Source organism: Bubalus kerabau, chromosome 4 (genome assembly GCF_029407905.1).
Source record: "Bubalus kerabau isolate K-KA32 ecotype Philippines breed swamp buffalo chromosome 4, PCC_UOA_SB_1v2, whole genome shotgun sequence".
NCBI classification, from domain to species: Eukaryota; Metazoa; Chordata; class Mammalia; order Artiodactyla; family Bovidae; genus Bubalus; species Bubalus kerabau.
The window spans coordinates 107,646,755-107,718,843 of NC_073627.1; the positions used below are offsets into that span (position 1 = coordinate 107,646,755).

At 42.2% G+C, this 72,089-nt stretch overlaps 3 long non-coding RNA genes across 3 annotated transcripts; 1 reads left to right on the plus strand and 2 right to left on the minus strand.

Moving 5' to 3' along the window:
• Window positions 1–2,783: 2,783 nt before the first annotated feature.
• Window positions 2,784–3,924, minus strand: LOC129651570 (uncharacterized). Its single transcript, XR_008714203.1, has 2 exons — window positions 3,699–3,924; window positions 2,784–3,341 (listed from the first exon to the last, which is right to left on the minus strand). It is a non-coding gene; the product is annotated as an uncharacterized LOC129651570 (long non-coding RNA).
• A 652-nt stretch (window positions 3,925–4,576) lies between these two features.
• LOC129650065 (uncharacterized) lies at window positions 4,577–56,870 on the plus strand. The gene is made up of 3 exons (XR_008713562.1): window positions 4,577–4,915; window positions 12,456–12,547; window positions 56,290–56,870. It is a non-coding gene; the product is annotated as an uncharacterized LOC129650065 (long non-coding RNA).
• On the minus strand, window positions 26,304–29,221 carry LOC129650066 (uncharacterized). Its single transcript, XR_008713563.1, has 3 exons — window positions 29,177–29,221; window positions 27,769–28,198; window positions 26,304–27,428 (listed from the first exon to the last, which is right to left on the minus strand). It is a non-coding gene; the product is annotated as an uncharacterized LOC129650066 (long non-coding RNA).
• Window positions 56,871–72,089: the final 15,219 nt, after the last annotated feature.

Below are 72,089 nucleotides of genomic sequence, written 5' to 3' on the forward strand. Positions count from 1 at the left end.
GACTGAGCGACTGAACTGAACTGAACTGATTGATATTTCCCACAGCAGTCTTGATTCCAGCATGAGCTTTATCCAGTCCAGCATTTTGCATGAGTCACTCTGCATATAATTTAAATAAGCAGGGTAAGAAAATACAGCCTTGATGTACTCCTTTTTTTTTTTTTGAAGCCAGCTCTAAACCTCCTCACCCGAGAATCGCATTGCCAGTTGGGACCTCAAAAAGTTATCTCAGTCACCCCCTACTAGGAAGTTAAAAATTAAGCAGACCTTGGGGAAAAAATCATCACAATACACTCAGAACATTTTTTTTTTCCTTTGGAAACCTAAATATTTTCCCTTCCTTCTTCATAGACCCACATTCTTATTTATTTCCTAAAATTGTCACAGAATGGGATTCTACCATTTGCTTGGTCTGCATCTATCCATCCATCCAATTACACTTATATAGAACCAGCCTCATGTATACATGTATCTCATTATTACGGGGCACTGGGTTTTCAAGGGTGAAGAGTTTTAAGAATGACTTCGAGGACATAATGTTGCCAAATTCTTGGCTCTCTGTGCACCAGTGCCAAACAGAAATACAGAGAGAGTTATGGAGAAGAAAGAAAGAGTGGCTTTATTATTTTGCCAGGCAAAGGGGGAACACAATAGGCTAACAACTCAAGAACTGCTTTTCCCCCTCCTCTGTGAGTAGGGAAAGGTTATATAGTCAGGCAGGAATATGTGGTAAGGATCAAGGCATTAACAGTCTTATAATCTTCTTTCTTCTGCATTTTCTAAAGGATGGGGTTGTTGACAAAATTAGGGTATATGCATGGTCCTAGGTCAAGGTCCAGTGGTCCTCTCCTAATCCTGATGAGCCTCTGCCTCAAGGATGAGCCTCTTGCTGCTTCTCCTTTGATTAGCTACAGTTTTGCCTTTTGGAACTCAGAGAAAGTCATGGAAGCTGGAGGCCTGCCTGCAAGGAATGGGGGACAAAAAGGCCTCTGTGCCCTGGAGTCCCACAGGGACCTGCTCGGCATCAATAATGCAAAAAATGAGTACAAGTGTTAAGTTTCTCCAGGCAAGTATTTGGGGATATGAGTGATGAAGGGTGGGAGAATGATGGGGAAGTGGGGGCAGTGACCAGAGCAAGAACACTCCAGACAAAAGGAAAACATGGGCCGCAATATGCTGCAGCAATTCAAAGTCCCCTGTATTCAGAGAGGAGAAAAGAAAGTATAGGAAACAACCTAAACTCAGTGATGAATAAGCGAATTAGAGTTCCCATAGGATGCTGGGTGAGATTTTACAAAGCACAAGAGCGTCATTCCGAAGGATTTTTAAGCTTGCTAATGAAATGCCAATATAAGGTATGGAGGCAGAAATGCAGTCAAGTGATTTGGAACAGGAAACCAAATTTCTGGATTAAGAGCGTGCTGGTGTTTCTCACTTCCAAGCCAGGGCAGCTGGACAAAGTCTGATGTGCTCAGAGGAATCTCAGCCTTCAACTTGATTTTTCAAACATTTAAGTTATGGAAATCATCCTTTGCAGAAACAAGGTTAAAAAAAAATTGGAATCTGAAAAACTGTTGCATTCTATTTGAGATGTAAATTAAACTTTTTAAGAGGCTTTAAGAGGTAGCTTTTCTGGGATAATTGCATTGCAAGGACTCTGGGCCAATCACTCTTTAACCCAAATGTCACCTAGCTGTGAATATAAAGAGGTGACATCTAAATCTCTGAATCCAACAATGCTCAAGCAAATCTCCAGTGTCCCTTGCCCCTTTATTGCTGGCGGGCTCTGAGCTGTGTCTCTGTGTGGTTGTGGGGACCAGGCATGAGTCCTCTCCCTGTTTGTCTGTTCAGCTCCATTCCACCTGCCTGTAAAGAAAACTCCCAGGAGGTGCCCTGCTTTTGCTGCTGCCCATCGTGTTTGCCAGTTGTCCATGCCCAAGGGCACTGTCTCCAGTGACCCCAAAGCTGTCAGTTCTTGGAAAGCCAAATAGCCATGGTGGTATGAGTGGATCCCCCAACCCTGGAACTACTCTTAGTGATCCACTCCCAGCAGCGACTCTTTGTATGGTCAGTGTCCCCAAAAGTCCCTTATAAAATCAGTTCTGTCACTTCTGGCTTTGGCTAGCAGCACCGCTGAGGCAGTTAGCTGACCTGGCAGGGAACCCAGACCAGACTGTTTCCTAAGGGTCCTCATCTCCCTTCTCTTCCACTGCCTCAGCTCCAAACACTCCTCCCTACTCCCCAAGCTCTGGAAAGAGCCTCTAGGAACTCATCAAACAGACCCAAGGTGGAGGAAAGCTGCCCTGCAGGCAGGGAACAAACATTAGCTTCATCAACCAAAAGCTCTGTGCTGCTGCTGCTGGGGCTTCTAAAGTCATTTGCTTGGCTTTAGTAGTCTATAAACGTAAAATAAGGTTTTCGTTAACCTGTGAGAAAAAAAAAAAAAAACACAACACACAACTCAAATAGCAACCTGATTTTGTTCCAAGTTGCATTATAGTTGTTCCTCCTAAAGGCTAGGTTAAGGTTAAGGTGACTGAGCTATAAAAACACAATAAATGATATAAAAGCGATAAAGGCATCAACATGCCAAATGGGAAAAGCAGATAGTTTACTGCATGTAAATTAACAGTGTAAATATTTATTATAAACTGATGCAAGACAATAAGCTATCATAATAACAGTTCCTTCAAAGAACCTGTTGGGATGGGCTGAGGTGCACTGGTTAACATTTCTTGGTTATCTACAGGTTCTTACAAATCCTCTTCATTTCTTTTTCTAACTTTTATTTTGGATTAGGGAATAGCCAATTAACTATATTGTGATAATTTCAGGAGAACAGCAAGGCAACCCTCTTCATGTCTGTCTAAAACCAACTTCTTCCAGTTTAGTAAATTCATCAGAGAGAATTTGTTAGGATGAATTCTTTTATTTCTTCACTGCCTAGGAGTGTGTTTCTACTGTGTGCCAGGCAGTACTTTTTGGGTATGATGCACGATTGACTTGATGGGTTTTCTTTTTGTAACTGAGGGACAGAAAGCAACAAACAAACAAAAAAGAAATATTTCTGGGATTTCCCTAGTGGTCCAGTGGTTGGAAGTCTGTCTGCCAATGCACGGTACATGGGTTCCATCTCCTTTCGGGGAAGATCCCACATGGCTGCAGAGCAACTAAGCCCCAGCGCCACAACTACTGAAGCTCAGCGCCTCGGAGCTGCGCTGGTCAACGAGAGAAGCCGCTGACTGCAGTGAGAAGCCGTAGGAGCACCGCAACAAACAGTAGGCCCCGCTCTCCGCAACTAGAGAAAGCCAGACGGCAGCAAAGACCTAGGGCAGCCGAAACTGAAAAGAAATAAAAATTTAAAAAGAAACATTTACTATAATGTCAAGCAGTGATGAGTTGTGAGGATAAACAAAGAAACCACAGGTGATAGGGACATTTCAGATAGGGTCAAGGAAGCTTCTCTACGATGGTGACATCTGAGTAGCTGTGGGACTGAAATGCAACAGCACCCATAGGGTTATCTACAGAGAAGCATGTCCAGCAGGGAGTAACAGCAGATGCAAAAGTCCTGAGGTAGGGTGAAGTTTGGGAGGTGATGCCAAGAAGTGGTATTTATGTCATGTGTGCTATAGGTAGGTCGTGATGAGGACTCGGATTTTACTCAGCGTCTTTGATAATTACAGATAATTTCTCACATTAGAATCTATTGACATCCTGATCATTTGCTTAGTGGATGCTATGCTGACCCGCTCAGATATCCTGATCCCTCTTCAAGACCTCCACACCCACCCCTCCTCAGCAGCGGGGAACGCAGGCTGCAGAAGTCGCAGGCCAAGACCTCTCCAGGAGCTGTGCGTTTAAGGGAGCGGCCTCACGCACGCTGACACGCCCTCCCACGCCCGCGGCAGCCAATGACATGTCAGCGTGGGAACGAGGCTCGGCCCCTTTCCTCAGTTGGAGCTAGCCTGGAGGTCAGCCTGGCTTCTGAGCCTTTTGGACAGTGAGCAGGGGTTGTACCACAGTCCAGCGTCTACTTTGTCCAGTCTTCTGGCCTCATGCCACACAGGTGTTGAATTGTTAGTCGCTCAGTCTAACAATTTAGACCGACTCTTTGTCCGACTCTTTGTGACCCAATGGATTGTAGCCCGCCAGGCTCCTCCATGGGAGAAGGCAATGGCACCCCACTCCAGCACTCTTGCCTGGAAAATCCCATGGACCGAGGAGCCTGATGGGCTACAGTCCATGGGGTCGCTAAGAGTCGGACACGACTGAGCGACTTCACTTTGACTTTTCATTTTCATGCATTGGAGAAGGAAATGGCAACCTACTCCAGTGTTCTTGCCTGGAGAATCCCAGGGACGGGGGAGCCTGGTGGGCTGCCGTCTATGGGGTCCCATAGAGTCAGACACGACTGAGCAACTTCACTTTGACTTTTCACTTACATGCATTGGAGAAGGAAATGGCAACCTACTCCAGTGTTCTTGCCTGGAGAATCCCAGGGACGGGGAAGCCTGGTGACCTGCCGTCTATGGGGTCGCAGAGAATCGGACACGACTGAAGCGACTTGGCAGCAGCAGCAGCAGCAGGCTCCTCTGTCCATGGGATTTTCCAGGCAAGAATACTGGAGTGGGGTGCCCTTTCCTTCTCCAGGGGATCTTCCCAACCCAGAGATGGAACCTGGGTCTCATATTGTGGGCAGACTCTTTACAGTCTGAACCACCAGGGAAACCCACAGGTGTTGCATATACCCAATAAATCTCTGCCACACAAATCTCAAAATCTGAGAAGCTCCTCTGCCCTGAGGAGCTTAGCTAAGGACACTTCTCAACCACGAAATGCATCCAACAGATTTCTATCTAGATGGAGGAGTAAAAGATGGCCATAGATGTATTCTGACAAGTGAACAGAACTGGTGAGTTAGTTTTTTTAATTATTATTTTCCTGATTTGGATGCCCAGTTTTTGTCATTTGACGCTTTTTCTAAAAGTAGAAGACTGAGAAGAAAGAGGGAGCGAGTGGGGAGTTTTCTGAGTTGGAATCCGGTTTTAATTTTATTCTCAATTAGTTCATTCCGGGATATGGAACACATATTAACTATATTTGGCTAATTGTGAAGAGATGTCACCAGAGTAAGTCTTAAGAAGTTTTTGTCAGCTTGGCTGCTCGCTTTTCTGACTTTTGAAAAATATAAAGGTTTCAAAATAGAGGTAATGCTGTTTATCTTGAAAATTTTTTGTTACTGATAAGTCTTTTCATGTGCCAGCCGGGCTGAATGTTGTGGAGTCATGGGCTATCCAGGTGTTTGATATTACTGCTGCTTGGTACAAAATTGCAACTTGAAGGTCGATCCTCATTTAGCCACTGACACAATTTGTTTCACCACTGTCATGCCACGCTCAGGACAGTCATCAAAATGTGCCCAGTCCCTGTGCTTTAGTGACGTTTAACTCTGCCGCCAGTTATGTCCCTGGTGTTTATTGCACCTTCTTTTTCTCAATGAATCTCCATAGTGTTGGCATGGCTATGTAGCCACCAAAAACGTTCATTTCCCAGGTTCCCTTGCTGTTTGGAGGATCGGAGGAAGGGAGTTGGGGAGATTAGGGGCGTGGGAAGAAGTAGCCAGAAGTCATTTGGTGGGATTTCTGGGAATCATCCTGATGAGGACCTGAGTCACCTGAGGGACACCCATCCGTCTTCTCTCTTGTCCCCCGCCTTGCTCTCTGAGTCACGGGTATCAAACTTGAGGTTGTATTAGAATCATCTGAAGGGCTTGTTAAAATGGCTGCTGCTTGTTAAAATCCTGCTCCCTTGTTTAACAACCCTGCTTGTTAAAACTGCTTCGCAGTTTCTGAGGCAGCTGGTGGTGTATGCCCGAGGATTTTCATTTGTCGAAGTTCCTAGGTGATGCTGATGCTACTGGTCTGGAGCCCACACTTTGAGAAGGGCTACCCAGTAGCTGCAGCCACAGTGACCATTTTGTGAACATAAGATTATCTTGAGGCTGGGAAGCCAAGTCCTAAGGATTGCGGAACGTAAAGACAGACGGAATCGGGATTTCTGACTTTAAATTTGTGATATCATGGTTTATAATAAATATATATTTAGCTTTTGTCCTGTTTCTAGCACAGATGCTTCAAATTTCCTAAGGGGTGAGAGGGCTCAAGGTGTCTATTATGCTAGTGAGGTGGCTCTAGGACCACCCCTAGGTCTCCAAAGGGTAGGAAAGGAGCTGGTTGCCAGGGGAACCAACACTGTGAGTGAGGGTTGGGATGTTACTTCCCACCTCTTGATCTTTGGGGAGGGGAGGAAAGAGGTTGAATCCATTACCAGTGGCCAGTGATTTAATCAACCATGCCTATGTAATGAAGTCACCACGAAACCCTTAAGAACAGGGTCTGGGGAGCTTCCAGGTTGGTGAACACGTGGAGACGCCAGGAGAGCGATGAGCCAGGAGACAGTGTGAAAGCCCCCTGTGGTTTTCTTCATTTGGCTGTTGAATTCTTCTTCTTTAATATTAATAACCTGGTTACCTAGTAAGTAAAATGTTTCAGTTCTGTGAGCTGCTCTAGCAAATTCATTGAACCTAAGGAGAAGTTGCTGGAACCTTAAATCTGTAACTGGTCAGTCAGATATACTTGGGCTTTTGACTGGTTTCTGAAGTGAGAGTTTGGAGGCAGGTCTTGTAGAACTGAACCCTCAAACTTGTGGAATCAGAAGCTGCCTCCGGGCAGATTGTGTCAGAACTGAGTTAATTTGTAGGATACCCAGCTGGTTCCTGAGAACCAGCACCCCCCCCCACCCCCCAACGTTGGTATTAGAGGCAGAACTCTTTTAGTCAGTCCTGCCTCCTTACATTTCCTTTTCATGAAAGAAAAATAAAACTCTTGTTAAACCACATCTTCTTGAATTTTTACTGTATGCAGTTGAACCTACTCATGTTTGTGAAAAAGGCCTCAGGCCACATCTCCTATTTCCCTCTTCTCACTTTTTAGAAATCCCAGAGTCTCATCTTTTTTTCTCCCAAGTGAATGGAAAATTGTAATGTGACTTTAGTATTTGAACTCTAGCAATGAAAGCCTTGTTTCTTTATATTAAATTTGGATGTGTGGCTTAAGACTCCATGAATAAGTACTTACCCTGATTACCTTATGAGAGATTGTACACCCTGAATCCTGGGTGCAGAGATGGAAATTTGCACATGAACCGTCCATGGGATGGACGTTACAGGGGTCCCTGAATCCTATGCTCCAGAATCCTGCATGTAAAGATTTTACTGTCTCAGTGGAAGCCATTGGAATCAACAGTGTCTTTTGTCTCTTATTTGTAAGTAAGGAGTGATGAGGCTGTCTGCTTTTTCTAGAGATCATCCTGCCTATCTGATTAAGGAAGGAAAACTATGCAGGATTTAAGGTTACTGTGATGAAAGTCTCCTTAAGAAATACTGAAGGTCCTTTGTTAAAACTCTCTTTGAGAATTTGGTGTGCTTGCTCTTTGAAATAAATTTTTATCAAAGATTAAGAAAAAGCATGACTATTGGTCGCAAATAATACAGCAGATGCTTGTGATTGGCTGTTGCCATGGGTCCATAATTAGGGCTCCGGTTGAAATAATTAGAGGGGTCAAAACATTTATTCTTCACCCACACATTCTCAGTTGCCTGGTGATACTGGCAGAAGAGGTCAGATGCTGCTTTTTCCATCTCTGTTACCACAGTGGGCACTTTAGCTCCAGGGCAAGCCAGTATTTGGACAGTTGAATTCTACCTGTAGGCTGATAGCTGCAGGCAGGGCAGGTAACATCAGGCATTGGAAATGCATCCTTGTCTCCAACTCCACACTGGGGAAGACTGCATCTGCGGTGAGATTGTACCCCAGGTGCTGTTTAAAGGCAGAGTGTGTAGGAAGAAATTTTAAAAACATTCTCATGAACCCTAGTCTTATAAACCTAAACCTAAAAATGGTCATCAAATATCACTGTTAAAAAGCACTTTGCCAATTTCCTGGTTTATTGCCTCTTTCCCTACTTTCAAACTAACCTACAGAAAATAAATCATTGATTCTATAAGATTCTAAGATGTCTCAGCAGATTAAGGATCTCAGCCACCTGAATCTCCCCCAAAAGCATACGTTTCCCTCTTGGGTTTCCAGACACCAGCCTGTGGGACTCCTCGGCCAACAGGACTGGAGCCTAAGGCAGAAGTTAGGTGACGTGTATATAAGATGGTGAGCTAGCTGAGCAGGGGCTTGAGCATGGCAGGTGTGTGGTTGCCATGTGCTTTAATTCAAGCAGAATCAAATCCCTCCTGAACAGAAGAGGCAGGTAGACCAAGTCACAAGTTGATAGTCTAGGATTTGTCTTGTCATCTTTTTCATTGTTTTAACATAGGTAGCAGGAAAATCCCGTGGATGGAGGAGCCTGGTAGGCTGCAGTCCATGGGGTTGCTAAGAGTCAGACACGACTGAGCGACTTCACTTTCACTTTTCCCTTTCATGCATTGGAGAAGGAAATGGCAACCCACTCCAGTGTTCTTGCCTGGAGAATCCCAGGGATGGGGGAGCCTGGTGGGCTGCCATCTATGGGGTCACACAGAGTCGGACACGACTGAAGTGACTTAGCAGCAGCAGCGGCATTAGCTACTGACGCTTTTCTGTGGGCGTCATGTGCATTAGGCAGGTAAAGATGAGACGGAACTTCACTCCACCCCTAACTGGCCCCGTATACACAGGCTTCTGGTATCTACGACCCTCCTCATTTTCTTGGTTTTATACCTATGCTGCAAAGTTGGGTATGGGGAGGATCCATGGGGGTAAACTAGAAGTGATCCAGCAGAAGTCCCCAGCACAGACAGGGCAGTCTTTCCTTGAACTCAGGTGTGGTACAGGATGTTAATGAAGTGTCCTTCCATCACCTAGTTCCTGGGCACAGGCAGTGGGGCAAACGTATAAATGTTGTTGCAGAAGTGAAGTAAGTGGAGCAGTGATTCAGCCTCCAGGTGAATGTGCCAACAGTCCCCCTGCAGGAGATCCATTGAAGGTCCACTCAGGCCCCATTTTTTAAGGAGATCTCCAGTTGCCTGAGTCACTTTCTCTTTTGAGTATCCCCCTCCTTACCTCTGCTTCAAAACCCCTTCGTTTTTTCATACTAGACATTGATGGCCCAACAGACATGGAACCCCCCCAAATGGGAACCAGTGCCCTTACCTTGGAGGCAGGAGAGCTTAATTTTTCCAAGGTAGCACAGAAAAGGAGGAAAAGGAGAAGGCTGGAGAGTTTAATTTTTCTGAGGTAGCACAGAAAAGGAGAAGCAATTTACTCTCCATTAGCATTTCCTAACCTTTCACATGTGTAACCATCACTTTGGATATACTGAGGACTCCAGGCAGGGCTCTGTAAATAAGCCCGACAGCACCAGTGCACACTGAGGACCGTAGATATTAAATAACAAGAAAACAATTAAGTTTCTGGGCTGTGCTCTGTGGGTGTTTGTTCCTGGCAGTCATTATTGGCATCTGAAGTCCTGGGTTGAGGAATTAGAATCAACAGCTCTTTTTCCACTTTAATTTTTGCAACACAGTAGGAATATATATATACACACACACATTTTTTTTCTTTTTGCTTTGAATTATAGACAATATCTCACAAGTATGTCTTGGAGATGCCAGCCAAGGTGCCTACATTTAAATTTCCTAGTAGGAGGTTTGGTAAGTTTCTGGAATTGATGAAGCTTTTCAGTCTGACACCATTTGACCCCTGGCATGTAGATCCATCCTGTGTTGTAAAAGCTGGAGTGGTGAGGGGGGCAAGATGGAGAGCCCAGGTCAGGATAAATCATTTCAGAAGGATGCACAATGCTGCCTGGACAATAACTACTGCCTCTTTAAGTCAATTAATGTTCTCCCAACGGTCCATGAGTGCAAATGACTCTAGAGAGTGATGGCTGAACAGAATAAATCATAAAAGCTTCCTACTCTCCCAGTTATTGTAAGGATATGATTTTTAAACTAACAAAGCATAGCATTTTCATTTTATTTCCTCATGGAAGAACTTGGACCAAACACCCCTAAAACAGAGCTCCAAATGCAAATTATTTTTAGTTTACTCACCTGCAGAGTTGATTCTTTTTTCCTGACAGATTCCATTCCTTGATTAAATCCTGGAACTTCATTTAATATGTTAGGTCAGAACCAGCCTCCCTAAAAACAAACCAAATTAATAATGCAATTCGTTATCTAGCAGGCTGTTTCTTTCACTGCTCTGTTTGCTAAAAAGAAGCATGAAAGATGAGAGACCAAATAAAAAACAATAAAAAAAAGAGATAGATGAAAGGAAAGGGGAGATGATAATTATGGTAAATAGGTTTGAAAACAGATGTGCCTTAAATGAAAGGCTTTTCTCAGTTAAAAAAAGAATCTCATTGACCTTAATTTCTTTATTAGGTTCTTATCTCATTTTTTTTTTTCTGCTTGTCTAATTGCCCAGAGAGCAATGTATGTACATCTCAACGGTAGTACTGTTAGGTTAGAAATTACACCGCAGGATGGAATGGGGAGGGAGGAGGGAGGAGAGTTCAGGATGGGGAACACATGTATACCTGTGGCGGATTCATTTTGATATTTGGCAAAACTAATACAATTATGTAAAGTTTAAAAATAAAATAAAAAAAAAAAAAGAAATTATACCGCAAAAAAAAAAAAAAAGGAAAGAAATTATATTGCTTCAGATCATTTGGTAGAAGATTTCTTGAATTTTTGACAAGTTTTGGTTGTTTTCAAAGCAATGATAAAACTCAAGAAGTTGTAATACACACTTTTGGCATCATGAGCATCTCCATTGCCTTAGTCATTGTCACCCTCATTGATGCTGTTGATATTAGCAAACCTGGAACATACTGATTTCAATCCCAAAGGCAAATAAAAGTTTGCATTAGGTTGAAATTATGGTCTCTTGTTTGGATCTGATGTTTTTTCTGGATGTTATAGGAAAGCTTTGGTGATTTTTAACAAATGAGTTCGTTGCTTTAAAGATGCTTGATTAGCAAACACAAGGCAACAAAAATGAGTAGGCAGCTTTCTACAGAGAGGCCAAGGGCTTAAAAAATATGGAATTCCTAACACTGGAGAAACCACTGAACAGATATAAAGCATTTTCCCCCTAATTTGATCTTGTTAGAAGCAGTATGAACTAAACATGTCTGTACTTTCAAACGGCTACCTCTATCCTGCAGATCTGGAGGAGGAAATGCAACCCACTCCAATATCCTTGAGCATGGTTGGAAGGGAGACCAGCAGCGTTGGGTTTTGATAAATATTTGCTGCATCCAAATCTGAACAAGTAGACTAGACAGTCCAGGGAACACTGTTTACACTATAATTCCTGCCCCATCACCACACTTCCAAAAAACCTGTCTCCTAGAATCCCACCCTTAGGGAAGCATTCCTTTGATTGAACAAGTTTGTATTTGAAAAATGAAAAGTGGTCATTCAGAAGATTAACACAATAAATAGGAGCCATTGGAAGAAGAGGGGTGGGGAAGAAGGTCTATGCTCCTTCTTTGAACCTGGGTAAAGAAGAGGGAATGGTATAAAAGAGTGGCTAAAGCCCAATCTAGAGAGTCAGGGAGACCTAGATTAGAATTCTAGCTCTGCCTATTGCTGGCTGTGTGACCTGGGACAAATTACTTCACTTCTCTGAATTTCCTCTGTCTCATCTTTAAAATAAGGAAAATAATCCTACTTTCTCAAATGAGTTGGGGAATCAAATGAGTTACAGTGGATGTTTTAATCCTACATATTCAGGCTAGGTGGGCTGTGTAGAATCATATTGTTCAGTAGCTCAGTTATGTCCAACTCTTTGTTACCCAATGGACTGCAGCATGGCAGGCTTCCCTGTCCCTCACTATCTCCTGGAATTTACTCAAACTCATGTCTGTTAAATGAATGATGCTATCCAACCATCTTATCCTCTGTTGCTCCCTTCTCTTCCAGCCTTCAATCTTTCCCAGCATCAAAGTCTTTTCCATTGAGTCAGCTTTTTGCATCAGTTGGCCAAAGGATTTGAGCTTCAGCATCAGTCCTTCCAATGACTATTCAGGATTTATTTCCTTTAGGATTGACTGGTTTGATCTCTGCTGTACAAAGGACTTGCAAGAGTCTTTGCCAGTATCACAGTTTGAAAGCATCCATTCTTCGGCGCTTCGCCTTTTTTTATGGTCCAACTCTCTCATCTGTAGATGAGTACTGGGAAAACCATAGCATTGACTAGATGGACCTTTGTTGGCAAAGTGATATCTCTGCTTTTTAATATGCTGTCTAGGTTTGTCATAGCTTTTCTTCCAAGGGGCAAGCATCTTTTAATTTCATGGTTGCAGTCCCTGTCGGCGGTGATTTTGGAGCCCAAGAAAATAAAGAATCCTAGTTATTGCCCAATTATCTGACATGCCTTGCCAGTTTTCAGGTGTGACAATGACCTGTGGTTCACGGTCGAAGGTGTGCACCAGCACAAGGGCCCTTCCAGAGAGATCTTAATCTGGCCTGTGTGGATTTGTGGTAAGGAGATCACCATCAGTGTCCTTCCCCTTTCACTTTAGCAGAGCTGCTCTGCAAGGGGCAGGGTGGATACTCTTAAATCTAGGTTTTTTGGTTTAAAAGAAATAAATAAAAGGGCTTCTCTTTGGGCTAAAGGCTAATAAAATAACTTTCTCTACCTATAATGCACACTTCCTTTTGGCTACCACTTTCTGCTTTTTAAAAGAAATTATCTTTTATTGAAGTATAGTTGAATTGCAATTTTGTGGCAATTACTGCTGTATAGCAAAATGACTCAGTTATACATATATATATACACACACACACACACATTCTTTTTTCATATTCTTTTCCGTTATGGTTTATCACAAGATAGTGAATATAGTTTTGTTACACAGTGGGTCCTTGTTGTTTATCCATTCTGTGTATACCAGTTTGCATCTGCTAATCCCAAATTCCCAATCCAACCCTCTCCCACCTCCTCCCCTCTGTGGCTGCCACTTTCTGAACTAATCAGTCATTCTAGTCACTGGCAGCTCCTATCAACAGCCCTGTTGCTGGCATCGCTCCCCATACACTCCTGTAGCATTAATATTTCATGAGGAACAATAGGGTAGAACCATACACCAGTTCCTGGAAAAGAATAAAGCACGGGAAAGAATGAAATAAAATGGCCTGAATACTTGGAGGGAAATGTGATAAGCCCAGAGCCAGTTTCCTCAGTGGTGTTTTACAGAAAAGGATTTATTGTACAACAATGAGCTTTTATTTATTCTTCTTTCAGTAAGCATTTTTGCATTATTATTCATTCGGCAATTCAGCTGGGTATTCAGAAGTGACAGCTTGCCAATTTTTTTTTCCACAAACATTTTAGACTTTAACATCTTAATCTGAAATCATTTCAGTAATTACATGGGAGTAATGGGTGGGAGGATGCGGGAAAGGTAGCGGCATTTTTAAGATGCTCAGACCAAGAGGAATTGTGCTAGACACGGAGCTCTGACAGCTGTAGGTGGGACGTTCACACTCTGCTTGCCCATGGAGAGCAGGAACAGGGTTATATCAGATGTCCTGTCCAAGAGTCGCAGAGTCGGACACGACTGAAGTGACTTAGCAGCAGCAGCAGCAGTGCCATCCAAGATAGCACTCTTCTCTCTTGTCATTTTTGAAAGCAGGAGAAGAATTACTGAAGCTATCAAAGGGCTGTACCTAATCAATCGACTGGAGAAGGAAATGACAATCCACTCCAATATCCATGCCTGAAAAATCTCATGGACAGGGGAGCCTGGTGGGTTATAGTCCATGAGGTCACACAGAGCTAGACACTGTGATCTCTAGAAAGAGCACAGAGCTGGACACAACTGAGCTCACGCACACAATCAGTCAATCACTCTGCCTAGTGAACTCTCTAATCTTTTATCCTGCTTTATTCTCTTCATAGCAGTTGCTGTTAATAGTGTTATACTTCAATTGATTTACTTGGCTCACCTTCCATGAGGACAGGCACCTTGTTGGGTCTTATTCACTGCTGCATCCCCATCACCCAGAACAGTGGCTGGCACACAGTAGGGGCCCAATGTAGGAGTGCTGAATGCTGAGGCAAGTTGAAGAGTAGTCAGACACTTTCCCTTATCTTGCTGTATTAAGCTAGCTAGCAGGAAAGCAAACTGTGTGGTTGCTGAGAGAGCCTGAAAAGCCAGGCAGGACCTCAGAAGCTCTTGGTTTTCCTTGGAAGGCCATTCTCTACAAGCGATGATATGGAGCTTCCTGTGCATCGCTTCCTGAAGAAGAATCTGTTGCCCCTCCCTTTAAATGCTGTTAAAAGTAAACTCTTTTAACACACTTGTGCCTGCTTTCCCAAGTCCTGCCCTGTACACGCTACCCTACTCTATTCCTGGCCCTGTTTTCTTTCGATCTCATGGCTGAGGTCCAGAGGTGCCCTACCTGCCAGCATTACCAGTTGGTTTTCCCCTTACCCTGTTGATTATGTTCGGATGGTGGCTTAATACACATGCATCTCTGAAAGAGATAGCTTCAGCCGTATTTCTCAACTTGTATTGCAAAATATAAAATCTTGTGGTTATTGTTGTTCAGTTGTTAATTCATGTCCGACTCTTTGTGACCCCATGGACTGCAGTGCACCAAGCTTTCCTGTCCTTCACTATCTCCCTGAGTTTGCTCAACCTCATGTCCATTGAGTCGTGATGCCATCCAACCATCTCATCCTCTGTCACCCCCTTCTCCTCCTCTCGTCCATCTTTCCCAGCATCCAGGTCTTTTACAGTGAGTTGGCTCTTTGCATCAGGTGGCCAAAGTATTGGAGCTTCAGCGTCAGTCCTTCCAGTGCCTACTCAGGGTTTATTTCTTTTAGGATTGACTGGTTTGATCTCCTTGCTGTCCAAAGGACTCTCAAGAGTCTTCTCCAGCACCACAGTTGGAAAGCATAAGTTCTTCAGCCTTCTCCTCTGTCCATGGAATTCTCCAGGCAAGAATATTGGAGTGGGTATCCATTCCCTTCTCTAAGAGATCTTCCTGACCTGGAGATCGAACCCAGGTCTCCTACATTGCAGGCAGATTCTTTACCATCTGAACCACCAGGGAGGCTGCTTGTGGTTATTTGTAGAAATTTTGTGGAAAAATGTTTCTATGGTCAAATGAGGGTGGAAAATATAGAGTTAATCGAAGCCATTCCCATAAGTTGTTTCTAAACCTTTGGTGTACTGGTGTGTATTTGAATATCTGAGACAGGGCCATGATACACAGTGATGTTTCCCTCAAAATTATTTGACCATGGAACCTTTCTCTCCTAAAATACACATTACCTCTTGCTTTCACTGAAACATAATCTAGGAAACATTGGTCTATAAACTGCAGGAGAATGGTATGTGGGGGTGGTAAGCCAGAGCTTATCTTACATTTGTGGGTTTTACCTTTGAAGACTGACTGTTCATCACCAGTTGGTTGGGGATTACCATGATGTGTAAGTTCATAGAACCAGGACCATGGCAATGCAGAAGATGGAGAACCAGGGTTTTGAAGAAGGTGTAGAGGATTTAGATGGAGAAGGAGAAAAGAAAATTTCAAGAATGGGCAAAACTGACAGGGAGGTACATAACAGTGTTTTTGTTTTTTTAATTTTCTTTTCCTCAGATTTCTGAAAATTCAGTGGGACTTTTATTAATGGTTCCAGTCCTGTTTTTTTGTTAATAAGTCAGTATTGATTTGCATCCTTTGAAGTAGATACTAAAACAGAACTCAGTGTACCCGGACTTTTTTTAAGGGAAATGCCTGTGTGACAGAAAATGGGGAGAAGCCTGGGAAAGCTATCAGACATTATACAAGTCTGACCCCAAGTGAAGGAGCAAGGGAAGGGAAGTTGGGTAGAAGTGTTGTGAGCTTCTGTGAAGTCTAACGAAGGGTTAGCAATGCTATCAGGGAGGCCTGTGTCAGTCAGTCATTGAAGAGTCCACTGTCTCCCAGGACTGGGTCTGTCCAGATATTCCCACTGTGCCGAGTTAGCAGCTGGGAGCAGCCTGTGGGAAACATGGCCTTGGTGCAAATATGGTGATGGCCCCTTGATCAGTTAAGCTCCCTGTGGTTGGCATTCTGCAAGACACATTCTCTTGACCACCACACTTAAGAAACAGAGCTTTAGGACTTCTTGGTGGTCTAGTGGTTAAGACTCCATGCTTCCAATGTAAGGGGCATGAGTTTGATCCCTGGTCAGGGAACTAAGATCCCACATGGCCTTGCTGCGCAGCCTAGAAAAATACATAAATACAGTTTTAAAATTTAAAAAAGAAGAAACAGAACTTTATAACAGGTAAACTAGCCTACATGTGAGGAGCAGACTGCCTCCAAACTTAAAGTTACACATCTGAAATGAGGGATCAGGGCAAGACAGTATTGGTTGCAACTGACTTTAGACTTAGCCTAGTAAAAACAGTGTCTTGTTACTTGTCATTTTATGAATCTCCAGATGAGAATATTTTATATTCTCCGGGGGGTAGATTCAGTTTTTGTGGGATCTCATCTTATAAAGTTGGATGTTGAGGATGGGGAAGACTATCATTAAGAAAAAAGAATATAAATTACAACCACAAAATTATCAGAGCTATGCCCAGGGCCTTGAAAAGCAGGCCTGCAAGTAAGAGGCCAGCTCCAGCCTCACTTTCTGCATGCATGATGAAGCCACCCATGCCCATCTGCAAATTATGGAAAAGAATCTTGGAGTATATGGCCTGAGCATATTCAAAAATAATTCACTGTTGATAGATTCATGAAAATGTAAAATGCCTCACAAGTGCTTAATTATCTGAACTGTGTGTGCTTTCAGTGGCAAAGAAACAGCTGATGAGCGATAGAGAGAGGGAGCCGCAGAGGTTAATGCACAGGGGGCCACCCTGGCATGCACTATCCAGCTGAGCTGGCTGAGTTGCTGACTCAGATGCAGGAGCATGGGTTCTCAAACCCCAGCTCCATCACAGTCTTTGGAGGGGAGCACTGCGTGACTTTGGTTCTCTGGCTTTTCCCCTGTCTCTTTAAGGTCACAAAATGAAGGAAATGAGGGAAACATGTTACACACACAAAACTGTTCTTTTAGCTAAGCCCACAGTGCAGTGCAAGAGGTAGTCAAATCCCGAGGGCTTCAACAAACACACTTGTGTTGGTTTGTACAGATCCAAGGATGACAAGATGTTTCCCAGAATTCGCCTTTTTTCCCTCCCAGAATTCATTTTTCTAGAAGACTCCAAACCATTCAAATGGAGAGACTTCTAATGAGAGAAGTAAAGCAAAACAGAAGTGAAAATAAGGGAGGAATAAGGAAGAAACTGGGAAGGGGAAGGAAGGACAAACAGCAAAGGGAAAGGGAAGGGCTGAAGGCATGAGGCCCAATTGAATCTTGTAGCATCATTTGAAAATAGACTGTTCAGCTCATCCAGATCTCATGAAGGGAAGCTCTGATGCTGGATGCACCTTTGCTGGACTCTGATCATCCAGAGGTCTCCATCCCGATGGCTTTCTAGCTTGGTTTCCAGTCCATCTCAATATTCTATTGCTGAGATAGTCTTCCTTACACCCAATGACAGTCTGACTCCCCCAACTCAACATGGAATGAAACTCTGCAACTTGCTGTGCAAATCCACCTCCTCCCCAAAATGGTCTTGTACCACTTATTTCTTCATCTCACCTCATTTCTTGGTATTGCTTGCTCTCTCTCATACTTACTCAGCCCTAGTTTTCATTCTTTATATTTCTCTATACCTAGACCCATTGTTCCAAACAAACAGATCCTTGTCTGATGAACTTAACATGATAATTGGTATTTCCTCCAGTTCTGGGTCTTCTCCATATCTGATAAGCCCCCAGAAATTTATTGTCCCACGTACAGCACCTATCCCAGTGGATGGCAGATAGCAGGATCATAAGTGTTTTTTCTGGAAGGAAGGAATGAATGCAAATGACATTTATATGCATATACACTTCCCTTGTTATTCCTATGACTTTTGCTTCTTTAAGATTCAACAAGTTTTTCATTTCCAGAAAAATGTACTGAAATAACTCATTTTACACACACGCACCTGATACTTTTTCTGTTGGAAAGGTCCTAGTTACTGCTTTACTCTTCATTTTTTTCCTACTGCAAAATATCAATAGTTTATAGCAGACTAATGATTCAGGAAAGCTCATATTAAAAAAAAATTCTGCTTCAAGGCATCAGAAAGCAACTAAGAAACTCAGGATCCGAGAGGCAGGAAGAAAGGGAGCACGTGGATGTGACCCTAACATTCTACACTGCATTTCTCCTCTGGGTAGATGCCAATTTCTTGACATGGTCTGAAAGGCCAAGGATCCAGGCAAAGGGTGACATTTGAGAGGTTGAGAAGCTAGCTGAGATTTTGGAAATCTTCTGGAACTAGGAAGAAAAGAAAATTAAGTTTGTGACTGCCAAGGCATCAGGGCTTGTATAATCCAGAGCTCTGAGAAAAGGGATAAACAGAGAAGGGAGCCCAACATTTGGAGGTTTTCCCCCTTCAAGGAATTTGAGGATTAGTTAGAAAGCTTAAAAGCCATGTTAATACCATCTAAAAATCAAAATGGTGTTCTTTGCAGTCTTTCAGTCCTGAGAAGACAGAAATTGGAATTCAGGATAGGCCATATTAAACACGTCAGTGTCTTATCTGAGTACCCTAAAGGAGCGGTCCCCAACCTTTCTGGCACAGGAACCAGTTTCATGGAAGACAGCTTTTCCACAGACTGGGGTGGAGGAGGAATGGTTTCAAGATCATTCAAGTGCATTACATTTATTCTGCACTCTATTTCTATTATTGGGCTTCCCAGGTGGCACTAATGGTAAAGAACTTGCGTGCCAATGCAGGAGACATAAGAAACATGGGTTCGATCCTTTGGTAGGGCAGATCCCCTAGGCTAGGAAATGGCAACCCACTCCAGTATCCTTGTCTGGAAAATCCATGGACAGAGGAGCCTGGCAGGCTATAATCCATAGGGTGGCAAAGAGTTGGACACGACTGAAGCAACCTAGCGTGTGTTTCAGTTATTATCACATTGCTCTACCTTAGATCACCAGGTATTAGATCCCTTGCCCTAAAGAACTATTCCCTAGGAGCAGGTGAAAATCAGAAGTAAACTGAGGCTTACTTAGTCCCTAATGGCATTGAGGGGAACTCACCATCGCGTAGGTGCCTGCAAAGGAGAGGGTAAATTCTCTCTGAAAGAAGATAATGTTATGCAAGCCTCTCGACCATTTCTTACACAGTGTATCTAGCAAACAGTCAGAATTTGTGAAAGGTATGAAAAAAAGGACAGAGATGAAAATAGAAAAGAGAAACAAATGGATAGGTGAGTCAGATACTGAAATAATCAAACATTGGCTGGACCATGTTCAAGAAAATAGGTAACAAGATGGAGAATTTTACCAAGAAATGGAATCTGTTTTTAAAAATGATCAAGTGAGAATTCTGTAACTGATATTAAGATATCAGTACTTTATTTTGGGGGGCTCCAAAATCACTGCAGATGGTGATTGCAGCCATGAAATTAAAAGATGCTTACTCCTTGGAAGGAAAGTTATGACCAACCTAGATAGCATATTAAAAAGCAGAGACTTGACTTTACCAACAAAGGTCTGTCTAGTCAAGGCTATGGTTTTTCCAGTGGTCATGTATGGATGTGAGGAAAAACATCTGTCTTTTATAGCAATAGTTTATAGCAGACTAATGATTCAAGAAAGCCAAGTGCCGAAGAATTGATGCTTTTAAACTGTGGTGTTGGAGAAGACTCTTGAGAGTCCCTTGGACTGCAAGGAGGTTCAACCAGTTCATCCTAAAGGAGATCAACCCTGGGTGTTCATTGGAAGGACTGATGCTAAAGCTGAAACTCCAGTACTTTGGCCACCTCATGCGAAGAGTTGACTCATTGGAAAAGACCCTGATGCTGGGAGGGATTGGGGGCTGGAGGAGAAGGGGATGACAGAGGATGAGATGGCTGGATGGCATCACTGACTTGATGGACATGAGTTTGAGTGAACTCCAGGAGTTGGTGATGGACAGGGAGGCCTGGTGTGCTGCGATTCATTGGGTCACAAAGAGTCAGACATGACTGAGTGACTGAACTGAACTGAAGTAGATTTAACAGATTATTGATCAGTGGGAATACCCTGGCAGTCCAGTGGAAAGTTAGTCAACTGAGAGTTACCAGGAAATATTAATAGCAAAGCATATCATTACAGACAGAAAAAGGAATGTAGAATACAGAAAAGAGCATGAGACAAAAACAGGGAGAAGGTTTAACATATTAATACTTGTTATGGGGCTTTCTGACGGAGAAGGCAATGGCACCCCACTCCAGTACTTTGCCTGGAAAATCCCATGGGCAGAGGAGCCTGGTAGGCTGCAGTCCATGGGGTCGCTAAGAGTGGGACACGACTGAGCGACTTCTTTCACTTTTCACTTTCATGCATTGGAGAAGGAAATGACAACCCACTCCAGTGTTCTTGCCTGGAGAATCCCAGGGACAGAGGAGCCTAGTGGGCTGCCCTCTATGGGGTCACACAGAGTCGGACATGACTGAAGCGACTTAGCAGCAGCATGGGACTTTCTGAAGGAGGTGAGAGAATAGGAAGGAAGCAGTACTTGGAGAGAAAATAATAATTTTCCAAAACTTTTGAGAGATACCAAGCCACAGATTCAAGAAGTTCTATAAAATAAATACAAGTGGGTTAAATACAAAGAAAACTACCCCTAAACGTATAGTCATAAGACCACAAAACACTGGGGACAAAGAGAAATCTTAAAAGCTGCCAGGTCAGAAGACACACTGTTTTCACAGGAGCAAAACTTAGGCAGATGGAAGACTCCCCCTGAAAATAACAATGAAATTAAAAAGAGTTTTTAAAAAATGACTTAAAAGTATGGAGAGAATCCTGCCACCCTAGAATCTATGAGAGAAAACAGCCTTCAAAAATAAAATAAAGATTTTTCCAGCCAGACAAAAACTGAGAATTTCATCTCTTCCAAAGCTGCACTTAGAAAAAGGAGGGAGGAAAGGGAAAAAGTAAGAGAGGTCCCTTCGGGAAGAAGAGAGATGAGTTCAAAAGAAGTCACACAAATGCAGGCTGGAATAGAAACCGATGAAAAGAGAAATATGTAAGGATAATTTTAGATTAATATAGACTACATAAGACAATAATAATGGTGGTGGGATTTATAACACATGAAGAGGGCTTCCTTGGTAGCTCAGCAGTTAAGAATCCACCTGCCAGTGGAGAAGACATAGGTTTGATCCCTAGTCTGAGAAGATCCGACATGCTGCGGAACAACAAAGCCCATGCACTGCGGCAGCTGAAGCCCATGTGTCTAGAGCGCATGCTCCACAAGAAGAGCCGTGATGGCAGTGAGAAGCCCGCATCCCACAACTAGAGGATAGCTCCTGCTCGCGGCAACTAGAGAAAAGCCCGTGCAGCCACGAACCCAGCACAGCCCCAAATAAATAAAACACATGTAGAATTAAAGTGCATGACAGTAATGAAAAAAGGAAACATTTAGTCCGTTAACAAATGCAGTAATTTCATCTTGTCCATTTCTGTATCATCAACACCAGGCACAGTGGAAAGTATACAGTGAGTGCTATATAGTTGATTGACAGTCCTCAAAAAAGAAAGAAAGAAAGCATTTTAAGTACCTAATGCATATAGTATGCCAATATTTCTTCCATGGACTGTAAAAAAAAAAATAGATGGAGAAAAGAGAAGACCAGAGACATAAATTTATTGTTGAAAGGGTACCCCAGCACCCAGGTCTTTTTCACTGACCACCACTCCTTTGGTGCTGACTTCAGAGTCTTGCTTTGCCCTCCACCCACTTCAAGACTGGTGACATTTTAGACTGCTTTATATTCCATAAGTGTTCCTGGGAACAAAACCTTGCACCCCATTTAAGAGCCTGACTCCAGGGCAACTCTGTGTGTGCTCACCCACCTGGGGCCCAACTCTAATCTGGGTCCTGGTGTGTAACCACCTTCTTAGTCTCTTTTGTAAATATCTTTCTCTATGTGACAAAGCATTGAGAAACCCAGACTAACCTCTGAAGCCTGGGTGTAGGTTGTGGTTCTTTATATTGGCTCAAGCCCCCTTTCCCTCCAACTGTTGAGGCTTTGTTCTGGAAGAATGCGAGGGAGATGGAGGAGAACAGTGCAGCAGCCTGTTGTCTGGGGAGCTGTCAGAGTTCATTTTCCAAGCAATTCTTCCAAAGGTCTTAGGATGACAAACTGCTTCTGCCTTGTCGATGATTCTGTTTTTAAAGGGAAAGTCCTAGAGGCTGCAGGGAGTTGCTAAAGGGGAGACAAGAAAATGAGAATTTGAGCTTTCTTACTATCCTCTTCCAGTCTCTTAACAAGACCAGTAAGAGCTGGTAGGGAACGTACAATACAGGACTGGTTTACAGACACAGTGACTTTGTGAAATATTTTAATACAGTCAGTTTTTAGTTAATGTACAAAACAATCCAGTAGGTTTCTGGGCAGAGGAGAAGGAGCTTGGGTTTTGCAGTTCCATAGCTTGATGTTGTGACTGAAGCAACTGCACACACATACACATGCGCGCAGCTTAATTTCAGTCTTTATTCTGCCCCGTACATCACAGACCAATCACCCAACCTCTCTGAGCTTCAGTTTCTCCATCTGTAAGTGGGGAACAAAGTATTTCTCTACCTAACCTGATTTGTTAGGTTAAGTATAAGTATGTCTCTACCTTACATGATTTTACAGGGAGAATAAATGAAATAACATATATAAATAGGTTCTTGGAATGGAAGAGTCCTAAGAACAATCTCGATTTTTGTTCCTTACCTCAAGAACACTGCAAATACTGCAAACTGTGACAACTAATGAGTAATTCACAGAAAATATGCCAGGAGTATTTAGAGCTGGATAGATACTTAGGGCCCTTCTAGCCAAACACATCTATTTTTCAGATGAAAAAGTGGAGTGAGAGCCAAAGAAAGTTACTTTCTCAAAGTAATGAAATCAGAAAAAGAGGGGGAAGGAAGAGCCTCTAAATCTGATCCAAATTCTGCCTGGAGTCTCCCTCTGTAAGGGAGTCAGAATGACCAGATCCTGGTGTATACTGTTTCCTGGTTGGGTTTTTTTGTTTTGTTTTGTTTTGGTTTTTTTTGATGTACGCAGAGAGTCTGATGTGAGCATTGAGATTAGTGGCTGATCAAAGAGAGATGCTAAAAGTCATAAGCATCTATTTGATGTTTTCTCCCTGGCATAATATCAGGAATTACAAAAGCACTGGGAGACTTCTGTAAAGAATGCAGGCAACCTATCTGAAGAATGTTTTGTCAACAAAATTGTCTCCAGTGAAGGCCATGCTATACCTCCTCAGAATGAGAGGGTGTCCTGGTCACTGCTTCGGGACCATTTCCGAGATTTCTGGGGTTTGCTTGCAGCTGCTCACACATCAAAGAGAAAAACACAGGTTTCTAGTGGATCCTTCATCATCTTGAGAGCAGCTGGAGGGAAGAAAGGAGGACACCAGACATGTGAGGGTGTGTTGACAGACCTCTGAACACACGTCACCCTCAGCCTCTGCAGCGGTGCCCACATAAGCTCCTCCATGGAGTGTTGGGACAGTTTCTGGTATCGGGCTAGAGTGTCTTCAACAGCACAGTTTTAGGGACAACTGCACCGTCTACTTGGTACAAGACTTATAAAACATTTCCTGAGCCCTTGATCAAATGACAATGAAAATAATACTCCCCACCCCTGGCCCCTTTGGCGCTGGGGGTCTCAGGGGCCTTTGAAGATGAAGTGGCGGTTTGATCCTGAACTCACTACCACCACCACAGCGTGAAGCAAGGCTTTCCAGCAAGTCTTTTCTCCCCTCCTTGTTCAAAGGTTAGAAATCAAAGAGCCCAGCTCTCCATGGTCCCAGAATGCTGCTGGGTTTACCCAGCCGCACATTGGCACTGGGTCAGCATCATTGTTTGGACTTGGGTGTTCCCAAGATCACATTCATCCTTAATCAGTGTTGTGCTCTGAAGTGGCAAGCCCCGGGGCCTGCCCCGAATCTACAGATTTCATTGATTTCATGTCCTCAGGGACTGAATAGAACACCTCTGGTTCAACAAAAATAACTGTCACTGACTCAGAAACAAGAATTGGCCTATCCCCAAGGGGCCAAGTCACCAGGCAGGAGGGCCCTCCCTGAGGCCTGGCATGGTCCCTTTGTTCTCTACCAGTCAGCTAACCGCCTTAAACTGTGTTGTCGTCTCTGATTCAGCTGTTTTTTTCCATGCAGGGGTAGCGGTAAAGTGCTATGGAAATCCTGGCTACATCTTATTGATAAAATATAGCCAGTTGCTGCCAAGCTGAAGTGGGCAAATGGATAATTCAAGGATGCACTAGAGTACTTGACATTGGCTGCCGCTGCAGACAGTGAGGAGGGACCATAGTGGATGGACTTCACTGGCCTTCAGACATTTTGTGCAAAATCATCAGAAGCTCTAGGGGACAGAAAGGCAGAGCCACAGCACTGATATGACCCATAAATGCCAGCCAGGGACACCAAACAGGCAGGCCACAGTCAACTATTTTCATCATCTGTGTGCTAAATACCACTCAGTGTGGGACAAGCACTATGGTGAGACAGTAGGTTATTCTTACTGGAGCAGGATGCTGTCCACACACAGCAGGCCAGACCCTGATTAGGCAAGACCTAATCTCAAGTAAGACCCTGAGATAAGATAGTAAGCAACTCCACACTCATTTTGGGCAGTAACTAAAGAATGTATATGTATTTGTGTTTTTTAAATTTTATTTTAATATATTTATGTTCTGTGTGTGTTATATATTCTATGTTGTATTTATGTCTGTATATACAGTCCTGGGTGTTCTTTAGAAGGAATGATGCTAAAGCTGAAACTCCAGTACTTTGGCCACCTCTTGCGAAGAGTTGACTCATTGGAAAAGACTCTGATGCTGGGAGGGATTGGGGGCAGGAAGAGAAGGGGACGACAGAGGATGAGATGGCTGGATGGCATCACCGACTCAGTGTACATGAGTTTGAGTGAACTCCGGGAGTTGGTGATGGACAGGGAGGCCTGGCGTGCTGCAATTCATGGGGTCGCGAAGAGTCAGACATGACTGAGCGACTGAACTGAACTGATACATGTGTGTGCACTCAGTTGGTTCAGTCATGTCTGACTCTGCGACCCCATGAACTATATGTAGCCTGCCAGGCACCTCTGTCCATGGGATTTTCTGGGGAAGAATACTGGAGTGGGTTGCCAAGCCTTCCTCCAGGGGATCTTCCAGACATAGGGATCAAACCCTGTCTCCTGTATTACAGACAGATTCTATGCCACTGAGCCACTGGCTAAGCCCCCACATACATATGTAAATACACATGCATAAATATATGAAAGTGTTAGTTGCTCAGTCACTTCCAACTCTTCACGACCCCATGGACTGACCCAGCCTGCCGGGCTTCTCTGTCCCTGGGATTCTTCAGACAAAAATACTGGAGTGGGTAGCCATTCCCTTCTCCAGGGCATCTTCCCAACCCAGGGATCGAACCCAGGTTTCCTGCATTGCAGGCAGAGTCTTTACCATCTGAGCCCCCATACACACACACACACACAAACACACACACAGTTATACATACACATATATAAATACACGTACATCTATTTTTTAAAAAACCACCTATTGCCCTCCTCATCTGCTTGCTGACTGAATCTATTCACTTGCAAAAAACCTTGTGATCATTGGGTTTAAAACCAAAAATCACTGTGTAAAAATACCTTTTTTAAAAGGTGCAAATATAATTTACTTCAAGTAGACAAAGACTTATAAGGACAGAGAAAATGCAGTTTACTTCAATTAGACAAAGACTCATAAGGACAGAGAGTTGAAATGATTTTTTAAATGTTTGGGTTGGGTTGGAGGATAAGCTTGTCCTGGCTGACTCCACTGGCATCTGAACTCCCTATTTCTGAATTCAAGGCCAGGGTTATTTGCCATTGCTGAGCTCAGGAGAGAAGTCCTGCACCATCAAGAGGGCTGGGCCTCAGCAGGTGCTTGCAGAGGCCGGGGGCCCCATCCTGTTCCCCCTACTTGCCAGCCTGGTTCCTGGGCTCCTCCTTAGATGAATGTAAATGCTGAATAAATCAATATTTTACATTAGATTAAATGTTTTACAAAGATAATTCCAGTGATCCCATAAAGTATGACTTAGAAGTGGGACAAGATTGGAGGTAGAAAGAACAGTTAAGAGGATATTACAGTGGGTACCTAGTAAATGCACAGTGGGGGTGGAACCTCTGGAAAAGTGTACCGGTGAGCCTCACTTGAGTATCAGTGGCTCTTAGGTATCAGGACAAGGCTTACTTGCCAAAGAGAAGAGAGTCTTCCACTTGCATGCCCAGCCTCCAGCTATAATTGAGAGTTTAATTTCTAGCTAGAGTAACAGTCCCCAAATCTCAGTGGCTTAACATAGTAAATGCTTCTTTATCCGAAGACCAGAAGTTTCCATGGATATGAGTGGATACAAATAGTTATGAGGGGGAACGGTAACTAGTTCCAGTTGCCAGAAGAAGTACGTCAGGCCTGCCAAGATAACAGATATAGAAATGCAGGTGTTTCATAGAAAAGACCAACTCATTTCAGTTGCTAAGAACTTCACAGTGAGGAGAATGATGTACAAGGCAAAGCAGTCTAAAATATGCTTGACATTTATTTATTTTTGAAATTTATTTATTTTTGACCATGCTGGGTCTTTGTTGCTGGGCTTGGGGTTTCTCTAGTTGCAGCGAGCAGGGGCTTCTCTTGTGCTGGCTTCTGTTGTTGCAGAACTTGGGCTCTAGGGTGGGCGGGCTTCAGTAGTTGTGGCTCCTGGGCTCTAGAGCACAGGCTCAGTAGTTGTGGGGCATGGGCTTAGTTGCTCTGCGGCATGTGGGATCTTCCTGACTCGGGGATTGCACCCGTGTTCCCTACATTGGCAGGCAGACTCTTTACCACTGAGCCACCAAGGAAGCCCTGACATTTATTTTTTGAAGTGTGTTTTGGGGACTTTGGAGGCTGCAGAGCCCAGTTTTTATTCTGGCTGCATGTTATACCTGGTTTTCTTCTGTCATCTGGTTAAGCTGCCATCATTGGCCAAGTCACCACTCTAGTGTGAAGACAGAATAGCAATGTAATAACATAATAAAAGTAAGTCAACACATGTGTATAGAGGTTCAGTTGAAAGAGGCAGAGCAGATGGTAGAACAGCTGGAGTTCACCCCATTAAAACGGAAAGTCATCTCTAGTTTGTTCTCCTCTTGTAGATCATCAGTGGCACGTATGGAATAGTCAGGCTTATTGCTGCTGCTCCTCTTTTCTGAAAGGAGAATATAGAAGGTTTAAAACTGGGAGATAGTTGACGGTTTACCTGGTCCAGCTGTCCCATTTCATGGGTAGGGAATCTGAGACACAAATGGCTTAAATAAATGCCCCAAATGACAGGCCAGTAAAATACACAGTTCTCGTCACCCGTCCCCATCCACTGTACAAATCCTCTGTCCGCCTCCTCCCCTTCCTCCTCCCCTTCCTCTCCCTCCCGTCCTTCCCCCTCCTCCCTCATTAAAATCATCTTAAGAAAACAACTTTGAATAAAATACATGATCTAGAAAGTAGTTACTCCTGTCAGCTCACAGCTCTGATAAGATTAGGGGTCTTACCTGTGGATCTTAGTATTCATCAGCAGACAGGTACTCCTGGGGGATCATCAGCAAGTCTAGAAATGAAGAGGTTCGCTGATGGCAGAACATTTTTCAGTCCAGTGCGTCCTCAGAGCAAACAGCCGTGGCATCACATGTTTCTGTGTCATTATTCATACTTGTGCTCTCAAAGCATTACAGGAAAACTGTGTGGCGTTTATGAGGCACTTTATCAACAGGCACACTGAAGAACCAAGATGTAAGAGAGTCCACAGGGAACTGATGGAGCAGGACGCTGCTCCTCACATCTGGCTGTTGTATGTGGGTCCTTAAAATCTGACCTAGAGCAGCGAACTGCCCTTCTTATTGAGTGATGGCGCACTTGATGCACACCATTACAGAATGTGGTATGACATTTCTTTCCTCCAGAAGTGACGGGGGGTGTGATGATCTGCGGGTAAAAGCAGTTTGTAGACGTAATTATGATGAGGAGCTAGTCACTTAACCTCTCTGACTTTTGTTTTGGTTCCCTCCCACCTCCCTTTGTAAAATTGAGGAATTGAAGTAGATGACCTCTAAGACCCTTTCTAGGTCAGACATTTTAAATCTGCAAACATAAAGTCAGCTGCCTCATATAAGGATTAAGTTTATAATTTTCCCTCATTAGCAATCTGTCCTACTCAGCCCAGAAAGGAGAGAACAGAGCTTTTGTTAGAGCTGTAGGCATCAGGAAAACCCAGATTCTTGATCCGAATCCCCTTTCTAAGAAGAGATTTTTTTCTGCTTTTCTATGTGGCCACAAATCCCTGTGCTTCTAACTTGCTGGCCAACTATTAATAATACTAATTTTAAATCAAATTAAAAATAAATGAGCCAGTTTTGGATTAGATACCCATACTAGAACTGACTTCACAGCTGTTTAGAAACATTCTTGGTTGTTAGTGAGAAAGAATCACATTACATTCATCTACACACCCCAGTTACTAAGACTCCTAGAAGAGATGTGGCAGGACAGGAAGTCTTGTCTTAAACATGAAATATCAAATCTCCTTAGGAAGATGAAGGGTATAAATCAGAATTTTTAATTGGAGCCTTTCTTTTGTGTATATAATAAGCATTTGTGGTAATGTTCATGGTTAATCAAGTCTGGCTGTTTTTATACAGGAAAGATTTTAGTTAGATTATTCTTAAAAAAATTTTTTTTAAATAAAGGGCATAATAGCCTTATAAAGAGGCAACATCTCTGTGTGAAAGAAGATGCTATCTCAGAACTAATTGCAAGTGTCAGCTGTGCAGAGCAAGAGTTATCTCAGATGGTTCCCTCATTCATTTCTTCCACCACAAATTTTTTGAGTGCAGAAATACTCTTGCATTCGGTGCAGATGTTGTAAATATAAAAAGAGATGGTGTGTGCGCTCAAGGAACTCACAGTCCCATAGGGAGACTCGCATGCACTGGGCACGCTCCATCCACCACGCAGACCCCAGGGATGGAGAAGATGCTGGGAGACCAAGAGTAACCACCCACCACCCAGGTGTTGGGGAGAGCTGCAGGGTCACTAAGAAGTAACATGTGGGCTTTGTCTTCCAGATGAATGGTTGACATTGGCAACAGAGATGTCAGGAATGGGTGCTTGTGCTGGCTATCTTTAGTTTGCCCCTGCAGGTCCCATCCTTCCCATCCTTTACCTTCTGTTGGGATGATGGGGCCAGCTGACCTGGGTGAACCCTCTTGACAGGTGTGGTGCCCTTTGGTTTTCAGTTGTGACCCATCAATGGGCAGCCCCAGCAGGAGCTTGGAGAACAGGAAGGTGAGGTCAGGGTATTGTATGCCCCTGGTCTCCTTCCTGAGAAGGCTGGTTGATTCTCAGTCTGAAATTAGACCAAAGGTCTCTGCTCCTCTCAAGTGGCTTCTACAGGGCCCTCTCCTTTTGGGTCGCAGTAAACACTCTCCTGTATGATGGGCACTATGTTATGCATTTTCCTTGGGCTTCTCTGCCCTTGTACTCCCCTTCCTGTGCAACCTTCTCTTTGTACATTGATTTAAATGTGCAACCTCTTCCCAGCTGGGACCCTGGCTGACACAGCATCAAAGACTGAGTGGCTAGACTGAGTGAAGATAAAAGGAGTGAAAATTTAGCCTCCGATTAAAATTAATTAATTAATTTAAAAACAATTGTATGAAGTCACCCTATAGGTCAGAGACGCTAGAAAATAAGGGACAGTTGGGGTGGGTGGAGGGCAGACAGGAGAAACACCAAAGGTTTATAATCTAGGACATCAGGATGAGCGAGGATTCTGAGGTTGCAAAGATCAGCCTGGCCGTGGCATGGAGGATAAATTAGAGAGTATTTTGCCATTCCCTAGTTGGCTCTCAACTTCTCCATCACCTGAGCAACCAATTTCCTGTAGGAAATTTCCTCTTTTGTAAATATTTGAAGTGTTTTCTTGTTAGACCCAGATGAATATAAGCATCTTAAAAAGCCCAGGCAATGAGATGACAAGCTGTGACATGTTCTCAGGGGGCTAACTTCTTACTGGCAAAGGGCCACAGGCTTCCCTCACATCAGAAGGCCGTTATTCTTTTTCATAAGGGTCAGTTCAATGCAGTGTTCTCACGTGGATTCCAGAGCAGGCTGCCTGGGCTTGAAAGCCTGCCTCAGTGGTTCCACTCAAGTTTTTCTATCTTTGTGAGCCTTGATTCCTCACAGGTAAAGTGAAGATGATAGTACCTAACTTATGGAGTTGTTTGTTACAAGCATTAAATGAGCTAATACTGTGTATATAAAATGATTTTAAAAGTGTCTGGTAGACGTTAAGTGCCGTGTAAATACTTGCTATTATTATTTGGGGATTTTGGGTTGGAGCAGGAAAGGCCGAGGTCTCTCTTCCTTTCAAATACCAGGTCATCCCTATATTAGAACAGTAGGTTTTGGCTGTCATTTCCTAAGGATGGCAGCTTTGGAAGTTGGAGCAAGCATGCACTGATGGACAGGGATGCTTGCTGTAAGACGAAATCATTTCCCAGGGGCAAGCAGTGGTTTTCATGTTCTCCAGCTGGCAGAAACTCCAAGGTCTGTTACTTGAAAAGATTTCACTGGTGCTGTGAGCAGGGCCATTATTTTCCAGTCTTAATTATCTCCTCTGCGGCAGGACACATTGCTCCAAAACTGAGCCCTACTGGTAGGCAGGGCAGCAGGAGAGAAAAATTGGAATGGGTACAAATCAGAAAGCACAGCCATTCAGCTGACCACCAACTCTGAAGGCAAATACAGCTGATTCCCCAGGGGAGCTAGAAAAGGGAAATGTCGCTTGAAGAAATAAAATTGTAATGACCACAGGGGGCATAAAGCATTCTATTAAAAGACTCAGGTCTGCATTGATAAAGATCATTGAGGACAACTATTTGAAATTTTCATTGCTCTCTGAGTGATTCATTCCACTTCCTGGGAGATTCAAGTCCCAGGGCACCAGGGAAATCTCAGTGCACAGAGTGTTGGTGAAAGCCCACAGTTCAGCTCACTACCCAACTTAACTCATTGCCTGCCTCCAGGCCCCATGTGTGTGATGTGTGTGCGTGTGTGTGTGTTTCATCCTTAAATCAATGCTCCATCCTCTTGGAATTAAACTCCTTTGACAGCCCAGCTGCAGTATCGATTAAACAGCTTCCTTTATAGAGTGGCTCAAGTTGTTTTGGGGAAAGTGAAAGTGTTAGTCACTCAGTCGTGTCCAACTCTTTGTGACCCCATGGACTGTAGCCCCCCGATTTTCTCTGTTCATGGGATTGTGCAGGCAAGAATACTGAAGTAGGTAGCCATTTCCTTCTCCAGAGGATCTTCCCAACCCAGGGATCGAACCCAGGTCTCCTGCACTGTAGGCAGATTCTTTACCATCTGAGCCACTAGGGAAGCCCAAGCCTCTCCCCAAAGCCAGGGATTACTTCTGAAGGCTGTTCTCCAGGGGTGGGGTCTCCCCTACGGGCTTGGTCATTCCAGAGCAGCCCCATTAGCTGGGCATGGTATATGCAGGTTTATGCTCATCGTGGGCAGGCTGGGAGTCATTGGATAGAATATGCAAGTTTCATCTAAAAGATGCAGGTTTCTCCACTGTGAAAAGACTCTGCGTAAGTGAACAAAATACCAAAACAAAATCAAAAAGAACAAAACAACCAAAACCCCTCTACTACTTACTGACGGCTCAGAATGTACCACTGCATATTGACCAGTCATTCAGATGCCCTTGAAAATGCTTTTAGAAAGCAACTCAGGGATTGTCTGGTGATCTGGTGGTTAAGACTCCACGCTTCCCATGCAGGTTCAACCCCTGGTCAGGGAGTAGGATTCCACATGCTATTTGGTGTGCCCAAAAGAAAAAATTAGTATCACTATTTAGAATTGGAAGAATATCTAAATTATTCTTTTGTAAATAGTCACATCATAAATCTCATAAGTGGTTCAGCAACAAAAAAGCAACCCAGAATTTAAACCAGTGTTACTTCATACTTACAAGGCATAAATAAAACTCTTCTTTCTCTAGGAAAGCTGAGGCCTAGCCATCTATTTACAAAGCTGTCTTAGAGATGTAGGGCTTCCCAGGTGGCTCAGTGGTTAAAGAATCCATCTGCAATGCAGGAGACGAGGGTTTGATCCCTGGGTCGGGAAAATCCCCTAGAGGAGGGCATGGCAACCCACTCCAGTATTCTTGCCTGGCGAATCCCATGGACAAGAGGAGCCTGGAGGGCTACAGCTAAGAGTCAGACATGACTGAAGTGACTGAGCATACATGCACATTAGGGAAAAAAAATCAGGAATTGTGGTTAGGATTGTGATGTTTTAAATGGCCATAAATTCTTTGCAAGTGCTCTTAACAAGAAGCAGATTCTTTCCCCTCCTCTGATTCTGGGCTAGTCTAGAGGGTTGCTTTGGCCAGCAGAATGCAGCATAAGGGAAGTTGTGAGACTTCTTGGTCTTGGCCTTGAGGAGCTTGTAGCTTCTGCTCTGACCTTCATGAATGGTACCTCCATGTGAAGATGTCTGAGCTGGCCTGCTATAGAGGCCACAGGGAAGAGAACCAAGACCCCCTAATGCACGATTACCAGGTAGGCGAGTGAGGCCAGCCTAGACCGATCAGTTCTGTCCACTACCAGCTGGCTGGAGCTGCACCAGTGACCCCAGGCTGAAGCTTCAGCAGAACGGCCAACCTCTTGTTGCTGATGTTTAGTCACTCAGTTGTGTCCTACTCTTTGCAATCTCATGGGCTGTAGCCCACCAGGCTCCTCTGTCCATGGGATTTCCCAGGTAAGAATACTGGAGTGAGTTGACATTTCCTTTTCTAGGGGATCATCCTGACCCAGGAATCGAACCCAGGTCTCCTGTGTCTCCTGTATTGGCAGGCAGATTCTTTACCACTGAGCCACCAGAGAAACCCATGCCTAGCCTGGATTCAGCCCACATGCTGACTTGCAGAGTCAGGAGCAAATAAGACAGCTGGTGTGTTAAGTCATTGAGTACTGAAGTGGTTACTCAGGAACAGATAACAGTCAGAGGATGTGTTTCTTATTTAGTGCTTGATTTTTCTGAGAAATAAATTTTAAAAAACCACCTTCAATTATAGAAAATAATCAGTGGAGTATTTACATTCATTAAATCTTATGGGCAATGTTAACAGAATTGAAGAAATTATTTAGGCAATATAAACAATCTGGATTGCCCATGCCAAAGGGTCTAACTCCCCAGACATCTCACTCTGATGTGTGCTCAGTTGCTCAGTCGTTTCTGACTCTTGCAGCCCCATGGACTGTAGTCCACCAGGCTCCTCTGTCCATGGGATTTTCCAGGTAAGAATGCTAGAGTGGGTACCATTTCCTCCTCCAGGGGATCTTCCTGACCCAGGGATCAAACCTGCATCCCCTACATTGGCAGACAGATTCTTTACCCCTAGTATCACCTGTGAAGCCCTCACCTTGACTGTCCACCTCCGTTTCTCAGAAGTAAATGTTTTTTATGAGAATTATCCATGAAACTGACAATTTCTGACTTTTCCTGGAACAGAGCAGCCATAGCCTTATTGGTCATCCATTATTGGGTTCACGAATATTCAGATCATAGGTTTATGTCCCCTTCTGTGCAGTAAGAATTTTGTTGTTGTTCAGTTGCTCACTTGGGTCTGACACTTTGTGACCCCATAGACTGCAGCACACCAGGCTTCCCTGTCCTTCACTATCTCTCAGAGTTTGCTTAAAATCATGTCCATTGAGTCAGTGATGCCACCCAACCATCTCACCCTGTTGCCTCCTCCTCTTTCCCACATAAGGGTCTTTACCAGTTGGCTCTTTGCATGAGGTGACAGAATATTGGAGCTGCAGCATCAGTCCTTCCAATAAGTATTCAGGGTTTATTGCCTTTGGGATTGACTGGTTTGATCTCCTTGCTGTCCAAGCATATGTCTTAGCATAGTCAGTGAAGCAGAAGTAGATGTATTTCTGGAATTCCCTTGCTTTTTCTGTGATCCAATGGATGTTGGCAGTTTGATCTCTGGTTCCTCTGCCTTTTCTATATCCAGCTTGTATGTCTGGAATTTCTCAGTTCATGTAGTGCTGAAGCCTAGTTTGAAGGATTTTGAGCATTACCTTGCAAGAATATAAAATGAGTACAGTTTTGCGGTAGTTTGAACATTCTTTGTGATTGCCCTTCGTTAAGATTGGAATGAAAACTGACCTTTTCCAGTCCTGTGGCCACTGCTGAGTTTTCCAAATTTGCTGACATATTGAGTGCAGCACTTTAACTGGATCATCTTTTAGGATTTAAAATAGCTTAGCTTTGTTCATAGTAACGCTTCCTAAGGCTCACTTGACTTCACACTCCAAGATGTCTGGCTCTAGGTGAATAATCACACCATCATGGTTATCTGGGCCATTAACACCTGTTTTGTACAGTTCTGTGTATTCTTGCCACCTCTTCTGCTTCTGTAAGTCCTTACCATTCTGTCCTTTGTTGTGCCCATCTTTGCATGAAATGTTCCCTTGTTACCTCTAATTTTCTTGAAGAGATCTCTAGTCTTTCCCATTCTGTTTCCCTCTATTTCTTGACATTTTTCACTTAGGAAGTCTTTCTTATCTCTCCTTGCTAATCTTTGGAACGCTACACTCAGATGGGTATATCTTTCTTATTCTCCTTTGCCTTTCGAGTGTCGTCTCAGCTATTTATAAGAACTCCTTGGACAGCCATTTTGCCTTTTTGCATTTCTTTTCCTTGAACATAGTTTAGATCACTGCCTCCTATACAGTGTTACAAACCTCTGTCCATAGTTCTTCAGGCATTCTGTCTATCTGATCTAATCCCTTGAATCTATTTGTCACTTCCACTGTATAAGGAATTTGATTTAGGTCATATCTGAATGGCCTAGAGGTTTTCCCTACTTTTTCTACTTTAAGTCTGACTTTTGCAATAAGGAGCTCGTGATCTGAGCTACAGTTAGCTCTCAGTCTTGTTTATGCTGACTCTCTAGAGCTTCTCCATCCTCAGCAGCAAAGAATATAATCAGTCTTATTTTGGTATTGACCATCCAGTGATGTCCATGTGTAGAGTCATCTCTTATGTTGTTGGAAGAGGGTATTTACTATGACTAGTACTGTTAGCCTTTGCCCTGCTTCATTTTGTACTCCAAGGCCAAACTTCCCTGTTACTCCAGATATCTCTTGACTTCCTACTTTTGTATTCTAGTCCTCTATGATGAAAAGGACATCTTTTTTTGGTGTTAGTTCCAGAAGGTCTTGTAGGTCTTCATAAAAACATTAAACTTAGCTTCTTCCCTGTTAGTGTTTGAGGCATAGACTTGGATTACTGTGATATTGAATAATGGATTGCCTTGGAAACGAACGGAGATCATTCTGTTGTTTTTGAGACTGTACCCAAGTACTGAATTTCAGACTCTTTTATTGACTTTGAGGGCTACTCATTTTCTTCTAAGGAATTCTTTCCCACAGTAGTAGATCTAACGGTCATCTGAATTAAATTCGCCTGTTCTGGTCCATTTTAGTTCACTGATTCCTAAAATGTTCAGGCTTGCCATCTCCTGTTTGACTACTTCCAGTTTTCCTTGATTCATAGACCTAACTTTCCAGGTTCCTAATTCTACCTAAGGCCTCCTTTACTTCATATTCCAGGATATCTGACTCTAGGTGAGTGGCCACACTATCATGGTTATCTGGGTCATTGATACCTTTTTGTACAGTTCTTTTGTGTATTCTTGCCACCTCTTCTTAATATCTTCTGCTTCTGTTAGGTCCATACCATTTATTTCCTTTACTGAGCCCATCTTTGCATGAAATGTTCCCTTGGTATCTCTAGTTTTCTTAATGAGATCTCTAGTCTTTCCCACTGTTTTCCTCTATTTCTTTGCATTGCTCACTTAAGGCTTTCTTATCTCTCCTTGCTATTCTTTGGAACTCTACGTTCAGATGGGTGTACTTTCCCTTTCTCCTTTGCCATTCACTTTGCTTCTTTCCTCAGCTGTTGGTTCTGACAAAATGTGGTCCACTGGAGAAAGGAATGGCAACCCACTTCATTATTCTTGCCTTGAAAACCCTGTGAATAGTAAAGAATTTAACCTTGCCTAAAAGAAGTCTGACCTTTTTCCTCAGTTAATGGGAGATGTGCTTCTGGAGATCAGTGGAGAAATAACTCCAGAAAGAATGATCTCCAGTGGCATACCTCCCATTAACTGAGGAAAAAGGCCAGACTTCTTTTAGGCAAGGTTAAATTCTTTACTATTTATAGGGTTTTCAAGGCAAGAATAATGAAGTGGGTTGCCACAGGCCTGGAAAAGGTCAGTTTTCATTCCAATCCCAAAGAAAGGCAATGCCAAAGATTGCTCAAACTACCGCACAATTGCACTCATCTCACATGCTAGTGAAGTAATGCTTGAAATTCTCCAAGCCGGGCTTCAGCAATACATGAACCGTGAACTTCCTGATGTTCAAGCTGGTTTAAGAAAAGGCAGAGGAACCAGAGATCAAATTGCCAACATATGCTGGATCATGGGAAAAGCAAGAGAGTTCCAAAAAAACATCTATTTCTGCTTTATTGACTATGCCAAAGCCTTTGACTGTGTGGATAAACTGTGGAAAATTCTGAAAGAGATGGGCATACCAGACTACCTGACCTGCCTCTTGAGAAACCTATATGCAAGTCAGGAAACAACAGTTAGAACTGGACATGGAACAACAGACTGGTTCCAAATAGGAAAAGGAGTACGTCAAGGCTATATATTTTCACCCTGCTTATTTAACTTATATTCAGAGTACATCTTGAGAAACGCTGGGCTGGCAGAAGCACAAACTGGTATCAGGATTGCTGGGAGAAATATCAACTACCTCAGATATGCAGATGACACCACCCTTATGGCAGAAAGTGAAGAGGAACAAAAGACCCTCTTGATGAAAGTGAAAGAGGAGAATGCAAAAGTTGGCTTAAAGCACAACATTCAGAAAGCTAAGATCATGGCATCCAGTCCCATCACTTCATGGGAAATAGATAGGGAAACAGTGGCTGACTTTATTTTTGGGGTTGCTCCAAAATCACTGCGGATGGTGACTGCAGCCATGAAATTAAAAGACGCTTACTCCTTGGAAGGAAAGTTATGACCAACCTAGACAGCATATTAAAAAGCAGAGACATTACTTTGCCAACAAAGGTCTGTCTAGTCAAGGCTATGGTTTTTCCTGTGGTCATGTATGGATATGAGTGTTATGTATGGACTATAAAGAAAGCTGAGCACCGAAGAATTGATGCTTTTGAACTATGCTGTTGGAGAAGACTCTTGAGAGTGCCTTGGACTGCAAGGAGATCCAACCAGTCCATCCTAAAGGAGATCAGTCCTGGATGTTCATGGGCAGGACTGATGTTGAAGCTGAAACTTCAATACGTTGGCCACCTGATGCAAAGAGCTGATGCATTTGAAAAGACCCTGATGCTGGGAAGATCGAGGGCAGGAAGAGAAGGGGACGATAGAGGATGAGATGGTTGGATGGCATCACTGACTTGATGGACATGGTTTTGGGTGGACTCTGGGAGTTGGTGATAGACAGGGAGGCCAGGTGTGCTGCAATTCATGGGGTCACAAAGAGTCGGACACAACTGAGCAACTGAATTGAACTGAATGGGAGGTGATCTCTAAGCCTTTAGCATGTCATGCCTGATAGGAGTGTCTTTGCCTCAGGATCTTGGGTCAGATAGTTACAGTGTGATTTAGGGTTGGGGCACTGAGCCACACCACCAGTGTGACTCAGATTGGGGACTTTGGGTCATATAGTATCAGCTTGACTTTCTGAGAAGCTGGAAACTGAGATCAGCCTAATGGACAGTCAGCCATACCAATGTGTTAGAGACCCCAGTAAAGACTCTGGATCACCAAGGCTCTGGTGAAGTTCCCTGATGGTAATACTCTGCATGCTGTCACACACTGATGCCAGGGAAATAACATTTCCTTCCCCCTTGAGGATAACTAGAGACTCTGCAGTTGATCCTTTTCCTGGACTCTGCCTCCTCTGCTTCTTTTCTTGGCCAATTTTAATCTATATCCTTTCCCTGTAATAGCATAACTATGTGTATATAGTACTTTCAGTGAGCTCTGTGGGTCTTTCTAGTGACTTATCAAAACTGAGGATAGTTTTGAGAAGCACTCACCTTGAGGTTGCAGTTGGTGTCAGAAGTGAGGGTAACCCCACGTGGACTGTTTCCCTAATTTTGTTGTTAGCTAACTTTCACACCTTCCTTCAAGGTGCAAATCAAATGTGCCTCCAGGAAGCCTTCCCTGACCACCCACTCTGATTCTAAAGAAAAATTCCTTCCTCTGAATTCTTACAGTTTGTTGGACTCACTTATAGCTCCCTATGATACTTAGAAAATGCTTCTGGGCTTTGCTGTTGGTCGTGGATACCTATCATATGTCCTGTCCTAGATTTTAGTGCCTTGAGGAGTCACCTGGTTTCTCACACCCTCCTACTTGCGGTAGCCCCCACATTGTTTTAAACTAAACATTGTGCTAGTCAACACAAATTTTGCTGCCTCTACTATAAACTAGCAATTTCTGAAACTTAGGTTACCTTAGTATTAAGGAGGCTAAAATAATTTTTCACTCATTCAACAAATACTTATTGAGCATCTACTATGTGCTAAGTTCCAGGTCTTAGCAACAAGCAATGAAATAAGTCCCTACCTTTCAAGACCTTCCATTCTGGAGGATAAAGAGAACAAATCAACACACATATGTCACATTAGGTAGTAACGAGTGAAAGAATTGAGTAAAAGAATTTTACTCAATTTACTCAATTTACACAGTAAAAGAATTGAGTATAATGGGGATAACTAGCTTAGATAGAATAGTCAGAGAAAGGCTGTCAGAGGAGACGACGTTTCAGCAGGGACCTGAAAGAAGCAAGTGGGGGTGGGGAGCCGTGTAAACAGTCTTGAAAGTTGGTCTAGTAGCCTAATGATTTCAATGACTGAACTGGTTTGTTAACGTGGTTGTCTGGCTTCTTGAATGGCAGAGGATTCTTTCTCTAAAAACATTTGTTTTAATGATTTAGGAATTTTAATCCACTCAGGACATGCAGATACATCCTCATAGTCCCTTTAAGAATAGATTAAAAATTACAGGTAAAACAACTTGGATGTGCAGAAGGAATAAAGCAAGTTCATAGCTGACTAAAGACAAAGTCCAACCTCTTAATAGCCTTCATGTGTCAAATTTCTTGAGAGGACGCTGAGGAGGATGACTTTTGCCTAAATAACAATCATCCCACAGGGGAAGAATCCTTCAAACAAATTTCTTCAGGCTGTTAGACTTTGTTAGATTGAGGAGGGTTCAGTGGAAGCTTGACAAGGTGTCACCCAATTCTAAAGAGAAGACCTGAGTGATTCAAATAGAAAGATCCGAGCAAAGGTAAATGAGAATAAAAACTTTGTAAGTTGTTAAGACCCAGGGAAAACATACTTTTTCAATTTAGTTTCAGTGAACAAACTAAGGTTCATATACTTAGGTTTGTTTTTTTTTTTTTTTAAACAAACAAGACAAAATCTCTTTGTAAGTATAATTGGATGCTCTGAGAGAAGAAAGGTGTGACTTTTAAAGACGGTGATTATAGAACTGTTCCATTTCTACTTTCTGCTTTCACATGGTCCCTGTAATTGCTCTGCTGCTTTACAGGGAGTGAGGGGTGCTTTCTGGATGTTGCGTTTAAATATAGTCATTGTTCTGTGATCTAGAATTTCACTCTCCATAATGTGCTATTCTCTGGCATTCTTGTATATATACATAGGAGAATAAATGTCATAAAAACCTAAAAATGCCTTCTGAATCATCCAAAGAGGATTAAATTATATCATTGCAGCTGTGGTGCTGAATATATTAATGTATTAGTATATTAATACTAATACATTAAATACATTAATACATTAAATACATATATTAATGTATTAATGCTTCTTTAAAAAATGGTGAGCCAGGGATGATGTGTTGCACACATGTATACCTGTGGCGGATTCATTTTGATATTTGGCAAAACTAATACAATTATGTAAAGTTTAAAAATAAAATTTAAAAAAAAAAAAAAAGAATCTTTAACCAGGATGCACCATTCCCCTACTATGCTGTGAAATGAACTGTTCAGATAGGCTTTTTTTGCACTGTTCATGATTTCGAGTTGGAGACAAGATGCTGTGGTTTGGAAAAGGTGGGAAAGGGAGCCTGTCCAGACACGGTGTTTTAGAGCTAAAGTCTAGATTCTAGAACACCACCTAGAGTCTCCAGAAAACCACCTTTATTTCATAATTTCTCTCTCCTCCACCCAGTGAAGTGGCAAAAATATTGATGAGAAAGTATCAGGAGGAAAAGTTGAAAAAAGAGGAAAATTTGGTTCAGAAAAGTTGCTGTGCAACAGGAGAAAAGAAATACCTTGCTCATTTCTCTCTTTTTTCCCCATCAGACATACCAGAAGACTGGTATGGAATATATTTGCAGCATCTGTGTAGAGAAAAAGGAGTCTTTCCTTGGTACCAGGGGAATGGACATGCTGGTACCAAGCATGTACCAGCCATAATGATGTATGTCACGTAGGAACTATGCTAAGAAACCCCAAACTATAAATAACTGTAGGGCAAATTCCTAGGAACTTAAAACCAATTTATTTAGCATTAAATAAGCACCTTCTATGCCCAACTATTATCTATCAGTAAATAATGCATTAGTCAGTTAATTCTTTTTTATTGTTGAATAATATTCCATTGTATGAATATGACAGTTTGCATTCCCATTCATCAGCTGATGGACATTTGAGTTGCTTCTATTTTTTGCCTATGGTAAATGATGCTTTGGTGAACACTGTGTACAAGTATTTGTACATTTGTGTACTTCTATGCTATGAAGGATATAAAAGGAGTATAAGATACAGTCGCTGTTTTAGTATTTGGCTAACTCACCTACCAGGCTTAACCAAGCATGTGAGTTACCTAAATGCTAAATGCATGGACTGTGCTTTCCAGAAGGTCATGGGTTTATGTGAAACACAAGGTGTACGCTTAAAATATTTAAAATGTGATCCTTGCAGGAAATTGCAGGTGCCCAAATGGTTTACACAGAGTCTAAATAGTCCTTCATTGAAAGGGGAGAAAATGACCTGCAGTGGGATCACTTGGTGAGGAAAGATTTAGCTTGTATTTTTGGGATCTTTGTTCATAAACCATTTTAATTCAGGAGGAAGTATGCCCATCATAAAGCCATAAAGAGAAATTCAAGCAAATAAATATACACAGGATAGCAGTGCTATAGGATGGGCTAAGGCAAAACACACATCAAAATGGAGGAAGAATCTCAAAATGTTGAACATAGAGTGACCATATAACCCAGAAATCCCACTTCTAGGTATATACCCAAAAGGGTTGAAAATATAGATCCACAAAAAAATACTTGTACACAAACATTCATCAAAGCATCATTTATCATAGGCCAAAAGTAGAAACAACCCAAATGTCCATCAGCTGATGAATGGGAATGCAAATTGTGTCATATTCATACAATGGAATATTATTCAATTAAAAAAAAGTACTGATGCATGATTGACATGAAAGAACCCTGAAAATATTACACTAAATGAAAGAAGACACACACAAAAGGTGACATATTGTATGATTCTGCTGATACAAGACATGGAATAAGCAAATCCGTAGAAACAGAAAGCAGACGAGCAGTTACAGGTGCTGGTGGTAGGGCTGGAGGAAGCAGAGGATGGGGAGTGACTGCTTCATAGGTACTTGTTGTTGTCGTTCAGTTGCAGTCATGTCCAACTCTTTGTGACCCCATAGACTACAGCACACCAGGCTTCCCTGTCCTTCACCGTCTCCTGGAGTTTGCTCAGACTCCTGTCCATTGAGTTGGTGATGCCATCCAACCGTCTCATCCTCTGTTGCCCCCTTTTCCTCCTGCCCTCAATCTTTCCCAGCATCAGGGTTTTTTCCAGTGAGTTGGCTCTTTGCATCAGGTGGCCAAAGTATTTGAGTTTCAGCTTCATCAGTCCTCCCGGTGAATACTGGGAGGAAAAATCAGGGTTGATATCCTTTAGGATTGACTGGTTTGATCTCCTTGCTGTCCAAGGACTCTCAAGAGTCTTCTCCAGCACCACAGTTTAAAAGCATCAATTATTTGGTGCTCAACCTTCTTTATGGTACAATTCACATCTATCTGTGACTACTGGAAAAACCATAGCTTTGACTCTATGGACCTTTGTTGGCAAAGTGATGTCTCTGCTTTTTAATACACTGTCTAGATTTGTCATAGCTTTTCTTCCAAGGAGCATCTTTTAATTTCACGGCTACAGTCACCATCCACAGTGATTTTGGAGCCCAAGAAAATAAAATCTGTCACTGTTCCACTTTTTCCCCATTGATTTGCCATGAATTGATGGGACTGGATGCCATGATCTTAGTTTTTTGAATGTTGAGTTTTAAGCCAGCTTTCCCATTCTCTTCTTTCACCCTCATCAAGAGACTCTTTATTTCCTCTTGACTTTCTGCCATTAAAGTGGTATCATCTGCATATCTGAGGTTGTTGATATTTCTCCCGACAGTCTTGATTTCCAGTGTGACTTATCCAATCCGGCATTTCACATGATGTACTCTTCATAGAAACTAAATAAGCAGGGTGACAATATACAGCCTTGATGTACTCCTTTCCCAATTTTGATGCAGTCTATTGTTCCATGTCCAGTTTTAATTGTTGCTTCTTAACCCACATACAGGTTTCTTAGGAGACGTGTAGGGTGCTCTGGTATTCTCACCTTTTTAAGAATTTTCCATAGTTTGTTGTGATCTACACAGTCAAGCTGTTGTGATCTACACAGCTTCCCTTGTGGCTTAGCTGGTAAAGAATCTGCCAGCAATGCGGGAGACCTAGCTTTGATCCCTGGGTTGGGAAGATCTCCTGGAGAAGGGAACAGCTACCCACTCCAGTATTCTGGCCTGGAGAATTACATGGACTATATAGTCCATGGGGTCGCAAAGAGTCAGATACGACTGAGTGACTTTCATGTATATAACCACCACCCCTGGTGGCTCAGACAGTAAAGAATCTGCCTGCAATGTAGGAGACCAGGGTTCAATCCCTGGGTTGGGAATATCCCCTGCAGAAGGAAGTGGCAACCCATTCCAGCATTCTTGCCTGGAAAACCCCATGGGCAGAGGAGCCTGGCGGGCTACATACAGTTCATGGGGTCAAAAAGAGTCGGACACGACTGAGTGACTTTCACTTTCACAGAGTCGAAAGCTTTAGTGTAGTCAATGAAGCAGATAGTCAATGAAGTAGATTTTTAATTTGTTTTTTAATTCCTTTGCTTTTTCTGTGATCCAATGGATGTTGGCAATTTGATCTCTGGTTCCTACCTTTTCTAAATCCAGCTTATACATCTGGAACTTCTCAGTTCACGTACTTTTGAAGCCTAGTTTGAAAGCTTAATAGGTATAGATGAGTTTTATCTGGGGAGTGATGAAAGGTTTTAAAGTAGACAGTAGTGATGGTTGTACAACTTAGTGAATATACTAAATATCATTGAATTGTTCACTTGAGAAGGATGAATATTATGGCATCTGAATTGTACCTCAATAAAGCTGATGTTAGAAAGAAAAAGAAAAATCTGGAAAGAATAGCTCTCCCAAAGTTGTAAAGAATAATATCACTCTGGCTCCTAAGAGTGAAATTATAAAATAGCTCAGAAATGAAGAAAAGTCATGGACAAAATATAGAGGAATCATAAAAACAAGGTTCTATCTAGTGCTTTCCCTTTCTCACAATATTATGGGGAATTAAAGGAAAACCCTATAAGGTGTACCTGAAGTAAGTTAAAAAGTGGGGTGTTATATACCATTTTACATGATAAAAAAGTCATGGTATCATTATTTGTGCATATGTTTTGCTATAGATGTTTTAGAGTGATCTGATACTTGAAAATTATCTAGAAATAATTTTAAGCATACAGAAAAGGTACAGCGATAGTACAGCGAGCACCATATATATCTTTCCACCCTTTAATCAGATATGCTAATGTTAGCATTTTGCCCCACCTGCTGTATCATTTAAGCTTGCACTCTTCTTCCTTTATAATGTCGGTCTCTCTCCTCCCTCCCTCTCACCCACTTTTTTCTCCTTCTGTGTCATATATATATATATATTTGCAAATATCATGGCCGCTTATCTAACGTATTAGTGTGCAGCGTAGAGGGAGAGAATATATGTATACTAATGGCTGATTCACGTTGTTGTACAGCAGAAACCAATACAACTGTGTAAAGCAATTATTCTCTGATTAAAAAAAAGAATAAAGGTATTATCCTACGTACCCAAAGTAAACTTATAAACCTCAATAAAGTTACTATTAGTATATTGCATTTTTTCACCTGTGTTCTTGAAGTTACACCTGTTGAACCTTTGTAGTGGATATATTGTGCAATGGTGTACCTCTCTTCCCAACTTTCTGATCCGTGACACTGTTTAGACAGCTTGAAATTGTGATGGAAGCATTTATACCACGGAAAATGACAAATACTACATATTAGGGCTTGGTTTATGTTTTCATTGATTTTCTAGGCTTAAGTGATGGAGAAAATGTTAATATAGTTAAAAGTGTGCCATGTCTGTAGCTGTCTATTGTAGATAGCCCAAAAAAATGAGGGAAAAGGCATATTCTTCCAGTTTTTTGATAACTATCATCAAATTAAGCAAAAACTCACTTGTTATCAATGAACAAGTGTAATTCTAAAATTTGTCATTGTTATTTCACTTCAGTCTTAAATGTAAAAGAAAAGAATGAAGATTCAAGTCAGAAGTACCTGTGTTCATCAGTAACTGTTTTGCAAAATCAGATAGTAATCAAGCATTTTTCATAGCCTAATTTTTTCCCACAACTTTTTGTTATGAAAATATTCAGATATACAGAAAAGTTAAATAATAAAATGCACTATATATTCATATACATTTAAAAATTAACATTTTGCCATATTTTTTACTGAACAATTGGAGAGTAACTTAGATATTTCACCCCTAAACACTAAGCATGCATCTCATAAAAACAACCACAGTAAAATTACATACCCCCCAAAAATGAATAGTAATTCCCTATTATCCCGTGCTCAGTCCGTGTTTCCATCTTCACTGCTGACCCAGTAACAGCGCAAGCTGTATATGTGCTTGTCTGTTCCATTTGCCCAGAATAGCTTCCCACCTTGAATATTTTTTCCCAGGACTTTTTTTTTCTTTAAATAGAGCAGGTTAGTTATTGAATGTTTGACTTTAAGGATTTAATGGATTGTTTACATGTGGTTTGTTTATCTTGTTCCTGTAGATTCTGTAAATTAGCAGTTAGGGCCAAAGCCTTGGTGTATTCAGGTTATACATTTTTTACATTAACACCTCAGATATATTTCATGTTGCATCACATCAAAAGTCTCAATATCTGGTTGACTAAGACTCTGCTCCCAGTGCAGGGGGCATGGGTTTGATCCTGGTCCGGGAATCCTGCATGCTGCCCGGAGCAGCCAAAAAATAATACCTAGATGACTCACTGTGATGGGCTGTTTGATCACATCTCCCCAGTGTAAAAGTATGTCCTTGCTGTTGCAGGTAAGAGATAACCTGTGTGCTGATCCGGCAGTACGTGGGTAGCCTGTTTACCAGGTGATTACCAAAATCACCTGTTTACCAAAATCACTTTTTACCTGGTGATTTTGGGAATTCAGTGATGATGATCCTTGCCAGAATCAATTATTTTAGCAAGATTGCTGAAATTTTCTTATTCTGATTTTCTAATTCTGTTCTTCTTCCTACAATTATTGACTGCCACTCTGTAAGGAAGAGCTTTCCTTCATCAGCTGAGAATGCACTAGAGGCAGGGTCATGCTCAAGTCTTTCCTGAAATTACCAGTTTTCAGAGTCAGGCATCACCAACGGTGATGACAGATGAGTCAGTGCCTCACAGTTATGACCATTGTTTCAGATGCTCTGATTATCCCAGACTTGACCATTAGAACCCTTTAGATAGTAGCCCTTTTGTCCTCTGACATCCTTCTCCAGCCTTTGGGCACTTAAAGGCCTTTTGATGAATCTATCTCCAGTTCACCTTGCACTCTCAATACCCCAGGTATGGACTAAGCCCTTTCTCCAGGAATCCCTGGCTCCTTTATATGCGCAACAATTTAGAAACTTGATCTGGGCAGTGGGCATGCTCTGTGCTACTGGGTGTGCTTAGCAGGTGGGCTGAGCCCCTCCAACCATCCAAATGAGGCTGCTTCAAGGCAACTCTGCCCTCCTTTCACCACTTGCTGCTGCTAAATCGCATCAGTTGTGTCCTATTCTGTGCGACCCCATAGATGGCAGCCCACCAGGCTCCTCCTTCCATGGGATTCTCCAGGCAAGAGTACTGGAGTGGGTTGCCATTTCCTTCTCCAATGCATGAAAGTGAAAAGTGAAAGTGAAGTCGCTCAGTCGGGTCTGACTCTTCGCGACCCTAGGGACTGTATGTAGCCCACCAGGCTCCTCCGTCCATGGGATTTTCCAGGCAAGAGTACTGGAGTGGGTTGCCATTGCTTTCACCAGTTACATAATATCTAATTCTGTAAGGGAGGGAGGGGACACAATTACATATCCAGACCAATAATTTGGGGAACAAACAAGTTTGTTGAGCAAACTAAACTGAAGAGAACAGAAGTGTTCCCTGTACTAGGAAAACCGTAAACTTAACCACGAGAGGTCTTGTGCCAAGGCAATCAGCAGTGCTTTTCCAGAGGGAGGGAGCTTGTTAGTTAACTTGGCAAGTGTGTTAAGTAGAAGTGTGTTATTTTCTCAATTGAAAGCAACTGAGAGAATAATGCGAGCTATGTGGTATTCTAACTATGATGTGCCTTGATGATTTGATGTACTGTGTTGATAAGCTCATCACACTCCCTTCCCATCACCTTCCTTAAGGCAGGTTTCTGATCTGAATTAGAATTCTGAGGATCTATTTCATGCAAAGTACTTGTTTATCTTGCTCAACTTTTATTTGGTCTCTAAAACTCAATGCCATTAGGGTTTTATTCTTTGACTCTATCTTCTAGTATGGATTCACTTGGATGTGCCTGTAAATGTACTTTCAGCCCTTTATTTCTGTTACTTTCTGTTACTCTGTGACTCTATATGTCATTATAATTATTACCCCTTAGAACACAGTAGTGATTAAATATGGCATGTGCACTTTGGTGATATGTATGTGTGTGTAGGCTTGTCAGCAGGACAGAGTCCTCTGTGTGGAAGGAGAAAGTGAAGCTGAGGTCACATACTCAGAGTGATAGATCCAGCACTTGGTTGAGTAGTCCTCCAGCAGGTTGGGGTTTGGACCAGAGCTGCCCTCCCTGGACCACGACTGCTGACTGCTGGCGCCCTCAGCATGCACGGCCAGGCGACCGAGACAGTCCTGGGTGGACACCCGGCTTCCGGCTTGAAGGGGATTCTGGGATACTCCCTAATTTTGAATTATAACCGTAGGTTTGATGTACAGATAAAAAAAGTTTGGCAAAACTCAATGAAAACATTCTATGAGAATCAGTTGAGTATATGGAATTTATAATAAAAAGCTTTACATAAAAATCAATTGAAAATGAGGGAAAAAACCAAATTTCAGCCACCTTACATTGATTCACTTCTAGAAGCAAGATAAAATTTTATACTGTCCACTCTTTTTGATACTTCTTTTTTATCAGTGTTTTCCAGATATAGATATCTGTATATGTGTATGCATGTATATTTACATAATATGTATATATACCACATATACTTTATCCATTCATCCATCGGTGAACAATTATGCAAAAATCTGAAATAAACATGGGGATATGTATATCTTTTGAGTTAGTAATTTTGTTTCCTTCAGATAAATATCCAGATGTGGAATTGCTGGGACATATGGTAGTTTTATTTTTAATATATTTGAGGAATCTCCATCCTGGCTTCCATAGTGACTACACCAATCTACTTTCCCACAGACAGGGCACAGGGATTCCCTTTTTTCTACATCCTTGCTGAGACTTATTATTTCTTCTCTTTTGGTTAATAGTCATTCTAATGAGTATGAGGTGATGTCTCATTGTAGCCTTGATATGTAAATTCCCTGATTATTAGTGATGTTGAGCATCATTTCAAGTACTCTTGGCCATTTGTATGTCAGTTTTGGAAAAATGTCTCTTCGGGTCCTCTGCTCATTTTTAATTAGATTGTTTGCTAATGAGTTGTATGAGTTCTTTATATGTATTTTGGATATTAACTTCTTATCAGATATATGATTTTGTCCTACATTCCATAGGTTACCCTTTCATTTGATTGATGGTTTCCTCTGCTGTTTTTTGGGTTTTATTAACTTTAAACTTTTTGTTTTGTACTGGGGTAGAGCCAATTACAATGTTGTGGTAGTTTCAGGTAAACAGTGAAGGGACTCAGCCATCCGTATACATGCGTTCATTCTCCCCTCAACCCCCCTCCCATCCAGGCTGGCACATAACACTGAGCAGAGTTCCATTGCTGTACAATAGGTGCTTGTTGGTTATCCATTTTAAATACAGCAGTGTGTACATGACATTCCCAAAGTCCCTAACTGTCCCGTCCCCCCAGCAACCATAAGTTCTTTTTCTAAGTCTGTGAGTCTTTGTTTTATAAGCAAGTTCATAAGTATCATTTCTAAAAGCTCCCACCTATAATGGATGTCATATGGCATTTCTCCTTTTCTGTCTGACTTCACTCAGTATGACACTCTCTCGATCCATCCATGTAGCTGCAACTGGCATTATTTCATTCTTTTTAGTGGCTAAGTAATATTCCATTGTATATACATACCACATCTTTTTTATCTGTTCCTCTGTCAATGGACGTTTAGGTTGCTTCCGTGTCTTGGCTATTGTAAACAGTGCTACAAGGCCCATCGGGGTGCATATATCCTTTCAGATCATGTTTTTCTCTGAGTATATCCCTAAGAGTGGAAATTCAGTCATGTGGAAGCTCTGTTTTCAGGTTTTTAAGGAATCTCCATACTGTTCTCCATAGTGGCTGTACCAATTTCCATTCCTACTAACAGAGTAGGAGGGTTCCCTTCTCTCTACACCCTCTCCAGCATATATAGTTTGTGGATTTTTTGATGATAGCCATTCTGACTGGTGTGAAGTGATATCTCGTTGTAGTTTTGTTTTGCATTTCTCTAATAATTAGCGATGTTGAACATCTTTTCATGTGTTTTATGGCCGTAGCTCAGATGGTAAAGAATCTGCCTGCAATGCAGGAGAACCAGGTTCAATCCCTGGGTTGGGAAGATCCTCTGGAGAAGGAAATGGTAACCCACTCCAGTATTCTTGCCTGGAGAATCCCATGGACAGAGGAGCCTGGCAGGCTATAGTTAATGGGGTCGCAGAGAGTCAGACACAACTGAGCTACTAGCCCTTCTATGTCTTCTGTGGAGAAATGTCTATTCAGGTCTCCTGCTCATTTTTTGAGTGGATTGCTTGTTTTGATGCTGTTAAGCATTGTAAGCTGTTTGTAAATTTTGAAGACTAATCCATTATCTGTCACATCATTTGCAAATATTTTCTCCCAACTTGTGGGGTTTTTTTTGTTTTGTTTATTATTTCCTTTGCTGTGCAAAAGCTTTTGAGTTTAAATAGGCCCCATTTGTTTAGTTTGTTTTTATTCCTATTATTCTAGGGAGATGGATTAAAAAAAGATGTTGTGATTTATGTTAGAGAGTATTCTGCCCGTTTTCCTCTAGGAGTTTTATAGTGTCTGGTCTCACATTTAGTTCTTTAATCCATTTTGAGCTTATTTTTGCATATGGAGTTAAGGAGTGATTTGATTTGATTTTTTTTTTTTAACATGTGGCTATCCAGTTTTCCCAGTATTATTTGTTGAAGAGACTGTCTTTCCAATATTGTGTAGTCTTGCCTCTTTTGCCATAGATTAATTGACTATCAGTGCATGGTCTTATTTCTGGGTTTTCTATTCTGTCCCATTGATCTGTATTTCTGTTTTTGTGCCAGGACCACACAGTTTTGAAGACTGTAACCTCATAGTATAGTCTGAAGTCAGGGAGCCTGATTCCTCCAGCTCCATTTTTCATTCTCAAGACTGCTTTGGCTGTTTGGGGTCTTTTGTGTCTCCATACATATTCTGAGATTTTTTTGTTCTAGTTCTGTGAAAGATGCCATTGGTAATTTCATAGGGGTTGCATTGAAACTGTAGATTGTCTTGCATAGAATAGTCACATTGACAATATTGATTCTTCCAGTCTATGAACATGGTGTATATCTTTCCATCTGTTTTTGTCTTTCATCTGCTTTTTACAGTTTCAGAATATAGGTCTTTGGTCTCCTTAAGTAGGTTTATTCCTAGGTATTTTATTCTTTTTGATGTGATGGCAAATGGAATTGCTTCTTGAGTTTCTCTTTCTGATCTTTCATTGTTAGTATATAGAAATGCAACAGATTTCTGTGTATTTTGTAACATGCAGCTTTACCAAATTCATTGATGATTTCTAGTATTTTTTTGGCTGCCTTTGGGTCGGGAAGATCCCCTGAAGAAGGGAATGGCTACCGACTCCAGTATTCTTGCCTGGAGAATTCCATGGACAGAGGAGCCTGGTGGGCTACAGTCCATGGGTCACAAACAGCTGGACAAGACTGAGCAACTAACACTTTTCACTTTGCTGTTTTTAGAAGTGTTTAGTTTGATGTAGTCTTGTGGTTGTTTTAGTCACTAAGTTACGTCCAACTCTTTTGTGACCCCATGGATTGTAGCCTGCCAGGTCCCTCTGTCCATGGACTTCCCAGGCAAGTATAGTGAAGTGAAGTGGATTGCCACTTCAGGGGATATTCTAGACCCAGGGATGGAACCCTGTTCCATCTCTTGGGTCTCCTGCATTGGCAGGTAGATTCTTTTAACACTAAGCCACCTGGGAAGCCTTTGATGTAGTCTTACTTGTTTATTTTTGCTTTTGTTTCCTTTGCTTCTTGCATCATATCCCAAAAAACCATTGCTAAGGCTGATGTCAAGGAGCTTGTTCCCAATGTTTTCTTCTAGGAGTTTTATGGTGTTAGGTCTTATATTCAAGTATTTATCAATTTTGAGTTAATTTTGTGTGTGTGGTATAAAATAGTGGTTCGGTTTTGTTCTTTTGCATGTGGCTATCCAGTTTCCTAGCATCATTTATTGAAAAGACTTTTTGCCAGAAAAATTTTATATATAAAGTAAAATACTTTATATAGTCTGTTCATATTCCAAAATTTTGCAAAATGATACAGTGTATTAGTTATGTACTGCTATATAGCAAATTAGTCCAAATCTTAGCAGTTTAAGACAACAAATATTTATGATGCCGTATTTTAGGTCTCTGGATGTGGCTTAGCTGAGTCCTCTGGGTCAGGGTCTGTCACCAGGACATAATCAAGGTATAGCTAGGGCAATGCTCTTGATAAACATGGTGGGAAGGATCCACTCTCATGTTCACTCACGGGATTGTTGGCAATGCCTCCCTGGCTCTTGAGCAGTGGCCTTTCTTAGTTCTCTGCCACTTGAGCATGTCCATGAGGAAGCTCACAACATTGCAGCTGTCCTGTCTGAGAGAGTTAGAGGGCCAGCCCCCCAAAGGGAAGCCTCAGTCATTGTTTGTAACTTAACTTTGAAATGGCATTCCATTACTTCTGCCATATTCTGTTCATTAGAAGCAAGTCAGTAAGTTCAGCCCACGTTCAGAGGAGAAGATTACACAAGGGTGCAAATGTCAGGAGAAGGGGGTTATTGGGGACCATTTTGGAGGCTGTCTGCCACTCCCGGACAGTTTCTGGTACAGGATCCAGTCTAGAACCATATATTGCATTTAGTTGACATATCTCTTCAGTCTGTCATTCTTTTTTTATGACACTGACATTTTAAAAAACAGTTCTTTTGCTGTCTCGTATACAGGGTTATTGTTACATCTTTCTAAATTCCATATATATGCGTTAGCAAAAGAGACACTGATGTATAGAACAGTCTTTTGGACTCTGTGGGAGAGGGAGAGGGTGGGATGATTTGGGAGAATGGCATTCAAACATGTATAATATCATATATAAAATGAGTCACCAGTCCAGGTTCGAAGCAGGATACTGGATGCTTGGGGCTGGTGCACTAGGATGACCCAGAGGGATGGTACGGGGAGGGAGGAGGGAGGAGAGTTCAGGATGGGGAACACGTGTATACCTGTGGCGGATTCATGTTGATATATGGCAAAACCAATACAATATTGTAAAGTTAAAAAATAAAATAAATTAAAAAAATAAATAAAAACACAGTTCTCCTTTTCAAAATGGAATGTTCCTCAATGAGCACAATGTGGTCAGTGTTATTTTTCCTTATTATTAGATTCAGGCTATCTGTGTAGTGTTGTCCCCTCTGTAAGGTATTGTCTTAGTCAGTTTGAGCTGCCATAACAGAATATTGCGTGGCTTATAAACAATAGAAACTTCTCACAGTTCTGGTGGCTGGGAACTCAGGATCAAGGCATCAGCAGATTCAGTACTTAATGAAAATCCTCTTTCTGGTTCATAGACATCCATCTACTCACCATTTCTTCACATGGTGAAAGGGACAAGGGAGCTCTCTGTGTCTCTCTTTGGGGGAGGGGGGGCACTAATCTCTTTTCTGAACGTTTCACCCTCATGACCTAATTACTGCCCAAAGGCCTCACCTCCTAATACATCACATTGGGGATTAGGTTTAAACATACGAATTGTGGGGGGACACAAACTTTGAGTCTATAGCAGATATCATATCCAGAGGCACTTGTGGTCCATCTATCCCTCATTGGTGAAATAAATGTTGATCATTGGTCAAAGTGCTGTCTGATTTCTCCTCTGAATAATTACAGTTTTTTCCCCCTGGCAACCAAAAGGCAATCTGTTGGAAGACATTTTATGACCATGCAAATAGCCTGCTTCTCACTAAAAATTTCCTCTAGACTTAGCATCTGGATGATTCTTGCCTTAAACAGTCTATTACCAAGGTAGTAAAATAATTTTTTTTCCAGTTCAGTACTCCTGCCACATCTATGAGCTGGGTGTTTTATTCATCTGTTTGGACTTCTGTTACAAAGTACTACAGACTTGGTGGCTTCAAGAAAAGAAATTGATATTTTCACAGTTCGTGGAGGCTGGAAGTACCTCGTCAAGGTGCCGGGAGGGTAGGCTTCTGTCAAGGCCTCTTTTTTTTTTTTTGCCTTGCAAAGGGCCACCTCCTTATGGTGTTCTCGCATGGCTTGTTCACCATGTGAATGAACCTCTGGTGACTCGCTTCTTATAAGAATATCAGTCCTATTGGATTAGAGCCCCACCCTTAGGACCTATTTGAACCTTAATTACTGCTTTAAGACACTGTCTGCATATACAGTCATATATTAGGAGTTAGGGCTTCAGCATTTAAGGATGCAATTCAGTACCAATATCCTACTGTAAAAACGGTTACCCCTTTTGATGCATTTATTTATATATCTGCTTATTAGTATAAGGATTCATGGATTCCCATTTTATTTTTTAACAATTTATTACTATATCCTTATTTCAGTGTTCAAATTGTCCCAGACTTAGGCAGTGGAAGCCTCTCCAATCTAGTTCCTCTTTCCTTATGGCATGTTCCTTTTCAGTTCAGTCAGTCGTGTCCGACTCTTTGCGACCCCATGAATTGCAGCACGCCAGGCCTCCCTGTCCATCACCAACTCAGGGAGTTTACTCAAACTCATGTCCATCGAGTTGGTGATGCCATCCAGCCATCTCATCCTCTGTCATCCCCTTCTCCTCCTGCCCCCAATCCCTCCCAGCATCAGAGTCTTTTCCAATGAGTCAGCTCTTCGCAGGATGTGGCCAAAGTATTGGAGTTTCAGCTTCAGCATCAGTCCTTCCAAAGAACACCCAGGACTGATCTCCTTTAGAATGGACTGGTTGGATCTCCTTGCAGCCCAAGGGACTCTCAAGAGTCTTCTCCAATACCACAGTTAAAACCATCAATTCTTTGGTGCTCAGCTTTCGTCACAGTCCAACTCTCACATCCATACATGACCACAGGAAAAACCATACCCTTGACTAGACGGACCTTTGTTGGCAAAGTAATGTCTCTGCTTTTGAATATGCAGTCTAGGTTGTTCATAACTTTCCTTCCAAGGAGTAAGCGTCTTTTAATTTCATGGCTGCAATCACCATCTGCAGTGATTTTGAAGCCCCCCAAAATAAAGTCTGACACTGTTTCCACTGTTTTCCCAGATGCCATGATCTTAGTTTTCTGAATGTTGAACTTTAAGCCAACTTTTTCACTCTCCTCTTTCTCTTTCATCAAGAGGCTCTTTAGTTCCTTTTCACTTTCTGCCATAAGGGTGGTGTCATCTGCATATCTGAGGTTATTGATATTTCTCCTGGCAATCTTGATTCCAGCTTGTGCTTCTTCCAGCCCAGTGTTTCTCATGATGTACTCTGCATAGAAGTTAAATAAGCAGGGTGACAATATACAGCCTTGACGTACTCCTTTCCCTATTTGGAACCAGTCTGTTGTTCCATGTCCCATTCTAACTGTTGCTTCCTGACCTGCATATAGGTTTCTCAAGAGGCAGGTCAGGTGGTCAGGTATTCCCATCTCTTGAAGAATTTTCCACAGCTTATTGTGATCCACACAGTCAAAGGCTTTGGCATAGTCAATAAAGCAGAAATAGATGCTTTTCTGGAACTCTCTTGCTTTTTTGATGATCCAGCGGATGTTGGCCATTTGATCTCTGGTTCCTCTGCCTTTTCTAAAACCAGCTTGAACATCTGGAAGTTCACGGTTCACATATTGCTGAAACCTAGCTTGGAGAATTTTGAGCATTACTTTCCTAGCGTGTGAGATGAGTGCAATTGTGCGGTAGTTTGAGCATTCTTTGGCATTGCCTTTCTTTGGGATTGGAATGAAAACTGACCTTTTCCAGTCCTGTGGCCACTGCTGAGTTTTCCAAATTTGCTGGCATATTGAAGTGCAGCGCTTTCACAGCGTCATCTTCCAGGATTTGAAAGAGCTCCACTGGAATTCCATCACCTCCACTAGCTTTGTTCATAGTGATGCTTTCTAAGGCCTACTTGACTTCACATTCCAGGATGTCTGGCTCTAGGTGTGATCACAGCATCATGATTATCTGATATTATGACAGAAAACTAGTCAATTTCATCACACGGACCACAGCCTTGTCTAATTCAATGAAACTAAGCCATGCCACGTGGGGCAACCCAAGACAGATGGGTCATGGTGGAGAGGTCTGATAGAATGTGGTCCACTGGAGAAGGGAATGGCAAACCACTTCAGTATTCTTGCCTTGAGAACCCCATGAACAGTATGAAAAGGCAAAAAGATAGGACACTGAAAGAGGAACTCCCCAGGTCAGTAGGTGCCAAATATGCTGCTGGAGATCAGTGGAGAAATAACTCCAGAAGGAATGAAGGGATGGAACCAAAGCAAAAACAATACTCAGTTGTGGATGTGACTGGTGATAGAAGCAAGGTCCAATGCTATAAAGAGCAATATTGCATAGGAAACTCGAATGTTAGGTCCATGAATCAAGGCAAACTGGAAGTGGTCAAACAGGAGATGGCAAGAGTGAATGTCGACATTCTAGGAATCAGCGAACTAAAATGCACTGGAATGGGTGAATTTAACTCAGATGACCATTATATACTATGGGCAGGAATCCCTTAGAAGAAATGGAGTAGCCATTATGGTCAACATAAGAGTCCGAAATGCAGTAATTGGATGCAATCTCAAAAACAACAGAATGATCTCTGTTCATTTCTAAGGCAAACCATTCAATATCACAGTACTCCAACCAGTAACACTGGTTGCCCCAACCAGTAACACTGAAGAAGCTGAAGTTGAACGGTTCTATGAAGACCTACAACACCTTTTAGAACTAACACCCAAAAAGATGTCCTTTTCATTATAGGGGACTGGAATGCGAAAGTAGGAAGTCAAGAAACACCTGGAGTAACAGGCAAATTTGGCCTTGGAATACAGAATGAAGCAGCGCAAAGGCTAATAGAATTTTGCCAAGAGAATGCACTGGTCCTAGCAAACACCCTCTTCCAACAACACAGGAGAAGACTCTACACATGGACATCACCAGATGGTCAACACCAAAATCAGATTGATTATATTCTTTGCAGCCAAAGATGGAGAAACTCTATACAGTCAGCAAAAACAAGACTGGGAGCTGACTGTGGCTCAGATCATGAACTCCTTATTGCCAAATTCAGACTGAAATTGAAGAAAGTAAGGAAAACCACTAGACCATTCAGGTATGACCTAAATCAAATCCCTTATGATTATACAGTGGAAGTGACATTTTAAAATTGGAGTATAGTTAATTTACAATGTTGTGTTAGTTTAAAGTGTACATCAAAGTGAATCAGTTATACATATATCCTCTGTTTTTTAGATTCTTTTTCCATATGGGCCATTACAGAGTGTTGAGTAGAGTTCCCTGTGCTATACAGTAGGTTCTTGTTATTAATAGTTACCTATTTTATATATAGTAGTGTGTATATGTAAATTCCAATCTCCTGATTTATCCCTCTCCCTCTTTTCCCCACCCCTGCTAACCATAAATTTGTTTTCTACATCTGTGACTCTATGTCTGTTTTGTCAGTAAGTTCATTTGTGTCATTATTTAGATTACACATTTAAGTGAAATCATATGTGGAATCATTATTTAGATTCCTTGTATAAGCATTGTCAGAGAAAGATAGTTGTCTTTCTCTGACTGGCTTCACTCACTATGACGATCTCTTGGTCTATCCATGTTGCTGCAAATGGCATTATTCCATTCTTTTTTATGGCTGAATAATATTCCATTGTATAGATGTACCACATCATCTTTATCCATTCCTCTGCTGATGGACACTTAGATTGCTTCTGTGTCTTGACCATTGTAAATACTGCTACAATGAAGTTTAAGGTACATGTGTCCTTTTGAATTATTGTTTTCTCTAGATACCTACCCAGGAGTGGGATTGCTGGATCATATAGTAACTCGGGTGTTAGTTTTTAAGGAACCTTCATACTGTTCTCCATTGTGGCTGTGCCAGTTCACATTCCCACCAGCAGTGCAGGCGGGTTCCCTTTTATCCATCCCTCTTCAGCATTTGTAGACTTTCTGATGATGGCCATTCTGAGGTGATACCTTGTTGTATTTTCCCCCCCTCATTGTAGTTTTGATTTACATTTCTCTTATAGTGATGTTGAGCATCTTTTCATGTGCTTTTTGGCCATCTGTATGTCTTCCTTGGAAAAATGTCTGTTTAGATCTTCCCATTTTTTGGTTTTTATTGTGGTGGATGAGCTGTTTGGAGATTAATCCCTTGTCAGTCGCTGTGTGCAATTACTTATTCCCATTCTGAGGATTGTCTTTTCATTTTGTTTATGGTTTCCTTTGCTGTGCAAAAGCTGTTACATTTACATCCCATTTATTTATTTTTATTTTTATCTTCATTACTCTGGGAGGTGGATCAAAAAAGATATTGCTGCAATTTATGTCAGAGACTGTTCTGCCTTTGTTTTCCTGGAAGATTTGTGTATAGTATCCAGTCTTACATTTAGATCTTTAGTCCATTTTGAGTTTATTTTCGTATATGGTGTTATACAAAATGGAGTGTTGTACTTTCATTTTTTTATATGTAACTGTCTAGTTTTCCCAGCACCATTTACTGAAGAGACCTTTTCTCTATTGTTGCCTCTTTTGTCATAGATTCAGTGGCCATAGGTGTGTGAGTTTATCTCTGGGCTTTCTATCTTTTTCCATTGGACTATATTCTGTTTTTGTACCAGTACCATGCTGCCTTGATTACTGTAGCTTTGTATTACAGTCTGAAGACAGGGCCCCCAATTGTTCCAGCTCCATATTTCTTTCTCAAGATTGCTTTGGCTATCCATGGTCTTTTGTATTTCCATACAAATTGTAAAATTTCCTATTAGGTTTTTCTTAATTTTTAATTTTTATTTATTTATTTTTATTGAAGGATAATTGCATTACAGAATTTTGTTGTTTTCTGTCAAACCTCAACATGAATCAGCTATAGGTATACATATATCCCTTCCTTCCCATCTCCCTCCCCATCCCACGCCTCTAGGTTGATACAGAGCCCCTATTTGAGTTTCCTGAGCCATACAGAAAATTCCTGTTGGCTATCTATTTTACATATGGTAATATAAGTTTCCGTGTTACTCTGTCCATACATCTCACCCTCTCCTCCCCTTTCCCCATGTCCATAAGTCTGTTCTCTGTCTCTTTCTCCATTGCTGCTGTGCAAATAAATTCTTTGGTACCATCTTTCTAGATTCCATATATATGCATTAGTATACAATATTTATCTCTTTCTGACTTCACTCTGTATAATAGGCTCTAGGTTCATCCACCTCATTAGAACTGACTCAAATGCATCCCTTTTTATGGCTTAGTAATATTCCATTGTGTATATTTACCACAATTTCTTTATCCATTCGTCTGTCGATGGACATCTAGGTTGCTTCCATGTTCTAGCTATTGTAAATAGTGCTGCAATGAACAATGGGATACATGGGTCTTTTTCAATTTTGATTTCCTCAGGGTATATGCCTAGGAGTAGGATTGCTGGGCCATATGGTGATTTTATTCCTAGTTTTTTAAGGACTCTCCATACCGTCTTCCATAGTGGCTGTATCAATTTACATTCCCACCAACAGTGCAAGAGGGTTCCCTTTTCTCCACACCCTCTCCAGCATTTATTGTTTGTAGACTTTTTGATGATGGCCATTCTGACTAGTGTGAGGTGATATCACATTGTGGTTTTGATTTGCATTTCTCTAATAATGAGCAATATTGAGCATCTTTTTATGTGTTTGTTAGCCATCTGTATGTCTTCCTTGGAGAAATGTCTGGTTAGGTCTTTTTCCCACTTTTTGATTGGGGTGTTTGCTTTTCTGGTATTGAGTTGTATGAGCTGCTTGAATGTTTTGGAAATTAATCCTTTGTCAGTTGTTTCATTTGCTATTATTTTCTCTCATTCTGAGGGTTGTCTTTTCACCTTGCTTATAGTTTCCTTTGCTATGCAAAAGCTTTTAAGTTTAAAAGGTCCCACTTGTTTACTTTTGTTTTTATTTCCATTACTCTTGGAGGTGGGTCATAGAGGATCTTGCTTTGATTTATGTCATCAAGTGTTCTGCCTATGTTTTTCTCTAAGAGTTTTATAGTTTCTTGTCTTACATTTAGGTCTTTAATCCATTTTTAGTTTATCTTTGTGTATGGTGTTAGGAAGTGTTCTAATTTCATTCTTTTACATGTGGCTGTCCAGTTTTCCCAGCACCATTTATTGAAGAGGCTGTATTTGCCCCGTTGTATATTCTTGTCTCCTTTGCCAAAAATAAGGTACCTATAGGTGCATGGGTTTATTTCTGGGCTTTCTGTCTTGTTCCATTGGCCTGTATTTCTGTTTTTGTGCCAGTACCATACTGTCTGGATGACTGTAGCTTTGTAGTATAATCTGAAGTCAGGAAGTTTGATTCCTCCAGCTCCATTCTTCTTTCTTAAGATTGCTTTGGTTATTTGCCTATTAATTGAAGGCTAATTGCTTTACAGAATTTCGTGGTTTTCTGTCATACAGCAACAAGAATCAGCCATGTCCCTTCCCTCCAGAACCTCCCTCCCATCTCCCTCCCCATGCCACGCTTCAGCCTGTCACAGAGCCCCTGTTTGAGTTCCCTGAGTCACACAGCAAATTCCCATTGGCTATCTGTTTTGCGTATGGTATTGTAAATTCCCATGTTCTTATCTCCATACATCTCACCTTCCCTCCTCCCTTCCCCCCATGTCCTTAGGTCTGTTGTCTATGTCTGTTTCTCCATTGCTGCCCTGAAAACAAATTAATCAGTGCCATCTTTTTAGATTCCGTATATATGGGTCAATATACGATATTTATATTTTTCTTTCTGACTTACTTCACTCTGTATAATAGGCCCTAGGTTCATCCACCTCATTAGAACTGACTAAAACTGTGTTCCTTTTTCTTCATTCATCTGTCCGCTGGACGCCTAGGTTGCTTCCACATTAGCAATGTTTTGAGCGCTTCCTTACATCCTAGCAGAAGACATTTCAGGCTCCCACTGAATAGACATGGTGGTTACCCAAGCTTGGGCGTGTACTAAATACCGTAGAAGTGTACGCTTCAAAATAGCTCATTTTATGCTATGTGACTTCCACTTCAATTTAAGGAAAAAAGTGCTCTAGGCTCATCATGCACCTTTCCTGCCTCAGCCCTGGAAACAGTCATTTCTGTGAGGAATGCTAGTAAGACTTTACTGAATTCTAAATTCAGTTCTCTCCAACCTTTAGCTACCTAATTCTGACAGTCATCCAATGCTTGTTCATAAATTACTTGGGCTAGTTTTTTTTTGTTGTTTTTTTTTTTTCCTTTTCAGTGTGATTATTCATTTAAAATAGAATCAGGTTCATTGTTTTTTGTTTGCTTTTTGTATAATTTCTTCTTTCCCATACTTGTTTTTAATTTTACTTTTAAAATATACAGAATACTAACAATATTTCCCAAATTAAACTGACACAAATTAGTACAGAGAAGTGTTACTTCTTCTCATATCTCTTCCACTTTCTTCCCCACCTGCCTCTTTTTAAAAAATGTATTTGTTTGTTTATGGCTGTGCTAGGTCTCTGCTGTCAGGTGAGGGCTTTCTCTAGTTGTGGGCTCAGTAGTTGTGGCACACAGGCTTAGTTGCTCTGCAGCATGTGGGATCCTCTCAAACCAGGGGCTGAACTCATGTTCCCTGCATTGGCAGGTAGATTCTCAGTCATTGAACCACCAGGGAAGTACCCTCATTTCATCCTGTTTTTCTGGTTTATTTTTCCTATATTGCTTTTTTCATTTTTAAAGATAAACAGATATGTATGTTTTTCTCATTTTCCCTTCTTCTACTCATAGAAGTTAGCCCACTTTGCACTTGTATGTATGCTTATTTGCGTCTTGCTTGCAAGATGATACTTTACTTAATGATATACTCTGGAACACACTCTGTCATTTTGTATAGTTGTGCTTTTTAATTTTTTTTTTTACAGCTACATAGTACTCCATTATGTGTCCACCATAATTTATACATGTTTGCATATGTAAGTCATTTCCAGTAGTTTGCATGATAATGCAGCAGTGAGTAAACTTGTGCATATGAAAGTTCAAAAGCGCAGAAAGACTGTTTAAAGAAAAAAGCTTTTATGGAGAAAACTTTATCACGCAGAATCTGCAGGCCAGCTGGAGATGTTTGTGCAATGCTGCATATAAACTGCCAGCAGTCTTCTCGGGAACCCATGGTTGGGAATTCCCCAAAGAGCTCCTAGTGGGACTTCTCCCTGATCAAGGATGCCTGGGGATTTGGGGATCTCCTGGCCATCCAGACTCAATTACTCAACCAGGAACAATTTCCTTCAGTGTTGGACTCTGAGCAGGCTTCTTTGCAACTGCATATCCATTCAGCAAACATCCGTGCTTTGCACACAGAGCCCACCCTCTCTTGTCAGTGTGTGCGGTGTCCTCAGTGAGCTAGGATCACAGGCAGACCTTTCTCAGTGTGCTCTGCACTCAGCCCAGCCCAAGGCCCGTGGACTCCTCACCCTACATTCTTTACTGGACCTCATCCTCCGGGATGGTTTGAGGCTGCAGACCCTTGAGTGCCAACACCTTGGATGACCTTTACAGGGCCTCCCCTCTACCCAGGACAGAGATGTTTCCTAACTTTTCCCTGTTGCCTAGTTCTCCCTCCTAACTCACAAATCCATCCTCTAGGAACAAAGCCTCCTCCTGAACTGCTCTGAGGGTGCTCCTCAGCTCCTTCCCCTCCTTTCTCCCTTTCCCTGCCCACTTTCAGAGTCATTCTATTCCCCCTCCACCCTCCAACCTCTGAAAGGTTTGACTCTTTCCCTAACAGTGGGAGGCTCCCCAAAAAAGGAGGAAAGATTTTTTAAATGGAGTCATTTCCAAACCCGCCTGCTCAGCTGCCTGCTGGGTAATTCTTCACTGTTAAACATCCAAGCACCATCCTCCTAGAGGGATGCCTCTGAAATCATTTACTCTGCTCTCCAGCATCCTAGTCCATACCCCCAGGCTAGGGGTCAGCGGAGCTAAGCTGAGCTTCCAAGAAACAACAACCACAAGGTTGCTCAGTACTCAGGCGGCATCGTGAGCTGACCCAGCTCTTGCCTTCACCCCACTCCCCACACCTCAAAGCCCTGGTGACATCCAAAATCTGTGGCTCTCCATCTGTGTCTGTCCTACAATGAAACTACCCCCAGGAACTGGGAGGGTTAGTGAGGGCCCGAAGAGGAAGTCAAACTACAAACCTGAAGACAACTGTAAGGGAGAAAGAGAGTGTGAGCCTCATAGGGTTAACACAGCTAGGCGCACACAAAGGATGGATGAGGGCGAGACAAAATGAGACATTGGGTATGCCAAGTGGGGAAAAACATCTTCCAACCTTTCTTTTTGCATCAGGAGATACATTTACATTTCAGAGTAAATGCGGCTGCAAATGAGGATAGCTGGGAGTGCGTCCCTCCTCAGGCAGCTGATGAAAGACCCTCCTGATGTCTTTGATGCCTTGATGCCAGATGCACATTTGAGCACGTTTTCTGCCGAGTATCTGTGTTGAGTTGAGCCCCAGCAGAGTGGCTGAAGCCAGTGAATGAGAGGGAAAACCTTGCCTGGAATAAGCAGGCTTGGAATGGGCCTCTGGATCGGCACCAAGTAAAACCCGGATTGGATCTTGGGAAGTGAAGCAGGCGCTGCTCATACGCTCTGCTCTGCTCCATCCTGTCCCCTTTCACAAGCTCATGGCTAGGCTGGTGCCCCGGGCTCCAAGAGCTCCATCGTTTGAACACATCACACCAAGGGCTCACCAGCGGTGGGAACCTGGGAGGGGCTGAACATGCTGTTGGGAATAATTGAAGAGGGGGAATATTCTTCCTGCTTGGTGGTGTGAAATCACTTATTTATGGCTTCCATTCAGGCCCGAGTTTGCAGATAATCCCCCTTTATAAGCAGTCGAACTCATGAATGTTGATCTTGCAAATCAAGCGGACACTAGCAGCTTTTGTCCAGTGGGGCATACATCAAGGCCTGCCTCCTCCCCAGCACGTTTCCCCTCTCATAGTAATGCAAGGCCCAGCCTCCTGAATTCCTGAAAGGCGAGCTCCGCCCTGAAGTGACCTGAGGTCTCCAACTACAATCAAGGGGCTTGTCTGCCAAGTGCTCGGGCCCAACTTGGAAGTCCTGTTCAGGGCCCCAAGAGAAAGCCCGCAAGAAAAATGGGCCCAACAGGAGAAGGTCACCCAGTGAGGGGCTCCGGGAGCTATAAATCCTCACCACGGGGCCTTGATACTGGTCCTGAAACACACACGCCAAGCCAAGCTGGGACAAAACCAGACTCCCAGAAAGGAAGCAAAGAAACAATTGCACTGATGTGGCAGGAGGACCTGGAGGCAAAGCCAGCCAGGATGTATGGATCTGAAATAATGAGATCAGATGGGGGAGGGCGGATGTCAACTGTACCCACAGAAGCCATCAATAAAGGAGGCTTTGCTCAAAGCGAGGCAGATGGGTGGTTTTTAGAGTGGACACAGTAGTAGCTCTGGAGCATGGTGTGATAGATGCTTTTTATTAATGCTAATCAACCAATGTCTATAAAGTACTCTAGACTCCAGAGGAATAGGTACTCACTGAAGACTAAATATGTATTTGAGTTGTTTTTTGATCAAGGTGGCTGGTGTATGAAATAAGCATGCAGGCACCCACATCCTTACTCTTGGGAGTCCAGACTCACGAATAAAGATATTTAATTTAAATTTTATTATGCAGTTTGCAAATTGATAGCTATATTTGAGGCAACTCATTCTGCTTCAGAAATGCAGTTTCCCTGTGTAATTTCTCACCATTTGGTTAAAGCTTTTCAGTGTTCAGGTAGGGCTGTAGGAAGGCTTATGTGAGCACACACAGTTTGTATTTTTAAAAATTACCTTGGTTGCTTGATACAGGATAAGTAGTGGAGGTGGGCAGAATGCCTACTGGCATGGTAATATTTCCCACCTCTTTCCCTTCATGGCTCCCCCAGTTTACAACCCTCCCTCCTTCCCCTACTCTGTGAAATGAAGCCCCTGTAGGAGTCTATAAATGACTCTGTGAAATGAAGCCCCTGTAGGACCTATAAATGACCAATGAGTCCTCCACCTCAAGGTCCCAGCAAACAGGAGTACTGATTCTTGGCATTTCTTACCCAGTTTTTACCTCTTTCTGGCTATTCTGACCGCCATTGAGATCCCTAAAAAGAAAACCATAAAGGAGAGATGAAGAGGAGGGGCGATCAGAATGGCCATCTTTGGCTCACACACAGTTCTCAGGGAGAAGGTAGGTGGTGATTTAGGGCACAGTCCATGGGAAGAATCTCATCTTTCAGCACTGTTCACCATTTCTGTGTCACTTAGGGCTTCCAGTCCTGGAGTCCTGTGGTTTGTAGAATGAAGCAGACTACCTACCTTCTTTGTGTGGGATGAAATCTTCAGAACAGGTTGATCATCATCAGAGGAATGAATCCATGCTGTCTTTGCTTGTGATTTTTGCCTGCACACCTTCTTGGATCCTGCTGTTTTCTGCTTGTTTGCTTTGGCAGTGTCCAGCTTGTGGTGAGCATAGCTGGTTTCATCTGCACAGTCTCCTTCCTCTCTGTCTTCTTGGCTCCACAGGGCTCTGGTGGGGCAGGTCATGTGACCATTGGGGCACAAGACTAGGCTCAGTCTATTCTTTGTTTTAGGAACTGGGACCTCCAGGGGAGACCCAGGACTTAGGAAATTGACTAAGCTATCTGATGAGCATGTCCTGTAGAGAGGGTCCCTCAGGGCATGATCCCTGGAGCTGTCCTGTTGCTGGTACCTCTCAAGGCTGTTGTTCAGCTTCTCTTCATGCTGGGGTTGCTCCACTTTCCCTTCAAAAGCCTTTTTTAATTGCTTAACTTAAATATATTGATACACTAGTCATATGGAACACAGCAAGTTGAGAAACTAATTATTTTTTATGGTGAAATAGAACATACATCTAGAGAAGCACATAAAAATGTATTACAGATAATTATAAAGTGAGCATCTGTATATGTGATTAGCACCTGGGTCAAGAAATAGAATATCACTACTATGCCCGGAAGCCATCATTTCTCTTACTTGGGTACCCCTCCTTAATGATTCCAACCATCTTGCTCTTCTTCTTAACCACTGTGCTGACATGCTGGCATTCTTGATGATCATTTCTTCCTTTTATAGTTTTATCATCTGTATATGCACCTTGCATGCTATTGTTTAATTTTCTCTGTTTTGAAATTTATGTGAAAGGAGTCTTTTTATCTGGTCACCATTATGATTGTGAGTCATCTACATTATTATGGATAGAAGTAGTTTTAATGCTATATGGGAGTACATTTGTAAATATGCTACCATTACTTATACATTCTATCCTGGATAAATATTCACATTCTTATGGTTGGGACTGTTACAAATGCTGCTGCTATGAGTATCCTTATTTATGCCTCCCAATGCCATGTGAAAACATTTCTCTGGTGGAACTCCATAGGAGTGAAATTGCTGGGGCACAGGCTATGGATATCTTCATCGTTGCTAAGTACCACTACACTATTTTTCCAAAGCCCTTGAAGCAACTTTGCATTCCCAGCAGCGCTAGATGAGAGATCCTGTTATTCTGCATCCTCTCCTACTTTGCTATTTTCAGCTTTTTAAAAACTTTTGCCCATCTGCTGGCTTTATTTTTATTGTAATTCCCTGATGACTAATGAGGCACGCACCTTTCCAAATCTTTATTGGCCATTTTGTTCCTGAAAACTAATTACTGTCTCACACACATGCACATATATTTATGCATGTGTTTGAATAGTTCAGATTCAAATGATCAAAACATCAAATTAATGTTTTTATTCGACCATCAATTTCAGGGAAAATTGTAATTTTTCTGGTGTCTGAAGTTTCTTTGCATTTGTTGTTTATATTTATCTCAACAGATATCATGTTTTAAATCTAAGGAGCTAGTCAGAAACTCTTATTCTCAAAAATATTTCATCTGACCTTCCCCTTGAAGAGCTAACTTCATTAAAACCTGAGATTAATCCTTGCTCTTGGTAATGCCAATTCAGTTTATGCCTACTAAACGATGCACATATTAACCACAAATGCTCGCATAGAGCTGAAGGACTACTCTCCGAAAGAGGCCTGCAATAAAATGAGACTGTTGGGGATCCTTCCTTGACCTGATGGAGTTTTCTGTTTACATCCAAAAGAGGCAATTTGCCTCTTTTATTTTATTGCAAAAATAGAATATCAGCCAGCACTACCCAGGGACAGCTAAATGTTTGCACAACTACATTTCAGTACTCAATGACGTCTCTCTTCTCACTCACCACCAGTTTTGGTTCTCTCTTCTTCTTACATTTAATTCACAGAAAGATAGAGGGGAATATGAGACATAATCTATAAACATACTACAGTAAGAAATTTCTGGGTACTAAAACTTATGATTTTAGGTAGATTCTCTTCTAGCCCAGAGGACCATCTAGAACAGGGATGGCAAATAGGTTTCATTTCACATGTCACTTTCAGTTGACTGCAGTTGATGTTTGGAGTATTTGGGTAAGTATATGGAATAAGTTCCAAAGCTACACCTGGGCTCTGTGGGGAAGGATGTCATGGTGGTTTAGTCACATCCACAGTAGCTTAGGTTGGAAAGTGGCAGGACTTAACGTCACCTGCAGTTCAGAGCCGTGGTCCTGAAACTCACCTTCTGACGCCTCTGGGGAGTTTTTACCTGTACCATGCCCAGGTCTCATCCCAGACCAATTACATCAGAAACTCTGGGAAGGGCTCAGGTGTCAGTACTTCTAAGACTCCAGTGAGGTTCTGCTGTGCAGCCAGGTTTGAGGACCATACAGCAGCGTTTCTCAGTCATCTTTTTTCAACGCTGCTGCCAACAGAAGGAACCTTTTTAAGGTGTGCTGTGCCATGCCTAGTCTCTCAGTCCTGTCTGACTCTTTGCGACCCCGTGGAGTGTAGCCTGCCAGGCTCCTCTGTCCATGGGGATTCTCCAGGCAAGAATACTGAAGCGAATTGCCATGCCCTTCTCCAGAGGATCTTCCCAGCCCAGGGATTGAACCCAGGTCTCCCATGTTGCAGGCAGGGATCTTCCCAACCCAGGGAGTGAACCCAGATCTCCCACGTTGAGGTCAGATTCTTTACCGTCTGAGCCACCAGGGAAGCCCTTTTTAAGGTGTACTTTTTTCCTAATTGCCCTTCCTACCAGGGATTTCAATACCACAGATTCATTCTATGTGTGTTTGTATACTGTATGTAAGTCTGTGCTTTATACTTAAAAAAGGTAAGATTTTGTCACCCCTCTCACCCTAAGAACCAATTTTTGCCACCTTGGGGGCAATATCGGCTCTGTTGAGAAAGCATGCACTAGAGAATAAGAATTTGTATTTAGAGCATAAACTATAAGGACAAAAATATAACTTGCTACCATTTGAGATTCAGGAGTGTTAATTTACTCTATGAGAGCAAAATGCCTCAATAAGCATAATAGTGAGGTACAAAATTAGGCCCTGTGGCTGCTGATCCACTTGGTTATGTGGTTAATAGTTTTAGGGACTAATTAAGGGATAATGTTAATTGATCAGGGTGCTATCAGATGTGATGATCCCCTACTGCTTAGTAAGTACTGAGGAGAAGGGGGAATGTTTACTTTCCTAGCAAAAGAAACTGCTCTATAGTAAATAATTCCCAATTATGCAGTGATCATTTCTGTTTTTCATTCTTAACAAAATTGGTTTGTTTTTCTTTTTGGGTGGAGTTTTATGCTCAATGGTGGTGTCTGATAAGCTTTAGTATTACCAATTTAATAAAAAGTCATAGCATGAGTTTTAATCTAGAGGGGGCATTTATTCATCCATAACCTGTAGTGGTCTTCATATATTTTCATCTTTACAACTGAAAAAAAAAACAACTTATTAAGATGCTCCAAATCAGCACCAATTTAAAGGCTTGTAAGTAAGTTAAGGGACAGAAATATAAGGCCTAGAAGGTCTCACTTTCTCTCCATTTCCCTAAGCGCCCCCTCCCCCTCCTCAGCAGCCTGCTCAAGTGCCACCCTGACATTCACTCGGCCTGTCACCTTGAGCAAGTCATTTAACCCACCTGTGCCTTGGTTTCATCTCTCTTCTGAAGAGCTTTGCCACACAGGTTTCTAGGAAGAATAAATATGTAGAACTGTTTCGTAAAAGTAGAAAGATGTAGGCAAAGGAAAGTTGTGATCCAAGGCCATTGAGCAAATATTTATTATTAGTCTCTTATGTTCTGATCACCAACCTTAATCTCTAGAGCCCCAAAACGAATAAGACACTGGCCTTGCCCTCACTGAGTTTACACTGACAGCTTTCCTGACAAGTCTTAGCTGGTGGTTTTCACCACATGTGAGTCTTGTCCCTGAAAAAGAGTTGGGCAAACCAGTTGAGAAGTAGATAAATATTTAGGCACATTGAGTATTGCACATCATAGAGGGATTGCAGTTTAGGACTATCTTTTTGGTTTTCAAATCACTGACTCATTCTCAGTGTTAAAATAAGTGATCACATATTTTAAGATGAAGAGCAGTTTTGTCACTCCTGGACTCTTCGTCTGCCAACACTGTGTTGATGAGTACGGTTCTTGACTCAGATGTAAGCCCATTGAGGGTAGATACCTGTGGGATCCTGTGTCCCTAGATCTCTGCTTGCCATTACCTGCCCCTGGTGGAAAGCAATGCTGAATGATAGGTATTGCACAGTTAGGTGGATGGATTGGTGGAGCCAATGTCATTAATATCAGTGTCATTCTTTAAGAGCTATACCGTGTCAAGTCCTCATCTGAAATGGCCAATTCCCATTTCCCTCTGGTTCATCTCGAGCAAATCCTGCCATAATCCAGCGGAGCAAGACTGACACTCTTCTTTCTAACATCCCAGTATTTCTTTGCTCTTCAGTACTTACCTCTTCTTCTCTCAGAAGCTTTGTGGCAGTGGCTTTTAGGACTTCCTTTTAGTGACAAAGAGAAATGAAATGAGACTTCTTTAAACTGAACCTGCTGTCAGAACACAAGAGAGCTGGAGATTCTCAAGACAGTGTGCAGCACAGGTCTGATTAGAGCAGCCCTACTGCAGAGGGGAGAAGAGCCAATCACTGTGCCTAGCCTGGGCTCCCGTTTGTGATCCTTTAGAGTGCAACTGGGAGCTTGAGAAATGGGAGCTTGAGAAAGGACAGCCAGATCCTGGAAGAGGGCAGCTGAGGGAATGGTTTAATCAAGAGCTCCGTCAGTTGCCTCAGTCCTGGATTTCGTGGAGTTTGCTGTAGGAGGCTCCCTTGGCAGGGCCTCCCAGGAGGTATGCCTGCTGCCTCAAAGACGCTTACTACTTCTTGCAATTAAAAGTCACCATCTTTCTGTTCCACACTCTCAGAAATGCAAGCAATGCATTTCAGTGAATATAAGTGGCAGTCTCCCGATCTGTGTTCAGCTGTGATGGAGCATTTCAAACCCTGTCCTAACACAAGACAGGGCACCTGGTCAGCACTGGGGCCTGGAGAAGTGGGGAGAGGCCGGCAACCCCAGCCTTGCTGGCAGTTAGATCCATGCCTTTACTTTTTAACCATGAAGCCCTCCACACAAGGGGCCTGTTTTTTACTCTCAAGGCTTCCTTAGAGTTCAGCTTGTCTTAATTGGGGGTAATAGCCAGACCCACGAAGTATGGAACAAGAAGCTTGTGGGTTGTCACAGTTGTCTTAATTCTTTGATGTTTTCCAGAGAGTTCAGCAAATTGCACACAGCCCCAGGGAGAGTGTGCTGACATGGCAGCTTCATTGAGCTCAAAGACTCTCCAAATTAGAGTCATTGTCCTGAGTATCCTCCATGTTTCATTTTTTTCAGAGATCGCAGTTTAGTTAGGTGCTATTCAGAAAAGGGCAGCCACTTCCTCTCCTGATTGAATCATCATTATTACATTTTTGTAACTTAGATAAATCTGGTATAATCTCTACTGCACTTATGGTTTGAAGAAGGCGATGGCACCCCACTCCAGTACTTTTGCCTAGAAAATCCCATGGACAGAGGAGCCTGGTGGGCTGCAGTCCATGGGGTCGAGAAGAGTCGGACACGACTGAGCGATTTCACTTTCACTTTTCACTTTCATGCACTGGAGAAGGAAATGGCAACCCACTCCAGTGTTCTTGCCTGGAGAATCCCAGGGACGGGGAAGCCTGGTGGGCTGCTGTCTATGGGGTCGTACAGAGTTGGACACGACTGAAGCAACTTAGCAGCAGCAGCAGCAGCAGCACTTATGGTTGGCTATTGACCTTGAACACTCTAATAATATGGAGGGAGCTAAAAACCTTCTGGGGATGTTGCAAGTTCTTACAGCAGGTATTGACAGTCTAGGAGAGCTGCTACCTGGACCAGTGGGTGGTACTCTCATGCCCTCCCTACTCCTCTGTGAAGAGTTACTTGCTCCCACTAACCTCCTCCCAGAATCTCAGAACTGGGCTTCCATTCTCTCCTCTCACTGAGTGCAGGGACATTCTCACCATGTCCCTAACCATGCCCTGGCCTCAAATAAAAGCAGAGTCTGCAATTGCAGCACCTGTGTATTGAAATGTTTACCTGCTCTGGTGGAAAAGTGATTTTCTAAATTGTTTCTAAAATATAATATTGACTCTCAACTGTGAACACATCAGAATGCGTGGAAATCACGACACTTATCTTGACATTCACAGTGTTGTTTCACAGTAACAGTAGACATCTCTGAACACAGCTGTGCATCAGAGTATAGAGACGTCAGGTGGAATTTAGCTCCAGAGCAGAGTTTCCCAGCCTGAATCCTGTACAGTGCTAGAATATTTAATATGTATTAATAGGAGATCCTTGAAATGAGGATTCCATGGTCCAATAAGTTTGGGAACTGCTGAATATAAATGTCCCTCTTGGAGATTCTCAATGCAAACTTTCATAGCAAAGACTATGAGAAGCCCCAGAGAAAAGAAAACCTTCTTTTACCCAGCATTTTCCGAACAACATTTGACCCCAGAACTTTTTACTCAGATACCTTGAGAAAATATAACTATGGGGAAAGAGGAATAGGATATTCTTACTAAGAAGATGTTGATAATTGGAAATGGGTGGATGTGAGTGAACCTCGTTAATTGGGATTCAGCTGTGCAGTGTACAGGGGCATCTTGGATTTAAACTTGAAGGGTTACCTCAAGTTTAGCATTTATTGGACTCTCATCGGATCCATAAGGTCACAAAGAGACACGACTGATGTGACTTAGCACGCACGCATGTGCCAGGCACTGTGCTAAATTCTTAAATATAATCTCATTTATTTTAGTCTGTACAACAACTCTACATATTGGTCCTACACACACCCAGTTTTATAACTAAGGAATAGAGAGATAAAGTACTCTTCCCAAGGTCATGCAGGCTTTAATGAGCAGATGAATGAATACTGGAGTCCAGGTCTGCCTGTCACCAACATCTGTGTCCTTAACTCAAAACCTCTACTGCTTCCAAGCTTATGAAAGTTTCTGAATATGGAACTTCATATCTTTGGGCCACCCCAGGAAAATTTGAATAAGGACTGTGGA